We start from the raw sequence: 70,614 nt of genomic DNA, 5'->3' as shown, positions 1-70,614 counted from the left end.
AAACTGAAAGATCTATTCTAAAGACAAGACAGAACAAAAAACACACCAAACTTCTACACAAAGATGGCAATAAATCCCATGACAATTATTTCTCTTAATGTCCATGAACTAAATGCATCCGTTAAGAGGCACAGAGTGGCAAAATGGATCAAAAAATTGAAGCCAACGTTCTGCTGCCTACCAGAAACACACCTGAATAGTCAGAATAAACATAGACTCAAAATCAAAGGCTGGAGGAAAATCATTCAAGCAAACAACACCCTTAAAAAAGCAGGGGTGGGGGCCGGAGAGGTAGCATGGAGGTAAGGCGTTTGCCTTTCATGCAGGAGGTCATCGGTTCGAATCCCGGCGCCCCATATGGTCCCCTGTGCCTGCCAGGAGCAATTTCTGAGCCTGGAGCCAGAAATAACCCCTGAGCACTGCCGGGTGTGACCCAAAAACCACAAAAAAAAAAAAAAAAAAAAAAAAAAAAGCAGGGGTGGCCATACTAATATCAGATGACACAAACTTTATACTCAGAAAAGTTGTAAGGGACAAAGATGGATATTATGTCCTAATCAAGGGATATGTACAGCAGGAAGAAATCACTCTCCTAAACATATACGCACCCAATGAGGAACCAGAAAATATTTAATACAATTGTTGACAAAACTGAAAAAGGATATCAATAATAACACAATAATTGTGGGAGACCTCAACACAGGCTTGTCAACACTTGATAGGTCAACCAAATGGAAACCCAACAAAAATATACTAGACCTGAAAAGAGAAATGGAAGAAAGAGGCCTAGTAGACATATATAGGACACTCCATCCTCAGAAACCTGGATACACATTCTTTTCCAACGTACATGGGTCATTCTTTAGGATAGACCACATGCTGGCACATAAAACATACCTCCATAAAATCAAGAAGATAGAAATTTTGCAGGCTAACTTTGCTGACCACAAGGCTCTGAAGTTAGATGTGAACTACAAAGGGACACAAAAGAAAAAATTTAACACCTGGAAATTAAACAGTCTACTACTGAACAACCAGTGGATCCGAGATGAAATCAAAGAAGAAATCAAAAATTTCCTGGAAACAAACGACAATGAAAACACAAACTATCAGAACCCATGGGATACAGCAAAAGCGGTACTGAGAGGAAAATTTGTAGCTTTGCAAGCACACATCAGGAAGGAAGAAGGAGCATATATGAATAGCTTAATGCTGTAGCTCATAGAATTAGAAAATGATCAACAAAAGAAACCAAAAATAGGGAGACAGAAGAAATAACAAAGCCGAGAGCAGAAATCAATGAAATGGAAACCCAAAATACAACCCGAAAGATCAATGAAAGCAGAATTTGGTTCTTTGAAAAAATAAACAAGATTGATAGACCATTGGCAAAACTCACAAAGCAAAAGAGAGAGAGAAACTTGATAACGCATATTAGAAATGAAAAGGTGAGATCACTACAGATACTGCAGAGATTCAAAGGGTATTCAGAGAATACTTTGAGAAACTCTATGCCACTAAATATTAGAACCTGGACGAAATGGATAAATTTCTGAACTCATATAACCTTCCACGGTTGAATAAAGAAGATGTAGCATATCTAAATACCTCCATCACTATTGAGGAAATTAAAGCCGTAATCAAAAATTTGCCCAAAAACAAAAGCCCAGGCCCTGATGGATTCACGAATGAATTCTTTCAAACCTTTCAAGAGGAACTACTACCAATCCTGGCCAGGCTCTTTTATGAAATCGAAAGAACAGGAACACTTCCAAATAGCTTTTATGAAGCCAACATCACCTTAATACCAAAACCAGATAGAGATGCTGCCAAAAAAGAAAATTACAGACCAATATCCCTGATGAACACAGATGCAAAGATCCTCAATAAAATCCTGGCGAACAGGATCCAGTGCTTCATCAAGAAGATCATTCACTTTGATAAAGTAGGTTTCATCCCAGGAATGCAAGGCTGGTTTAACATCTGTAAATTTATCAACATGATACACAACATAAACAACAAAAAAATAAAAATCACAGGGTCTTATCAATAGATGCAGAAAAGGCATTTGATAAGGTTCAACACCCATTCTTGATGAAAACTCTCAGCAAGATAGGAATAAAAGGACCCTTTCTCAATATAGTTAAGGCCATCTACCAAAAGCCAGTGGCAAATATTATACTCAATGGAGAAAAACTAAAAGCCTTCCCTCTAAATTCTGGTACAAGGCTGTCCTCTCTCACCACTCCTATTCAACATAGTACTGGAAGTACTTGCCATAGCGATTAGGCAAGAAAAAGATATCAAGGAAATCCAGACAGGAAAAGAAAGAAGTCAAGCTCTCACGTTTGCAGATGGCATGATACTCTACTTAGAAAACCCTAAAGACTCTACCAAAAAGCTTCTAAAAATAAGAGATTCATATAGCAAAGTGGCAGGTTACAAAATTTAACACACAAAAATCAATGGCCTTTTTATACACTAATAATGATAGGGAAGAAATGGACATTAAGAGAACAATCCCATTCACATTAGTGCCACACAAACTCAAATATCTTGGAGTCAACCTGACTAAAGATGTGAAGGATCTATACAAAGAAAACTATAAACACTGCTCCAAGAAATAAGAGAGGACATGTAGAAATGGAAACACATACCCTGCTCATGGATTGGCAGGATCAACATCATTAAAATGGCAATACTTCCAAAAGCATTGTACAGATTTAACGCGATTCCTCTAAAGATACCCATGACATTCTTCAAAGAAGTGGATCAAACACTTCTGAAATTCATTTGGAACAATAAACAACCTCGAATAGCTAAAGCACTCCTTGGGAAAAGGAATATGGGAGGCATTACTTTCCCCAATTTTAAGCTGTATTACAAAGCAATAGTTATAAAAGCAGCATGATATTGGAATAAAGACAGACCCTCAGATCACTGGAATAGGCTTGAGTACTCAGAGAATGTTCCTCAGACATATAACCACCTAGTTTTTGATAAAGAAGCAAGAAATCCTAAATGGAGCAAGGAAAGCCTATTCAAAAAGTGGTGTTGGCACAACTGGTTAGCCACTTGCAAAAAAGTGAGCTCAGACCCCCAGCTAACACCATGTACAAAGGTAAAATCCAAATGGATTAAAGACCTTGATATCAGATCTGAAACTATAAGGTATACAGAACAACATGTAGGTAAAACACTCCAGGACATTGAGACTAAAGGCATCTTTAAGGAGTAGACAGCATTCTCTAGGGCCCGGAGAGATAGCACAGCGTTTTTTGCCTTGCAAGCAGCAGATCCAGGACCAAAGGTGGTTGGTTCGAATCCCAGTGTCCCATATGGTCCCCCGTGCCTGCCAAGAGCTATTTCTGAGCAGACAGCCAGGAGTAACCCCTGAGCACCGCTGGGTGTGGCCCCAAAACAAAAAAACAAAACAAAACAAAACAAAAAAAAGATAGCACTCTCCAAATGAGTGGAAGCAGAGATAAACAGATGATAAGCTTTTTCATCTCAAAGGAGATAGTGCCCAGAATACAAAAGCCACCCACTGAGTGGGAGAAATTATTCACCCAATACTCATCAGATAAAGGACTACTATCCAAAATTTACAAGGTACTGACAGAACTATACAAGAAAAAAACATCTAACCCCATCAAAAAATGGGGAGAAGATATGAACAGACACTTTGAAAAAGAAAAAAGGCAAATGGCCAAAAGGCACATGAAATGATGTTCAACATCACTAATCGTCAGGGAGATGCAAATCAAAACTACTATGAGGTACCACCTCACGCCACTGAGACTGGCACACATCACAAAAAAGGAAAACAAGCAGTGCTGGCGGGGATATGGAGAGAAAGGAACTCTTTTTCACTGCTGGTGGGAATGCCATCTATTACAACCTTTATGGAAAGCGATATGGAGATTCCTTCACAAACTGGAAATTGAGCTTCCATACGATCCAGCTATACCACTCCTAGGAATATACCCAAGGAACACAAAAATACAATACAAAAATTCCTTCCTTACACCTATATTCATTGCAGCACTATTTACAATAGCCAGACTCTGGAAACAACCAAGATGCCCTTCAACAGATGAGTGGCTAAAGAAACAGTGGTACATATACACAATGGAATACTATGCAGCCGTCAGGAGAGATGAAGTCATGAAAATTTCCTATATATGGATGTACATGGAATCTATTATGCTGAGTGAAGTAAGTTAGAGAGAGAGAGAAAGATGCAGAATGGTTTCACTCATCTATGGGTTTTAAGAAAAATGAAAGACATTTTTAACAGTGTCTCAGAGACAAGTTAGAGGAGGGCTGGTAGATGCAGCTCATTACATGAAGCTCATCACATAGTGTGATGAGTGTAGTTGGAGAGAGGACTACACTGAAAACTATCATAACAGTGTGAATGAATGAGGGAAGTAGAAAGCCTGTCTCAAGTACAGGTGTGGGGGGGGGTGGGGAGGAGAGAGATCTGGGAAATTGGTGGTGGAAATGTTGCACTGGTAAAGGGGGGTGTTCTTTACATGACTGTAATCATACAACTATAATCATATTTGTAATCACAGTGTTTAAATAAAGATAATTATAAAAAAAAAGTGGCATTGCAGCTCCCATGTAGCCTGTGGGATTTGTGGCCATCTGTTTTCTGTCTTCAGTGATCTTCAGGGTTGGATCTTCTAGCAAGGACAGGACCACAATGACCCTTTGAAAACAGCCACATCACTCACAGGGTACCAGGGAAGTAGGCAGCATCGCATGTTCATTGGTTGAACCAAGTAGTTGAAGCAGAAAATGCTGTTCTTCACTCATCTGCCCCAGCTAAATGTGCAGCCATTTTCACTTAAGGAAAAACCCTTGGTGCATGACCTTTGGCTAAAAGAGGGGAGCAGGTCCCACAAACCAGACTAAGCAGGTCAGGCATGCTTTCATTCCATGTACTTTACTAACAGTTTGAGCTGGGTTTTGGTGGTTGTACAGGTCAGAAGTCATAGCACGTTCATGAAGCCTGAACCCACCCAGGCATAAATAGAGAGGTCCCTAAGGCGCAAAATGCAAAGACTATTAAATGCAAAGCAAACTAACTCGTGCCTCCTGCTTAGAGAATCCCTGTGAATGCATGGCATTGTTTTCAGAATGGAAACTCATTTCCCAAGCAGGAAGCCAGCAGCATTTGATCACTCAAGTCCTCTTAACCTCAATAAATGACACCCCATGCTAGGCAGGACTGGGGGGATTCGAACCAGAGCACAGAACTTAGTTTCAACATGTTCTATTCAAGTCAGTGTTGCAGAAGCCATCTCCTAATAAAAGGTTCCAACAGAGAACCCACAAGCATGCAGGGCAGATTTAGCTGTGTTGTCAGATCAGCTTCTGAGGAGACCGAGTTGCACAATTCAAGCTCGTAATCCGCAACGGGTGAGAATCTCACAGTGTGTAGAAAACACTGGTGGCTACAATCCCCCAAAGTCTGAGCATCTCTCTAATTTCAGGGGCACCCCTCCCCCCAGTGTGTTTGTGGGGTGCAGTGGGCCACCATGAGGATGGTAATTACAGCAAACATTTCTGCTTCAGCAGGAGACTTTCAAAGGCCCTTTGAAGCTATTCTGCAAAGGGCTTCCGGCAACATGTCTAGTGGTTTGGGTGAATCCAAGCACCCATTAACTGCAGTGCTCCAAAATTATGGGCTCTGACTAAGAAGAGATGAAGATGGAGTAAGCAAAAGAAGTTTTGACCACAGTGAGAAATCATGCTGCCTTCCTTTTGGTTTTAACTGGAGCAGGACTCTTGGCTGGAGGGACCTATTTGCCCTTAATGAACTTTCTCCCCTTCCATGCAATCTTCATCTTCAGTAGGAGGCCATGTTGAGCAGACATAAAGAATGCATCGGAAACACCTGCCTTGCAGTGCAAGGAATGCAGATTCAATCCCAACTCCTGCCTATGGCTCCTCTCAAGCATTGTCAGGGGTCACCTCTGGATTCAGAGCTAGAAATAGTGCCTGAGTACTGCTAGGTGTAGTCTCTCTCAATACTCCACCTCCCTCCCCCCCCAAAGTGCCCTGGATTCAGGCAGGCCAGTTAGAATGCTGATGCTAAAGTGCCTTGCTCTGCCACTTGAGCAGAATATAAATATTGTAAAGCTTTGATCCCCTTACCTGTAAAATCAGAATAATAATAATAATAGTATCATAATAATATTTCATGGGGTTGGGGTGAATAGAAATTCTACTGAATGTCTGTAGCCTAGTACATTCAATCTGCATGTGGAAATGTTCAGCCCAGCAGTAGGGGACCCTAGGAAGGAAGCACCCCACTTTGGGCCTGATTCAGTTTTTGTGGTGACCATTTGAACCCGAACATGCCCCTCCTTTTCCTCTTTGAAAGTGTCATGGGCCCCTCTATCCCAGGAGTCTTGCCAGGAGTGATCCCTGAAGAGCCAAGAATAAGCCCCTGAGCATGGCCAGGTGTGGACTCCCCACAAGAAAAATTAAAAAGAAAAGAATAATACCCTGTAGTCTCACTACAGCCCCTTCTTTCTCCATCAGGAAGTGAAAGACATCAAGGTGATTTGCGTGTGTGGAGGGGTAAGGTGGATTAATCAGGAAGAGGTAGCTGCACTGGCCTCTGGTTACAGGGCAGAGCTTCCTGCCAGCAGGGCACCTTGTAGACCAGAGTCCTAGGTTGGTGGCAGCTTGTAATGCTTTTGTGGAGAATGGACTGCGGCCCCTGGCAGAAATCCAGTCTTTGGCTGCTGAAATTCTGCTAAAGTCCTGATTCTGCCATTTCCCCCAGCTGACTCAGGAGCATGGCAAAGGGCAGAGGGTCTTCTGGCTTCTGGAAGAGGAAGAACAGAGCTGTGAGTTCCTGGCTATGTCTGAAGCAAGTCAGAGGCCAACCATGAGCCCCTCCACTGAGAATATTAGTAGCATCTACTCATTCAAATAAATAAATAAACCTTTGAAAAGAAAAATGCATGGTATACATATCAGCACTCATTATGAAGGGTTCTTTGTCCTGGAGAAACCGACTAGGTTGGTTTTATACCCCAGATTTAGGTTTATTTGTTGTTTCAAAACTGGAAAGTTGGGGCCAGAGAGATAAATAGTGTAGCAGGTAGGGGGGATGCTTACCTTGCATGTAGCTAATCTAGATTTGATACCTGGCATGCCATATGATTCTCCAAGCCTGCCAGAAATGATTTTTGAGTGCAGAGTCAGGGGTGACCCCTGAGCATTGCGAGGCATGGCCCCCAAAACAAATAAAACAAAACAAAACTGCAAAAGTTCCATGGGATTTAGAGCTCACATATTACTGGAATTTTTGAGCAGTCAGAAAAGAGAGGTTCAGGGGCTAGAGCAATAGTAAATGGATAGGTTGTTTGCCCTGCACATGGCTGACTTGGGTTTGGTCCAATATCCCATATGGTCCCATGAGCACCACCAGGAGTAATTCCTGAGCACAGAGTCAGGAGTAACTCCTGAGCACTGCCAAGCGTGTCCCAAAAAAGGTTACAAAAGGTTGGGGCTAGAGTGGTGGTGCAAGTGGTAGGGCATTTGCCTTGCACTGGCTGACCTAGGATGGACCATTGTCCAATCCCCCTGGCATCCCATATGGTCTCCCAAGCCAGGAGTGATTTCTGAGTGAATAGCCAGGAGTAACCCCTGAGTGTCACCCGGTGTGGCCCAAAAACAAACAAACAAAAAAACATACAAAAAGGAGGTCATAGTGATAGCGCAGCAGTAGGGCATTTGCCTTGCATGCGACTGCCCCGGACAGACCTGGGTTTGATCTCCACCATCCCATATAGTCCCCCAAGCCAGGAGCAGGAGCAATTTCTGAGCACATAGCCAGGAGTAACCCCTGAGCATCACTGGGTGTGGCCCAAAAACCAAAAAAAAAAAAAAAGAGAGAGAGAGAGAAAAATAAAATACAAAAAGTGGGCCTTAAGGTATATTATAGTGGAGGGGGCATTTGCTATGCATATGGCCACCCCAGCTTCGATCTTCAGCATCCCATAAGGTCCCTCATGTCAGCCTGGAGTGACTCCTGAGTGAAGAGCCAGATGTAAAACCTGAGCACTGCTGAGTATGGCCAAAAAAAATAAAATCAAAAAAATTTTTGATAAGGTCCTACCTAACCTGTTTTCCTGTCAGACAAAGATACGCTGGCCAATAAAATACGATTTTAGGTCAGGAGGCAGAGATGGTACATGGATTAAGGATTTGACTTTCATGGGGCTGACCTGACCTTTGATTTGAGCACCAGCTTCACACAGTGAACCCCAAGCACCACCAGAGATTAATTTTGAGTATGCAGCCTGGACTAGCCTCTGAACACAGCTGGGGGGGGGGGGGGCGGCAAACTTCTCTCTCCCTGTTCCCCAAATAAAAGATTTCTGGTCACTATTGGCTTTTGAGGATTGAGGATCCTTGATAGGGGACAGCCCAGAGATGCCCCAAATCAGCTGCAAGCTAATCCAACCAGTCATCTCTGTCTCTGCTTTCTGCTTCACACCCTGACCAGGCTCCTTTCTCTGAGGAGGGGCCAGCCATGACGTCACAGCCTGGGGGTGGGGACACGTTCTCTCCACCCACCTTTTTCCAGCATAGGTTCATAATCTGGTATACTTGTTGCGAGGCCAGCCTGGGTTTGTAGAGCCGGAAGCCACTCCTGATATCCTCCACCACCTCCAAGTTGCTCCGGTTTTCATAGGGATCTTGCCCTTGCTGAAAACCTCCCACATCAACACACCTGTAGTTAGGATAGGGTGGCAGGTGAGGCCATGCCCTGCTCAGCAATGCAGCCCCTGCCCCCAAGAAGTTATAGAAGCCTAGATTAGGGTTCCTCAAACTCATCTGACCCAACACATCCCATTTTCAGTGGGAAATTACTCTTGGGGCCAGAGAGACCATATAGAGGGTGCATGCCTTGCATGTGGCCAGCCCAGGCTCGATCCCCAGCACCCTATAAGGTCTCCTGACCATCTCCAGAAGTGATTACTGAGTGCAGAGCCAGGAGTAAGCCCTTGGGTATGGCCACCCAAAACAAAATAAATAGACATCGCTCAACACCTTCTTAACTGTTCCCAAGAATATTACCTTTAGTAACTTAGTAATCTACTTTAGTTTATTTTTGAAGAAGCCACATCTGGTGGTGCTCAGGGGTTACTCCTGGCTCCGAGCTCAGGAATCATTCCAGATAGACTCTAGGGGTCATATGGGGTTCTGGGGATTGAAGCAAAAAATATATACTCCCTGCTGGACTATTGCCCCTAGAAGTGGACTATTGCCCAGAAGTGATTCCTGAGTGCAGAGCCAGGAGTAAGCCCTTGGGTATGGTCACCCAAAACAATAAATAGATATCACTCAACAACTCCTCTTCCTCCTCCTCCTCCCTCCTCCTCCTCCTTCTTTCTTTCCTCTTCTTTTGGTTTTTGGCTCACACCCAGCAGCACTCAGGGATTATTTGGCTCTGCACTCAGAAATCGCTCCTGGCAGGCATGGGGGACCATATAAGATGCTGGATTTGAACCACCATCTGTCCTGGGCCAGCGGCATGCAAGGCAAACGTCCTACCGCTGTGCTATCTCTCCGACCCCTCAACACCATTTTTTTTTTTGGTTTTTGGGTCACACCCGGCAGTGCTCAGGGGTACATCTGGTGGTGTTCAGGGGTTACTCCTGGCTCTGCACTAAGGAATCACTCTCGATAGGCTCTAGGGGCATATTGGGTTCTGGGGATTGAATCTGGGTTGGCTACATGCAAAAAAAAAAAAAAAAGTGTACTCCCTGCTGGACTATCACCCTTAGAAGTACTCTAGAAGTACCCACAGACCCTCACATCCAACACTCTCGGTAGGCTGAGCCTCCAGCTTTGGACAAAGAAGAGCTGGTACCAGGGTATTGGGTGGCATGGGCTGGGCAGACACTCACCAAAAGACCACACGTCTGACTTGCTGCTGTATCGACTGAAGGAAAAGACTTCTGGGGATGCCCACTTGACGGGGAACTTAGTACCTGTGGAGCTGGTGTATTCGTCATCCAGGACAAACCTGGCCAGAGAATGCAGTGAGGGAGTCAGGAGACCACAGAGGGCCCAGGGCTAGGGCCTCTGCCACCCACTCCTGCCACCCAGCCTGTTCACTACCTCTGCATTACCTGGTCATTCCAAAGTCAGACACCTTGACAACTTGGTTCTCTCCTACTAAGCAATTCCGGGCAACCTGGGGAGGAAAGAGACATGCAGGAGGGTGGGTTTGGAGTCCTGAATAATGGGGAGCAGGATGATGTAGTCAGTCCTTGACTTTCTAGGTTGGATAAATCCAGGGAGGAACATTACAATTGTGAATTGAGCCTCTGGGTACCTGCAGGGATCTGGTTATGGAAAATGAAGCCTGTCCAGGTAATGGTAATGTCCATGTAATGTACCATTACAGCAGGAAGACACTTGCCTTGTACACAGCTGGCCTGAATTCAAACCCCAGCACCCCATTGGGTCTCCCAAGTTCCCCCAAGAGTGACCCTAAATGTTGAGCCAGGAGTAAACCCTGATGTACATCTCATCCCCCAAAAGGAAGCATGTTACATCTCTGTCTCTCTGTCTTAGACTCTCTCTCTTTCTCAATCTTAATCTCTCTCTCTCTCTCTCTCTCTCTCTCTCTCGTAAGCATGTTCAAGGTGAAAGTAAAGAATTGGGCTGGGTTGGGGCCAGAGAGATAGCATGGAGGTAAGTCATTTGCCTTGCATGCAGAAGGACGTTGTTTTGCATCCCAGCATCCCATATGGTCCCCCGAGCCTTCCAGGGAACATTTCTGAGTGTAGAGCCAGGAATAACCCCTGAGCGCTGCCGGGTTGACCCAAAAACCAAACAACAACAACAAAAAAAAAAAAAAAAGAAAGAAAGAATTGGGTTGGGGAAGGAGGTTCAGAGAGAGAGGAGAAGGGGAGAGAAGAGAGAGAAATAGAGAGGAGAGAGAGAAAGAGAGCGGAGAGAGAGAGGGGGGAGAGAGGGGAGAGAATACAATAGGAGAGGATGATTGACCTGCATGCAGCTGACCCAGGTTTGATACCCGTTTTTTCATATTATCATGGAGTACTGTCAGGAGTAATTCCTGATCATTACTTGGTAAAAGAAAGTTTTACACAAAAGAAGTTTTGCAGGAAGGGGCAGAGACTGAAGTTCTAGGAGGACAGCATCATATCTGCATTTGCTCACATGTGTATTATCTGAGGAGCTCTGCCTTACTGAGCTTCCTCCTTCCTCCTCCTCCCTGGGGTGGGGGACACCTGGGGTCTCACCAGGTCTCTGTGGATGACACACACTTCCTCTGGGTAGGCCATGCCTTCGCATACATCCAGGCACATGCCCAACAGTGCCCCTGCTGTCAGCATGCCCCTCTGGTGGCGCAGGTAATCTGACAGGCAGCCATTTTCCATGAACTCAAACACCAGGCAGATGGGGGCCTGCTCCAAGCACACCCCATAGAGCCGCACCAGCTTGGGGTGTGAGAGCTTCCTGCAGGGTGGAGGGGAGGCAAGTGAGACCATCACACTCTGTCTCCCACCTCCCACCACCCATGCACTCTTAACCCCCCACAGAAAGGCATCCTCAAAGCCCTAAAGTACATTCCCACAGAGCAGAAGGGCAGCTGGTGCAGTCTGGAGAGGAAATGGGGGCCCACCCACTGGGTTCTGGGGAGAGTTTCATCTTGGAATCAGTGCCAGGGGAAGCCAGGGTTGGGTGGGCATAAGGAGGTGGTAGGACAACAGGTAAGGTGCTAGCAACCAAGCTGTCTTCTGTCCCTGGCATCCCATAAAGCCTCCTGAGTCTAAGGAGTAATCTCTGAGCACAGAGCCAGGAGTAACCCCTGAGTACTGCCAAGTGTGATCCTCAAAATTAAGCAAACCCCAAAAAGTGTTCATTTCATATCTGTGTGTATTGTGGGGCCATTTAGGTAGCTCTCTCTGTTTTCTCAGCCTTTGTGTATGTGGGAAACATACAAGGCAGGTGCACGATTGTGCATCTTCCTGGCACAATGCCTCAGAGGCATCACCAGCCTTGCAAAATGGGGCCAGGTCAGCCTCGGTATGAACCCCTGGTTCCGACTCATATGCCCCCGTGTATGGTGTCCCTGGCGTCACTACCTAATGACTTTCTTGCCTGTTGCAGCCAGATGAGCATGATCCCTGCTACCAAGTGTGTCCCTCCACCCCACCCCACCACACCAAGGCCTGGCAGAAAAGAGAAGGCAAGGGACAAGTGGGGGTTGGAGGGAGAGAGAAAATGTGCAAAATGTGATTGTGACATGTGGTTTGGTCTAAAGCAGTCTCAAGAAACTAAGGACCAAAATACTATGCCTTCAATGTTAAGGAGTCACATAAATCTCATGGCTTTAGGTTGCTTTGTGTACTGCTAAGAAATGTTATAATGTACTACAATCTGGGGACTGTGGACAAAGTAATTGTTCATGGGTTCTGCCTTATTTTTCTTAATGTTCTTTGACTGTAAGTTCAATATTTAGGTGTCAGCAAGGGGAATTCTTCTGAGAACTCTGTTTATGGGTGATTGTCCTTTCACTGTAACTTTACCTTGTCCTCTTTGCATCATTGTTCTCATAATTAAAAATTAAGGGCCCGGAGAGATAGCACAGCGGCGTTTGCCTTGCAAGCAGCTGATCCAGGACCTAAGGTGGTTGGTTCGAATCCCGGTGTCCCATATGGTCCCCCGTGCCTGCCAGGAGCTATTTCTGAGCAGACAGCCAGGAGTAACCCCTGAGCACTGCCGGGTGTGGCCCAAAATCCAAAAAACAAACAAACAAAAAAATTAAAAAAAAAAAAAGAAACTAAGGACCTCTTTGCTAGGGTCCCAGACCGTGGCGCCAAAGCCCCCCAAAACCTGCTTAAGCATTGGACTCCCCTCCCCCTGCTGCTGGCACAAGGGCCCTCGTTGGCCTCTTGACAACAGTGAGGGCCACCTGCCATGTACAAAATATTTAAAGGGGAATAAGAAATCTGGGGCTCAGTTTCCCATCTGAGAGCACCCGCTGTGTCTGTGTTCAGAGAACTCTGGGGTTTCTACGTCCCCGAGCTTGGTGCCAAGAAGCCAGTCTCAGAATTGGGGGCTGCTGGATCGCAAGCACACGTGCACTTACACACAGTAGGAGTGAATGGCGACCTGGTGAAACCACACGTACATAGCCAACATCTCTGTGGGCGCAGTGGTGTGGGCCAAGCACACGAAGGAAACTAAATAGAGAAAGCAGAGATGCTCCGGGCCTGGTTCTTTCTGTCTCTGAACTCACGTCCCAGCCCAGAGCATCCTTAGTTAAAAGATGGCCAGACTCGGCCTGTGTGAGGGGTGACGGAAAGTGCTGGCTGGTGCTCAGGCCTCGCTCAGGCCTTCTGACACCTGCTCATGGAGAAGGGGTGAGGAACGAGAAGGAGGCACCTGTACCTCTCTGAGGGGGGATGAGGGCACATGCCCCAAGCAGACAAGAGCACACTGCCCTATTTGTGTCGAGACAGAATCAGAGACAGAGTGAGGGTCTGAGAAAGAGCGAGCGAGCCAGAGAAAGAGAGAGAGAGACAGACAGAGAGAGAAGAGGAGAGGAGAGGAGAGGAGAGGAGAGGAGAGGAGAGGAGAGGAGAGGAGAGGAGAGGAGGAGAAGAGAGGAGAGGAGAGGAGAGGAGAAGAGACGAGACGAGACGAGAAGAGAAGAGAAGAGAAGAGAAGAGAAGAGAAGAGAAGAGAAGAGAAGAGAAAGAAGAGAAGAGAAAGAAGAGAAAGAAGAGAAGAGAAGAGAAGAGAAGAGAAGAGAAGAGAAGAGAAGAGAAGAGAACAAGAGGAAAGAGAGACAGGGGAGACAGGGGAGAGAAGGGAGAGAGAGAGCTGCTCCTTGCGGGGCGCACCCTTGACGCAGCTCCCACTTCCTCTTGTTGAGCAGGATACAAAAGCTCAGAGTGGAGCCTCGCTAGCAGGCGGTCGTGGTGTCCAGGTGGTGAGGTGAGACACCACGTCGACAGCGCCCGCACTGTGTGTGGAGTAGGGCTGAGGGGGGGGGTAGAGCACTCTCAGGGGACCACCATGTCCTCCACCCCCAGGCTGTGGCATAGAGACATGCGGCCTGGACCCCTGCTCACTAGTGGGGAGAGCTGTACTCTGTTTTTTACTGCAGCCAAGCCCAGGGGTTCACTTCTCCCTTTTGCTTGGGTCCTGCTGTGGATGCTCCAGCTCATAGGTAAGTCTGAGCCTGACCTCTTGGCTGTGGGGACTGCGAGATACAGAGCCAGAGCCGATAGGGATTGGGGGGGTTGTAACAGAAAGATTGGAGGAGGGTGCAGGGGCCAGGGGTGTGAAAGCTGTTGGGGTGGGGCTGGAGCCAAAGTCAGTGAATAAGGCTCTTGCCTTACATGCAGCTGACTTAGGTTCGGTTCTCAGCATCCCATAGGGTCCCCCAGCACTGTCAGGGGTTATTCCTGAATGCAGAGCCAGGAGTAACTTCTGAACACACTGGATGTGATCCTGAAACAAAACCAAACAAAAATAAGATTTAGGGATAACCATGAAGTGGGCTGAGAGGCTGTTGGAACTCTTCCAGGGTCGAGAATAGTGTCGTGGCACCACAAGACTTGTAGATGCCTGGGGAATACAGACCACTCTCACGCACAGTCGGTGGGAGAGGGAAGCTCAGAGGGCCTTGGTGTTCGCTTGTTTTTGATTTTGGTTTTTGGGTTACATCTGGGGATGGCTGATTAGGGACTACTCCTGACTCTGTGCTTCCTGTTGGTGCTCAGGGGGCCATACATTGTCAGGGCTTGAATCCAGGCCTCCTGTATACATATCATGTACTGATACTTGATTTCTCTCTTGTTTTCTTTAGTCTTTTCCTCTGTCTGGTGCTGAGAGATAGAATTGGAGGCACTAAGCAAGATCTTTACCTCTGAGGTGCACCTCCAACTTTATGCTGAAATTTTTTAAACAATAAAGAAAGGTGAGAGTTGGAGTGATAGCACAGCAAGTAGAGCATTTGTCTTGCATGTGGCCAACCCAGGCCCAACCCAGGTTTGATTCCATATGGTCTTCCTGAGCCTGCCAAGAGCAATTTCTGAGCATAGAGCCCAGAGTAATCCCTGAGCCCTGCCCAGTGTGGGCCAAACACTGAAAACATAAATGAAAGAAAGAGAGAAAGAGAGAAAGAGGAAAGAAAAAAAAGAAAGAAAGAAAAAAGGAAAGAAAGAAAGGAAGAAAGAAAGAAAAGAAAGAAAAGAAAGAAAAAGAAAGAAAGAAAGAAAGAAAGAGAAAGAGAGAAAGAAAGAAAGAAAGAAAGAAAGAAAGAAAGAAAGAAAGAAAGAAAGAAAGAAAGAAAGATAAAGAAAAAGAAGGATGGAAGGAAGGAAGGAAGGAAGGAAGGAGGGATGGAAGGAAGGAAGGAAGGAAAGAAGGGTGGGTTTGGAACTATAGCACAGCAGATAGGGCATTTGCCTTGCATACAGCTGACCTGAGTTCAATCCCCGAAATCCCAAATGGTTCCTCAAGGGGCCAGAGCAGGGAGCACTGGTGCAGTGATAGGGCATTTACCTTGCAAGTGACTGACCCAGAATGGTGTCCCAGATGGTCTCCCATTCCTGCTAGGAGTGATTTCTGAGCATATAGCCAGGAATAACTCCTGAGCGTCACCAGGTGTGCCTCCCCCCAAAGAAACCAAAACAAACAAAAATGGTCCCCCAAACTTCCAGGAGTGATTCCCAAGCAAAGATCTGGGAGTAACCTCTGACTGCCACTGAGTGTGGCCTCCAAGCCCAAGAATAACAACAATAAGCACGCACACACACACACACACACACACACAAACACACACACACACACACACACACACACACACACACACACACACGAAGCTTGCCTTAAGTGCAATTGACCTGAGTTTAATCTCCAACATCCCAGAGAGTCCCCTGAGTCCTGCCAGGAGGGATTCCTGAGTGCAGAGTCAGAAATAACCCCTGAGCATTTCTGGTTGTGGCCCAGAAACCAAAACAATAAAAGAAATGCATGTTAGCAGGCACCAGCCCTGCTCTGAGCTCTCCAGAGTTCTGCCACCCATCCTGTAGGTGGTTTCACCAGGACTCTGATGCTCCCATGCCTTCCCAGCCAGAAGTCAGGGCCTGGTGAGAGCTCATCTATCCCATTCTTGGCCCCTTCCTGGTGCGGGGCCCCCACCAGTGCTCTCTGACTCTCTGCTCAGGCTCTGCCGTGGAAAGGGAATACAAGGTAGAGCTGGGGCAGGATGCCCACCTGTCCTGTGAATACTCTCCTCCCGAGCCACCCACGCCCCTGGTGCCTGTATGCTGGGGCAGGGGCACTTGTCCCCTGAGCAACTGCCAAAGGCTGCTGCTGAGAACCAATGGCAGAAGCGTGCAGCAGAGAGTCCACAGAAGGTACCAGCTAAAGGGTCAGCTCTGCCAAGGAGATGTGTCTCTGACCATCCAGGGCACGTGGCTCAACGACAGTGGCACCTACTGTTGCCACATCCAGTTCCCAGGACCCATAAATGACAAGGTCATCCTGAAGCTGACCGTCACGCCAGGTGTGTGCCCCCCACAGTGCCTCTGACTCCCTTGTGAGAGACCTGGGATGTACCCCCAGGCCTAATGATAAGCAGGGCCCACCATCAAGGCCACATCGATGCCACTTCCTCACTAGTGGGGTCTTCAGTAGGACAAAGGCTAGTGGGGTCAAGGGCATGGATCCTCCTGGGGATGTCTGGGAGTCAGGGAGCTGTGGGGCTCTGTAGAGTATTTTTGTGTGTGTGTGTGTGTGTGTGTGTGTATTGTATTTATTTTGTATTTATTCTATTTGTTCTTTCTGTCATCCCACCTGAACTTTCCAGGTGGGGGCGATGGATTAGGAAATAAAGGAGCTTGGAGGGGAGGCCAAAGGGGACAGTTGGGCAGAGGCAGTTGGACAGAGGCAGTTGGGCTGAAGCAGTTGGACAGAGGGGTTTGTGGGAAGACAGAGACAGAAGGACAGAAGAAAGAGCACAGAGAGAGACACACACAGAGACAGAGAGAAAGACAGAGAAAGAGAGACAGAGAAAAAGAGACAGAGAGAAAGAGAGAGAGGAGAGGAGAGAGAAGGGGGAGGATTAAGTGTCTTTTGGCCAAACCTTTTGTTCCCCAAAACCTCTTTGTCTGGATCATTTATTACGGACGATTATTGCCACGGTCTCCCCGAGAATGAGAGTTGGTCTGTCAATTTGGGAGATATTTGGGGACCTGAATATATCAGCAGTGGACTCAATTTCATGCCACAGTGAGACCAACTCCTCCAGTGAGAGAAACTGGGGCAGTGGGAGGTTTCCGTACAGCTGCTGCTTCCCATTTTCCTCTCATGACTGAAGTGCCTGAGAGTTTTTTTGTACATGTGTGTGTGGAAGCATGCACGCATGCGTGGGCATATGTACAAATGGGTGTGCTGCTTGCAAGGGTGTGGACAGGCATGTGTAGGCTTGTGTGAGTGCATTCAGCTGTATATGTGCAGATGTGCATAGGCATGCAGGTGTATACATGTAGTTGTGCATGTACATAGGTATGTGTAGGTCTGCACAGGCATGCCTGGGGGTGTATACATGGCCGTGCATGCAGGCATGTATGTGGATAGGTGGGCAGTTGTGTTCCAATAGACATGCATTGTGTGTGTGGGCAGGTAGGTGTGTGTATGTAAGAATATGTGTGGGTGTGGCAGAGGTGTTTGTATGTACATATATTCCTGGTCATATATGTGGATATACAGGTATACATGTGTACTGGCAAATGGAGGTATACATGAGTTTGTAGGCATGTGTGTGTGCAGCTACATGCATGCACAGGCTTGTGTGGGTGTATATGCATGCAAGCCTAATGTGCATGTGTGTGTGTGTGTGCAGGTATAGGCACATGCAGGTTTATGGGTGTGTGCACATGGGGGACAGGAGCACAAAGAAGTTTGGGGAGCCTCACTCTCTCTGGTTTCTGTAGCTGAGGTCGTCCCTGCCATGACGATGAGTAGTCACTTCACAGACACTTTTCCGTGAGTGCCCAGCACCAAGGGGCCCAGCCCAGGTCAGTGTGAACTGAGGGTAAATTTGGGCCATCACTAAGTTCTGGGGTGAGGGGTAGGGAAGTTGTTTTTTTATTTTGTTTTTGTTTGGGGGGTACTCCTGGTGATGCTTAGAGATGCCTCCTAGTCGTGTTCAGGACTTACTCCTGGTTAGTTGTATACATGGCAAGTGCTGTACCCCCTTTGCTATCTCTCCACTGCCTCTGGGTATTTTGAACACATGAGGGGGGCTAGACTGCTGATGGCTTTGGTAAAACACACTGGGTGCTGTGGGGCTCTGGGCTTCCTGGGAGAAGCCTCAATAATCCTGGATGCTCAGGGGCGGGGGATTGCGTGTCACTATCCAGAGAACATGCTGGGCTGGGTCTGTTCTAGGGAGCCAATGTGGTTCTCCCTGGGTGTGGGGTGTGGGTGCTTCAGTGGGTCACTATGAAGAGTTTAGAGTAAACATCGATGCCTAACTGTTCCATTGGATCTGATTCCTCACAGTGGCAGGGACAGAGACCTTGGGACAACCTCATGACAAGAACGGGTTGGTAAGTAGCTGTGAGCTTGTATGTGTGCTGGCCAGGGGCTCTTTCTGCCTGCCTTTTACTTCGGAGTGCCCCAGGTCCCCCATTCTTCAGTTGCTTGCAGGGGCCATAGTGAGGATGGATGCGAGTGCAGAGACCAAGAGGAACTGATTGGTGCTCTGATCCTTCTGAGCCATGTTTCCCACCTCCTCCCTCCCACCCAGCTCCCTACAAGCAAACCCTAGTTTTCCTTGGTCTGAAATGACTCGTATGTTAAGCCCCAATCTGGAGAGTGCAAACCAAGATTTGGTACAGCTTGCTTTGAGTGGAGCAATATTTCAGTGATCTGTCATTGACCTGCCTAGCCTATGGGTGGGGCTCCAGAAAGCGACTTCTGTGGAACTAGCACAGGTGTTGGAGACCACCCTCCACCCACCTTCAGCTCTAGAGTCATCCTTTTTCCTCAGCTCACCTCTTGGAGCTGTGTCCTGTATGCCTGGGACCCTGTACAGTGGAAGTTTCTAGAATGGACATTGTTCACTCTCTGTTCAGGGTATCTCCCTCTTTAGAGAGTATTCTGTAGCTGTTTCAAAAGGAAAACAGTGCTGGAATTGAAGAAACAGGAATTGCTGTGTCTCATTGGAAGATGAAATCATTGAAATCATTGTCTCATTGGAAGATTGGCAAGGTTTTTGGTTTTTGTTTGGGTCACACCTAGTGGCACTCACCTGGCTCTGTGCTCAGAAGTTGCTCCTGGCAGACTCAGGGGACCAGATGAGATGCCAGGAATCAAAATGAAGTCTATTCAGGGTTGGCTGCGTGCAAGTCAAACACCCTACCACTGTGCTATCACTCCAGTCACTCGGGAACTATACGGGATGCCAGGGATTGAACCTGGGTCAGCTATGTGCAAGACAAATGCCCTACTCCCTGTGCTATTGCTCTGGCATCATGATGGGCAGTTATTAAAGCCCACAGGTATTAACAACATTAGCCAAAGTAGCTCCTGCGGGGCATAGAACAGACACCAGCATTGGATTTACTCTGTCACTTTGTTTTTCTGGGTTTGTATTTGGGCCACATTCTGGATCTATGCTGCAGGACCAAGCAGTACTACCTATAATCACCCCTGGAGCTATGATTCCTGCTCTGTCTCACTGTGTGTGTGTGTGTGTGGTGATTTTTGGGTCACACCTGGTGGCACTCAGAAACTACTGGTTCAGAAATCGCTCCTGGCAGGCTCGGGGACCATATGGAAATCAAACTCGGGTCCATCCTGGCTCAGCAGCATGCAAGGCAAACGCCCTACCACTTGTGCTATCACTCCAGTCCTGTCTCACTTCTTTTTTTGTTTTTACTGTTACTTCTTTTTTAAATTTTATTTTATATTATTTTATTTTTATTTTTTATTTATTTATTTATTTATTTTGGTTTTTGGGTCACACCCGGCAGAGCTCAGGGGTTACTTCTGGCTCTATACTCAGAAATCAGTCCTGGCAGGCTCGGGGGACCATATGGGTGCCGGGATTCGAACCGATGACCTTCTGCATGAAAGGCAAATGCCTTACCTCCATGCTATCTCTTTGGCCCCTTTATTTTGTTTTTGTTTTTTTTTGGGGGGGGCATACCCAGCAGTTCTCAGGGGTCACTCCTATCTCTACACTTAGAGATACACCATTTAGGGATACACCATATGGTGCTCAGGGGACCATATGGAATGCCAAGGATAGAATCTGGGTTTGCTGTGTGCAAGGCAAGTAAGTGCCTTCCTCATGTCATTCCAACCCTTTACTTCTTTTTTGCACTAATCCTACATGACAGTGACAGCACTGGGATTAGGATACAGAACCCAAAATGCTGGCTCTGAACTGGAAATTAAAACTGGGGATTGATTGGAAAGAATCAGACAATGGGGTGGGATGGGGAGAGACTGGAGAAAAATGCAGCAGGTGGGACATTTACCTTCCACCCTGCCTACCAGAGTTCAATCCTTAGCACCCCATAGGGTCCCCTGGGCACCACCACCAGGAGAAATTCCTGAGCATAGAGCCAGGAGTCAGGAGTCAACCCAGATCATTGCTGGGTGTGCCCCCAAACAAAGAAGAACCAAGCAAGGGGAATGTGAGATGTTTCAGTAGCTCAGCAGCTTCTGGTGCTGTTCTCTACCTGCCAGAACTCAGAACGATGCTGGTCCTTGGGGCCTGTAGTTGATGTAATAGGAAGAAGGATTATTTTCAGTCTTAAATTTAGTGAACTTTTTCTGGGAGGTACCGAATTCAACTACTAGTGTTTCCTCCTTCCCTCCCTCCTTCCCTCCCTCCCTCCCTCCCTCCCTCTCCTCCCTTCCTTTCTCCCTTCCTTCCTCCCTTCCTTCCTTCCTTCCCTCCCTCCCTCCCACTCCTCCCTTCCTTCCTCCCTTCCTTCCTTCCTTCTTCCTTCCTTCCTTCCTTCCCTTCTTCCTTCCTTCCTTCTTCCTTCCTTCCTCCTTCTTCCTTCCTTCCTTCCCCTCCCTCCCTTCCTTCCTTCCTTCCTTCCTTCTTTCCTTCCTTCCTTCCTTCCTTCCTTCCTTCCTTCCTTCCTTCTTTCCTTTCCTCCTTCCCTCCTTCCTTCCTTCCTTCCTTCCTTCCTTCCTTCCTTCCTTCCTTCCTTCCTTCCTTCCTTCCTCCCTCCCTCCCTCCCTCCCTCCCTCCCTCCCTCCTGGCAGGCTTGGGGGACCATATGGGATGCTGGGATTTGAATCACCAACCTTCTGCATGCAAGGCAAATGCTTTACCTCCATGCTATCTCTCCAGCACCTGGAGCATGGAGTTTTGGTGGCAGGAGCTGTTTTCAAACCAGACGAAAGAAAATCTGGATCTATCACTTTGTATAAAATAAAAGCAAACAGGGCCCGGAGAGATAGCACAGCGGTGTTTGCCTTGCAAGCAGCCGATCCGGGACCTAAGGTGGTTGGTTCGAATCCCGGTGTCCCATATGGTCCCCCATGCCTGCCAGGAGCTATTTCTGAGCAGACAGCCAGGAGTAACCCCTGAGCACCCCCTCAAAAAACAAAACAAAAAAAAAAAAAAACAAAAAAAATAAAAGCAAACAAATCAGAGGCTTGAGAGATAGTGCAGTGCTAGTGTTTTTGCCTTGCACATGGCTGATCCGTGACAGACCCAGGTTCAATTCTGGGCATCCATATGGTCCCCTGAACTGCCAGGAGCGATTTCTGAGCGCAGAGCCGGGAGTAACCCCTGAGCAACACCAGGTGTGCCCACCCCCATAAAAAGCCTTTGTCATATGTTTTCTGGAAATGCTTTTCAAAGAAACCAACCATTTAGTCGTGAAAAAGGTTAGATATTGGTAATGCACAACTTCTGTGAATTCCAATTGGCTCTGAGGGAGGTCATGTGCTTATCTCTGACCATCAGCAACTCTACATGGGCTGTAGAATGAGCTCCCAAGGAGCTGGAGCTGGAAACACAGTTCAGCCACATCCTGCTCTTTCTCTGTTCTTCCCAGGCCTGGTAGAACTGAAAAAAACTGAGCCTCTTCAATGGCTGAAGCCCAGGAAGGTGACATAGAAGTCTGTCTGGACTGTGTGGATCTGGTGGCCGGCTTCCTCTTCCTGGGGACTCCTGAGTTCCCTCCAGTGGCCAGCAATGTATCTCCGAATCAGACCATACTGCACTGAACTGAGAGAGAGCCTGCAGGTACCTGGCCCCGAAGTAGAATCAGCATTGGGTAAAGGTAAGGAAGTCAGAAGCATTTGATGTCAAAGAGCTTCTCTGCTTGTAAAGCCAATGAGGGAGCTTGAGGGTGAAGGGAATGATTTTGCAGAGTGCATCTTGGAAAGTGTCAACCCCCTTCATTAGTGGTTCTCTGACACCAACCGAGGGATGTGTGTGGCCAACCTGGGTAGAAACTTGCATTGATCCCCACATCCTTTGGCTACAGCCTAATTATTCTATCATTCTCAGCCCGGGTTGGAGCGACCAAAGGCAGGACAGACCTAGAACTCTCAATCACGAGTCAGTCCTACGAGGCATGCGGGAGTACCTGGACTTGTCCTTTCTTAGAGTCCACCAGAGAGCACCAGGCTCTGGGAGCTTGTGTCCCGAGTCCCCCACTACTCAGAGGTCGCCTTCAAACAGCTCAGTTGACACATCCCAGAGAGAGACATATTCAGCCGTCAGAACTGTTTGCCAAGACTTTTACTTCTTCTTTTGCGTGACTTGATTTCCATCTGTGTGATCTTCTTGACCAGTGTACACACATCACTGAAGCTCCCTTTGGAATCTCTTCCATCACCACCACTCTTTGCCATGAGATTGGGAAAGGAGTCGCTCTGACATTTACAGACAGATCCACGGGCTTCTGAAGGCTGAGGATGAGGTGGTGGTTGGTTTGGGGTGTGGGGCAGTGTGGGGAGGGGTGGCACTGGTGACAGTTCACAAAGGGCCATGCAGGCCAAAGGGGAAGCCTGGGAGTCTAAGATGGAGCCCCACAGGGGGATGGGCAGCTTCCTCTGCTCCTGCTCTCTCAGACCTAGATCGGTGGCTCATGGAGCTAAACGATGAGCAGCAGGGAATCTCACTTCCCTTGTCACACGGCCCAAAGCTACCAGTCCAAGAATGTTTTCAACACCTCCATGGGGGATTCCCCCCCCCCCGCCCATGGGATCTCCAGCAGCAACTACAAAAGGGTGGGGAGTATGCCATCTACAAGGATGCCCCTATGTTCGAGAGCGACTTTATCCAAGTCAGCAAGAAGGGGAAATGATCGGCTTCCCTTGTTGCACTACCCAAAGCTACCGGTCCACGAGGGTTTTCAACACCTCCATGGGGGATCTCCAGCAGCAACTACACGAGGGCAGAGAGTACGACATCTTCAAACATGCCCCTCTGTTCCAGAGCAATTTTATACAAGTGAGCAAGAAGGGAAAAATGATCAGTCTCCCTTGTCACACGGCCCAAAGCTACAGGTCCACAAGTGTTTTCAACACCTCCATGGGGGAATCTCCAGCAGCAACTACACAAGGGCAGGGAGAACGCCATCTTCAAGGATGCCCCTCTGTTCGAGAGCAACTTTATCCAAGGCAGCAAGAAGGGTGAAATGACCAGCTTCCCTTGTCACACAGCCCAAAGTTACCAGTCCACGAGTGTTTTCAACACCTCCATGGGGTATCTCCAGCAGCAACTACACGAGGGTAGGGAGTACGCCATCTTCAAGGATGCTCCTATGTTTGAAACCAATTTCGTACAAGTGAGCAAGAAAGGGGAAATGATCGGACTCCCTTCTCACACGGCCCAAATACTGGTCATGAGTGTTTTCAACACCTCCATGGGCGATCTCCAGCAGCAACTACAAGATGGCGGGTGTACACCATCTTCAAGGATGCTCCTATGTTTGAAACCGACTTTATACAATTGAGCAAAAAGGGGAAATGATCGGCTTCCCTTGTCACATGGCCTAAAGCTACTGGTCCACCAGTTTTTTCAACACCTCCATGGGGACTCTCCAGCAGCAACTACACGAAGGTGGGGAGTACGCTATCTTCAAGGATGCCCCTCTGTTCCAGAGCGACTTTATCCAAGGTGGCAAGAAGGGGAAAATGATCAGCTTCCCTTGTCACACGGCCCAAAGCTATCGGTCCACGAGTGTTTTCAACACCTCCATGGGGGATCTCCAGCAGCAACTACATGAGGGCAGGGAGTACACCATCTTCAAGGATGTCCCTCTGTTCCAGAGCGACTTTATCCAAGGCAGAAAGAAGGGGGAAATGATCGGCTTCCCTTGTCACACGGCCCAAAGCTACTGGTCCATGAGTGTTTTCAACACCTCCATGGGAGATCTCCAGCAGCAACTACATGAGTGCGGGGAGTACGCCATCTTGAAGGATGCCCCTCTGTTTGAAACCGACTTTATAAAACTGAGCAGGAAGGGGAAATGATAGGCATGCACAACCGAGTGCGTATGGCGACCATGGCCATCGCCTCCGCCAACCCCGTCCTGCCACTCCCTGATGTCATGCTGCTGGCCTGGCCTGCCAAGGCAAGCGATGAGCACAAAGTCCATTTCCATACCAGGCCCACCCAGGGGAGAGGCCACAAAGCCACCAAGGCCCTGGAGCTCACCCACCTCCTGCCCCTGAAGTTTGTCAAGATCTCAGTCCATGACCGCCAGAAGCGGCAGTTGTGTCTCCAACTGCCACAGGCAGCACATTCTACCTGCAGCTCTGCCCGTCTGCGCGTGAGGACGTCTTCAGCTATTGGGAGGAGCTTGTCTACCTGCTCAGACCCTCTATGGAAAGCTGCAGCAGCACCCCTACTCTCCAACCTGGCGACGTAACCACCTCGGATAAGACCATGGTGAGTGGCTCCAGGGAACACAGGGGGCCATGTGCTCTCTCAAATGACTCAGGCTCAGGGGGTCGCCCCATGGCACACAGTTGGGGGAATTTCCAGGGCTGCTCACACATGGTCCCTACCTTTAGTTCTCTTACTATTATTTGGAGGGGGGAACTGGTGGTCACACCCAGTGGTGGTCAGGGATTCCTCCTGGCTCTGCAGGCAGGGATCACTCCTGGTAGGCCTTAGGGAACTCTCTGGAGTGCTGGGAACCCACCCCAGGTTGACTGCATTAAAGGCAAGTGTCTTCTCTGTACTTCCACTCTCCACTGCCCTAGATACTCATTTGGCTCTTGATTATTTTTAATTGATTGTTCCGGTCACACCAGGTAATGCTAAAGGGCTACTCCTGGCTCTGCGCACAGGAATTACTCCTGGTACCAGGCTCAAGTACCATATGGGATACTGGGTATGTGACCTGGGTTGGCAGTGTGCAAGGCAAGTGGCCTACTCACTGTTATATAAGTTTGTTCCTGCTTTTGGCTCTCAAGTCCAGAATTAATTTCTTTCTTTCTTTCTTTCTTTCTTTCTTTCTTTCTTTCTTTCTTTCTTTCTTTCTTTCTTTCTTTCTTTCTTTCTTTCTTTCTTTCTTTCTTTCTTTCTTTCTTTCTTTCTTTCTTTCTTTCTTTCTTTCTTTCTTTCTTCCTTCCTTCCTTCCTTCCTTCCTTCCTTCCTTCCTTCCTTCCTTCCTCCCTCCCTCCCTCCCTCCCTCCCTCCCTCCCTCCCTCCCTCCCTCCCTCCCTCCCCTCCCTCCCTCCCTTCTTTCTTTCTTTCTTTCTTTCTTTCTTTCTTTCTTTCTTTCTTTCTTTCTTTCTTTCTTTCTTTCTTTCTTTCTTTTTTTCTTCAGAATTTCTTAATCAGGAGTCATGCCCTATATCTTCAGACCCTCCTTGGGGCCTCCAATATATTCCAGGGGTGTCTACAGATAAAAAGTGCATTTATATTGAGGCAACTGTATGGAAATAGGGGACCAAGAATAGATGGGGGTTCACAGAAAGGCAAGAAGGGGGACATTGATGCAGAGGGATTGGAGAAATAGTACAGCAGGCAGAGTGTTGTCTATATGTGTTCAAGCCAGATTCAATCCCTGGAAACACATGGACCTCTGAGCCTTCCAGACTTGATTCCTGAGTGCAGAGCCAGGAGTAGAGCTCCACTTGGGCTGACCCATGAACAAAAGCAAAGAAACAAAAACAAAATAGAGGCTGATGCAAACATGATGGATGGCGGATCTAGACCCTCTGACTGGTCTCCCAGTCTCCAACACCTGACCACTGTTACCAGTGTTGTCTTCTCCATGGGGACTGTGGCTATGGGTGTGAGAAAGTCTTCTTTCCTTTGGCTTCCATTGGAATGCATGCAATTTGAAGTTTCTCCTGCTGTGTCACCAGTTTCTGCCCACCTGCCTTCACTACCTACCCACTTATCAGAATCCAGCCTAGGAGAGGTCTGGGCTGAAAAGATGGCAGTGCCCCCTTATGGTCTCTGGGGTCACTCCTGAGCCTCTAAAGCACTGCTCAGCATAGCCCCTGAGCGCTGCTAGATATGCATAGGCACACACACAGATCTAGTAAGCACATTTGTATAAAATGCAAACATGGTTGTATCAGAAGTTTCTTGCTGCTTTTCTGGCATCAGGCCGTGTATGTAAAATAGAGGGTTAGAGTCTGAGATAGGAAGCATGGAGGGCACTTGCATGCAGTCAACCCAGGTTCCATCCCTGATATTCCATATTGTCTTCTGAGTCTGCTAGGAATGATTCCTATGTCCAGATCCAGAAGCAAGCCCCGGACACTGCTGGGTGTGGCCCAAACACCAAAAGAAAACAAAGAGCCCTCAGGGCCTGTTGGATGGGACTCAGCGCAGACCTGGACCCTCTCCAAAGTTCTTCTGATCCCAAATGTTTCGGGGGTCAGTCAGGGTGGGGAAGGGGCAATGATCAGTCCACCTGTTCCCTTAACCTTGCCCCCATCATGCCCCCCTGTGCCGCCTCTTTTCCAGGTCTCGGAGCTGCAAGGCGAAGGGGACCAGTACGTGCTCAGATATCACAAAGCCCAGGACGTCCACGGCATCACCTCTTCTGCTTATGCAGGGGGCGAGGGCTTCCCGCCCACCACTTCCGAGGGCAACTGCCCACCGCGACCACCCCCACCCCTACCCCCACCTCAGAGACCACTTTGGCTGGGAGCCTGGCTTTCGCAATGGGCGCCAACACGGGAGCTGTGGCCATGACCACCGGTGGCAAGGCCAACCAGAACACCACAGCCATGACTGGCATGTCCTCCTCAGCCTCCAAGGAGCTTATCCCATCTCAGGGGCCATCGCCCTGTCCACCGAGAATACACTGTGGCTGTGGCAGGCAGAACCAGCAAGTTCACTCAGGGCAGGAACTTGAGAAACAAGGCAAAGGTGGGAGCCAAAACAGACCACGTCCCCGAGAAGGAAGCTGGCCCAGCTGCGGGCTCCCTTGGTGTCCATGAACGAGTTGGATGGGAGTCAGAGGCCCCAAGAGCGCAGCTCCAAGGAACGCAAGGAGAAAAAGGAAAAGGAGAAGGACAAGAGTTCCTCCAGAAAGAGCAGGTCCCAAGGGCACAAGTCCCAAGAAGGCCACCGACAGCGCAGCTCTGACAAGCCCAAGCACCAATCTTCCTCCTCCCGCAAATCTTCGCACAAATCCTCCCAGCGCTCTGTCTCCGGTGGGGGCAACCGGAAAGAAGGCAAGAAGAAAGGGAAGGGCCACAGCCAGAAGGGCCGGGGAGCTCGAAGAAAAGCAGCCGGAGAAGCTCAGCCAAGCCATCTGTGTCCTCGCAGAAGGCCAGTAACAGTCGATCCACTACCAACAGCTCAGGTATGCTGAGCAAGAAGCCCAGCAAGATCAGCTCTTTTTTCAAGAACTTCAGGACCATGCCCGGTTCAAAGACACTGCTTTCCTCGGACCGAAGCATGGACATCGTGACCAAGACAGTGGAACAGCGCTTGGAGATGACAGTGGAGCAGTCTGCCGAGGAGGAGGAGGACGAGGTGGAAATCTCTGGCATCCTGACCTCTGAGACCAGGTTGACCATCGTTATGGAAGCCAAGACCATTTAGACCTGAGCCTGGGGCAGAGCTGCCATTAGAGACCCAGTTTCAGTGGAGCATCGAAACTGTCTTTAATAAATGAAACCTCCACCTCCATGTGTGAGGCACCTTTTGTGCTGGTCAGTAGGTCCCCTGGGCCAGGAGCTTGACTGCAGCCAGAACCCCAATTAAACAGAGCCTTTCTTTCTGGTCCCAAAAGACGGGGGTGGGGGGGGCAGAGTCATCCCCCAAAGACTACAGACTACAGTGCATGTCTCCCCTTCATCTTCCATCCTCACTTTTTTTTCTTTAGGGGCTTTTGGGCTCAGTGGTGCTCAGGGATTATCCTAGCTCTGCACTCAGGGCTCACTCTTGGCAAACTTGGGACTGTCAGGGGTACTGGGATTGAATCTGGGTCAGTGCATGCAGGCAAATGTCTTACCCACTGGACTATTGTTCTGGTTCTCCGTTTGTCCTTGACCTTTCCCCTCTCCTCCTTGAGGTCTTTCAGTCCAGTCCCTAGCTTCAGAAAAGCATTAGGAGGGTAAGAAAGGACCAAAGCTAGAGGACAGTGGGAAGGGCATTTGCTTTGCGCATGGTTGACCTGGGTTCTATCCTCAGCATCCCTTACAAGTCCCCAAGCACAGCTTGGAGTGATCCCTCAGCACAGAGCCAGAAGTAATATCAGAGCACAGCTGATTGTGACCTCTAACAAACAAACAAGTTTATAAAGAAAAGAGAGGCCAGAGCAATAGTACAGTGAGTCAGGCACTTGCCTCACACACGGCTAACCTGGATTCTATCTCCAGGCTCCATACAGGACTTTGAGCATCTCTTGGAGTGATTCCTGAGTGCAGAGTCAGGAGTAACCCCTGAGCAACAGAAGGTGTAGTCAAAAATGATTAAAATTATAAAAATAAAGAAAAAAAAGTATGGGGAGGTGACTCAAAGGGTGGAAGGTAGGGTAGGGTGACTTATAAGCTTTGGGTACCGGACTCTTGGGTATGATCCCTGCTATTACATGTCTCCACATGCCCAGAATTGCTGGGAATGACTCCAAGAGCACTATTCTGGGGATAACCCCCCAAGTGCCACCTTGTGTCCCCTTTCTTGAAAAAAATTTTGAACAGTTTGGGATTTTTTGTTTTGTTTTGTGGCCACATTCAGCTGTGATTAGTACTAACTCCTGGCTCTGCACTTAGGAATTATTCCTGGCAGACTCGGGGGACCTTTTGAGATGCCAGGGATTGAACCCAAGTTCAACCCAAGCTGTGTTTAGTGCAAGTGCCAACCTGCTGTAATGTCTGTCTGGTTCCTGGAGTTGGGGATTTAATTAGGCACTGGCAGCCACTGTTGAGTTTGTGCATTTTTAGAACTCTACTACAGCATATCATTTCTGTATTGTCTCTGGCTGCTTGTGGTGTGTGTGTGCGCGTGCATGTGTGTGTATGTGTGTGTGTAGGAGCTAAAACAGCAAGGCACTTGCCTTGCATACAAAATGGAACCCATACCCTGCATGGAGTGAACTTATGAATGTAGATCCAGGAGTAACTCCTGAGCACCGCCTGGTATGGTCCTCAAACCAAAGCACAGTAGTAGGGTGTTTGCCTTGCAGGCGGCCAACCCTGGACAGACCCCGGTTCAATTCCTGGTATCCTATATGGTCCCCAAGCCTGCCAGCAGTGATTTCTGAGCATAGAGCCAGGAGTAACCCCTGAGAGCCACTGGGTGTGACCTAAAAACCAAAAATAAATAATTAAAAAATCTATGTTGAAAAAATAATATGTGGCAGGGCAGGCATCTGTATGTAGGGGAAGCGTTGAATTGAGTAAAAGTGAGACTGGGCTCATGCACTGTCCCAAACTTAGCCCCTCCCCTGAGTTAAGCAGGTCTTCCTGTGTAGGGGATGGAGCCATAGTACAGCAAGGAGGGCTCTTGCTTTGCACACAGCTGACCTGGGTTTGGTCCCTGGTACCACATAGGATACCCTGAATATCGCCAAGACTGATATGTGAGTGTAGAGTCAGGAATAAGCCCTGAGCATTGCCAGGTTGTAACCACAAAAACACCAAAAAGTGGGGTTTCTGAGAGAAAGTGAGGGCATTGTTCTCAGGAGAGTGAATGTGTGGGCCAGGGTGTAGAGGAGAAAAGAAAGGTGTAGTGGCCAAGAATCATCAGGGAAAGCATTCTAGGGAGCTCTGGAAGGCAATGGAACCCCTCATAGTTTCTGAGGGACAAGGAGCAAGTTTGTGGGGCCTGGTTTTCTCGGATTCAAAGTTTAGGAAGGTGGAGAGAATCTCTCATCTTCAAAGTACCAAGAGAACAAGCCAGAGTGATATAGTACAATGGATTGGCACTTGCCTTGCATGCAGCCCACCCTGGTTCCATCATCAGCATTCCAAATGGTCCCCTAGGTTCACCAGGAATGAACTCTGAGTGCAGAGGCAGGAGTAAGCCCTTAGTACCACTGGCTGTGTCCCCAAAACAAATCAAAGCAACACCAGAAAGCAAGAAGACCTATGGTGCTACCTGTTGGGGCCCTCAGTGAGACATAAAGCAGAATCTCCCCAAATTCTGGTACTCTTCACTTCCCACTTATCCTAATCTGATGCCACATTATCCTGGCCACAGAAGCACAGCTGGGCAATTCCAAGATTCCATCTCAAGCTTCTCTGCTGCTCTTAGTCTCCTTTATATCATTCTCAGCCCACACCCTAAAGGGCTGCTTTCCCAGGAGCCCAGTCTACTGCGTGGGACATTAGCCAAGCAGACCCACAACTGATAGCGAGCCACCAAGCCCAATGGGGTGCTCTGCTCGGGAACCTTCTTGTGTTGTTCCTTCACCCAGAACTGCTCCCAGTGGACATGTGTCACAGCTGGGGGTGTTGAGGGCATCAGGTCAACCAAGGGCCATCTTCTTGGATGAGTAGTGTCAGCAGCACCATGGATGAGACGGTGAGTCAATGACTGGTATTGCATCAATGCGACCATGTCCAGAAGATAAGAATGAGATTACTGGGTAACAATAAAATGGGGTCAAGTAGAACTGGAGCAATAGTACAGTGGAGAGGACACTTGACTTGGATGTGGCCAACCCAATTCTCTCCCCTAGAGCCCATTGGTCCCAAGCCTGCCAGTTTAATTCCTAAATCCAGAGTCAGGAGTAAGCCTTGAGTACCACCAGGTATGACCCAACCCTCTCCCCACCCTCATATGGGGTTGTGCAGGGATTTGCAGTGACCTAGAAGAGAAGGAATGGGTACCTTGGGCAGGGAGGGGGACAGTGATGAGAAGCAAAGGAGGGTTGTGAAGACAAAGGGAGGCTGGGGAGTGATCCAGGTCCAAGCAAGGTGGGCCTGAAGGGTCTAAGAATGATCCATTGACCTTGCATTTTTTTGTTTGTTTTGGGGCCACACCCAGTGGTGCTCAGGGCTTACTACTGGCTCTGTGCTCAGGAATCACTCCTGGCAGGGGCAACCTTGGTTATTTGAATACAAGGCAAATGCCTTAACCCCTGTGTTGTCTCTTCAAAGTCTTGGAACCATCACCAAGTCAATAAAACCAACCAAGTGGGCTGATTTACTTCTTTCACTCGCCACAGGATCTGGGCTATACAGAATTCATTTAAGGTAAGGAGTCCTCTCAAGTAGAACCACCTCTGAGTGATGTTTCCAAATTCAAACACCCACAATTACACTTGTGCATACAATTGTGCCTAGATTCAACCCCTGCACCTTATAGGATTCCTTATAGGATTCTTTTCCAGGAGCAATACCTGAACAGAGCTAGGAGTAAGCCCTGACTACCTCCAGGTGTGGCCTAACTCACCCGTCTCCCAAATAAATCCTGATAGACAAAGGCAGGTATGATAACAATAACAATACTGTTGTTGTTGTTGTTGTTGTTGTTGTTGTTGTGTGTGTGTGTGTGTGTGTGTGAAATCCTACACATTAAATGTAAATTTAATTACAGGAACAGTTTCAACAAATTATTTTAAAGGATTGGCCTATCTTTTTGTAGGACTTAACTGAGTGTCTCCAATGTACTCAAGTCTCACTGAGACATAGAAAGTAAGCTCGTGGTGGACTAGGGGTAGGGGGTGGAGGGGGGCAGTAATCGCAAATTCTCAAGTGACTACTGCCCTCTGCTGCTACAGAAAAGCACAGCATGCAAGGCCAGAATGGTGGTTACTCAGCCATGCCCAGGTCTGGGCATCAAGATGGTGGAGGTAAGGTGTTTACCTTGCATGCAGAAAGATGGTGATTCGAATCCCGGCATCCCATATGGTCCCCCGAGCCTGCCAGGAGTGGTTTCTGAGCATAGAGCCAGGAGCAACCCCTGAGCACCACCGGGTGTGACCCAAACACAAAACAAAACAAAACAAAAAGATGGCAGTTAGTGGCAAAGGTTAGGTAGTTACCCAAGACAAGAGAGGGTGATTCTCACTTGCAACCATGCAGTCAATGGTAGGAAACACTGTATTAGTAAGGACTTCACCTTACGATTATTGGCTGAAGATAGTACAGGGGTTTAGGTGTGTGCCTTTTTTTTGTACCCAGCTAACCTTGATTTAATCTCTGACACCTCATATGGTCCCTCAACCACTTTTGGGGGGCCACTCCAGAGCAAAGAGCTGAGAATAACCGCTGAGCACTGTGATCCAATTTCCCACCCAAACAAATGACTCATTGTGTTGCTAGATCCCACCACTGTACAGGGGGAAGGTCCTTGCCTGCAAGATGCTTAGGGTGGATCAGAGTCCTGTAGACAGACATACATGACACCCCTAGTTTAGTTCCCGGCACCCAACACCCCCTTGAAATATATAAAGTGATAAAGTTGAGAACTTATCTCAGAACAAGTTTTACTTGCAGGGCCAGAGCAATAGCACAGTGGTAGAGTGTTTGCCTTGCATGTGGCCAACGCAGGATGGATCCAAGTTCAATCCCTGGCACTCCGTATGGTCCTGAGCCTGCCAGCAGCAATATCTGTGCGTAGAGCCAGGAGTAACCCCCGAGTGCTGCCGGGTGTGGCCCCCAAAACAAAACAAAACAACCCACAAATTTGACTTGTAACTTCTTACAAAAATAACTTCCAAGGGCCTAGAGCAATAGTACAGCAGGGAAGGTGCTTCCCTTGCATGTAGCTGTCCCCAAGTTCTATTTCTGGCATCTCATAGGATCCCCCAAGTACTGCCAGGACTGATTCCTGATGGCAGAGCCAGGAGTAAACCCTGCTGCATGTGACCTTAAAACCTAACTAAATAATCTTCAAAAGAAACATTGAAGTCTGATTTTGAAATAGGGATGGGGCCAGAGAGATAGTATAGTGAGTAGGGGCTGCACACAGCTGATCTGGGTTGGATGTCCAGGATCCCCAAGGATTCCCAGGCTATTCCAGAAGTGATCCCTGAGCACAGCCATTTGTGGCCCTAAAACACACACACACACACACACACACACACACACACACACACACACACACACACACACACACACGAAAAAATCTGAATAATGGGGGGGGAGAGATAGCATGGAGGTAAGGTGTTTGCCTTGCATGCAGAAGGATGGTGGTTCGAATCCCGGCATCCCATATGGTCCCCTGTGCCTGCCAGGAGCGATTTCTGAGCACAGAGCCAAGAGTAACCCTTGAGCGCTGGGTGTGACCTCAAAACAAACAACACCCTTTCCAAAAAAAATCTGAATAATGGGCTATGGTTTTGAATCAGCATAAGAGACTTGCTCTGCAACTTGAAGGGCCTGGGTTCCCTCTCTGGTCTGCCATAAAACGAACTAACCACTCAAGTTTTGGGCTGGAGGAGTAATGGCCAGAGAGGCAGGCATTCAATCTGCATGTGTGTGGGACCAGTTTTGAATCATGGTGTCACTGAATGTCCCAGGAGTGATCCCAGAGCATAGAGCCCAACACCTGCTAGGTGTGTTTCTCCAAAGCAAAATAAATAAATAAATAAATAAATAAATAAAGGAATGAATGAATGAATTTAGAAACTGTGGGACTTTCTGACTGTGGAATACAACAAATTACTTTTCATCTCCTAATTGACAATACAAGTAGGTGGATGGTGAAAAAGTAGAAGCTGAATATATATTTACTCCAAATCATATTCAATCATGATATCCTATAGCATTACGAACTTGAGAGAGAAGAGAGCAGGTAGGGCATTTGCCTTGCATGTGAATGAAGAGATCACCGGTACCCCATACGGTCCCCTGAGCACCTCCGGGAGTGATTCCTAAGTGCAGAGCTGGGTGGCCAGAAATGGTCCCGGAGCTCTTTTCTAAGTTCACTCCTCATCTGAGAACTGGAAAAAGTGACACTCCCGAGTCAGTCCTCAGTCCTGCAAGTGCTGGGGGACAGAGAGAGCAGATGGGATGGATGCCAGAGACTGAATCCAGGTTTGCTGCGTGTAAGGGAGGCGCCCTCCCCCTAGACCATCTCTCCAGTCTCTTGCATTATTATTTTTTGTTTTGTCTTTTGTTTGGAGGCCACACCCGGTGACGCTCAGGGATCACTCCTTTTTTTTGTTTGCTTGTATTTTGGGTCACACCCGGCAAGGCCAGGCTTGGGGGTTCCTCCTGGCTCTACGCTCAGAGAGGCTCGGGGGGCGGTATTCGAACCCCCGTCCTTCTGCACGCGAGGCCAACGCCCTCCCTCCGTGCCACCTCTCCAGCCCTGAATCTGAGTTGAAACTGAGCAGCTCACGGAGCTGCCAAAGCCCGCCGGCTCCCGGAGGCCGCGCGGGGAAGAGGCGCGCAGGCGCAGCAGCCAGCCAATCACCGGAGAGGGCGGGACTAGTCCGAGGGGCTAGGCCGCGGCAGCCAATCCAGGGGCGGCGCGGAGGGCTCCTTCCGAGAGGCGGCGGCCGCGGCCGGAAGCCGTGTGTGAGCGGCGGTGGCGGAGGTTGCTAGGCGGCACTCGGGATGGAGGTGAGTGGGCGGCAGCGGGGTCGGTCCGGGCCCGCGGACTGAGAATTCCCGAGAGCCTCAGGATTCTCCAGAGTGCCTCCTGGTGGGCTCTGAGTCGGGGGTACCGCGCGTTTTAAGTCCCAGGAGGGGAACCGGAGCTCTGTCCCGGGGGGGGGGGGGGGGGGAATGGTCTCAGGAAGCCACGCCCCTACCAGTGAGACCACGCCCTTTCCAAGACCACGCCTCTCCCCGGATGCCAAGCCCCTAGCTGTGAGACCACGCCCACGCGAAGCGCATCCCTCCTGAAGCCACGCCCCAGCGACGAGCCACGCCTCTTTCCCCAAGACCACGCCCACGAGGCCACGCCTCTCCTAAGAACAAGCCCCTAGCTGAGGCCACACTCCTGAGCCTCTAAAGCACTGCCCAGCATAGCCCCTGAGCACTGCTAGATATGCATAGACACACACACAGATCTACCGTAATAAGCACACTTGTATAAATCGCAAACATGGTTGTATCCAAAGTTTCTAGCTGCTTTTCTGGCATCAAGTAAGGCGGTGTATGTAAAATAGAGACTTAGAGTCAGAGGTAGGAAAGCATGGAGGGCACTTGCATGCAGTCGACCCAGGTCCCATCCCTGATATTCCTTCCATATTGTCTTCTGAGCCCACTAGGAGTGATTCCTAAGTCCAGAACTAGGAGCAAGCCCTGGACACTGCCGGGTGTGCCCAAACACCAAACAAAACAAAGAGCCCTCAGGGCCCGTTGGGTAGGGCTCAGAGCAGACCTGGACCCTCTCCAAAGTTGTTCTGATCCCAGATGTTTCAGGGGTGAGTCAGGGTAGGGAAAGGGCAATGATCAATCCACCTGTCCCTTTAGCCTCACCCCCACCATGCCCCACTGCCTCAGCACCCCTGTCACCTCTTTTCCAGGTCTCGGAGCTACAAGGCAAAGGGGACCGGTACACGCTCAGATATAACAAAGCCCAGGACGTCCCGACCAACACTTCTGAGGGCAACTTGCCCACCATGCCCACTCCCTCCCCTACCCCCACCTCAGAGACCACCTTAGCTGATGGCCTGGCTTTCGCAATGGGCGCCAACATGGGAGCTCTGGCCACGACCACCTGTAGCAAGGCCAATCCGAACACCACAGCCATGACTAGCATGTCCTCCCCAGCCTCCAAGGAGCTGAGCTGCACTCATCCCATCTCTTGGGTCATTTCCCTGTCCACCGAGAATACCAGTAACAATCAATCCACCACCAGCAGCTCAGGTGTGTTGAGCAAGAAGCCCAGCAAGATCAGCTCTTTTTTTTTTCTTGGTTTTTGGGTCACACCCGGCTTTGCTCAGGGGTTACTTCTGGCTCTGCGCTCAGAAATCGCCCCTGGCAGGCAGGGGTGGGGGGCATATGGGGTGCCGGGATTCGAACCAACAACCTTTTGCATGGAAGGCAAAAGTCCTACCTCCATGCTATCTCTCCGGCCCCTTATCTTTTTTTTTTTTTTTTTTTAAGATCAGCTCTTTTTTTTTTTTTTTTTTTTTTAATTTTATTGCTGAGACTTTATTTTTTTTATTTTTTTAGTTTTTTGGTTTTTGGACCACACCCGGCATTGCTCAGGGGTTACTCCTGGCTGTCTGCTCTGAAATAGCTCCTGGCAGGCACGGGGGACCATATGGGACACCGGGATTTGAACCAACTACCTTTGGTCCTAGATCGGCTGCTTGCAAGGCCAACGCCGCTGTGCTATCTCTCCGGGCCCAAGATCAGCTCTTTTTATAAGAACTTCAGAACTGTGTCCGGCTGAAAGACACTGGTTTCGGCCCGGAGAGGCGTTTGCCTTGCAATCAGCCGATCTAGGACCAAAGGTGGTTGGTTCGAATCCCGGTGTCCCATATGGTCCCCCGTGCCTGCCAGGAGCTATTTCTGAGCAGACAGCCAGGAGTAACCCCTGAGCAATGCCGGGTGTGGCCCAAAAACCAAAAGAAAAAAAAAAAAAGACACTGGTTTCCTGAGACCGAAGCGTGCTTGTCGTGACCAAGAGAGTGGAACAGCACATGGAGATGACTGTGGAGCAGTCTGCCGAGGAGGAGGAGGACGAGGTGGAAATCTCTGGCATCCTGACCTCTGAGACCAGGGAGACCATTGTTATGTGTAGCAAGAAATAATTAACGATGGGGCTGGATGGCAATGGATGGAGGCCTTTGTGCTTAGGCCCCAGCCTTATCTAACTTTCCCAAGACCCCTCCCAGGAATGGGAGGGTCTTGCAGGTAAGGTTACACCTAATATTCAGTTCCCAAGACCCCTCCCAGAAATGGGTGGGTCTCAGGTACACTACATTTCCCCCTTTCCTTAATATTTTCATGCACCAACGTAATAAAATGAAAATTAATATACCAGCCCTTTTTAAAAACATAATATTTTTGCAAAATATACTATACACCTGTAACCTAAAATTTTATTAATGCTTTTTTTTTTTTTTTTTTTTTTTTGATTTTTGGGCCACACCCGGTAATGCTCAGGGGCTACTCCTGGCTATGCGCTCAGAAGTTGCTCCTGGCTTGGGGGACCATATGGGACACCGGGGGATCGAACCGCGGTCCGTCCAAGGCTAGCGCAGGCAAGGCAGGCACCTTACCTTTAGCGCCACCGCCCGGCCCCTATTAATGCTTTTTTACCAAGCACTATTCTGGAACTTTCATGTTCCTATACTTTTAAACTATATTGGGGGAACTTTTTGTTCCTATACCTTTCCTATACACAAGTACTACAGCATAAATGCTTAACATACATTTTAAAAACAGGCTAAGTACATTAAAATACACAGTAAAACATTTTGCAATTGAAAATATTAACTATGGGGCCGGGCGGTGGCGCTGGAGGTAAGGTGCCTGCCTTACCTGCGCTAGCCTAGGAGACGGACCGCGGTTCGATCCCCCGGCGTCCCATATGGTCCCCCAAGCCAGGAGCGACTTCTGAGCGCATAGCCAGGAGTAACCCCTGAGCGTTACCGGGTGTGGCCCAAAAACCAAAAAAAAAAAGAAAATATTAACTATGAAAGACAACAAAACACATTTAAATTATAAAGAAAATGACTAAGACAAAGATGCAGGTGGTTAGAAATTAGATGTTTAAATGGGCTAAACTGTATTACCTCCCTTTATTTTTTATTTTTTAACCACTAACTAACTAAAACTTATCCCATCACCAACTATTAGTAAAATATAAGACTACCCGCTTAGTCCCTACACCTAAAGTCCTGATGCTGGTTTGTCCCACGCTGATCTCACCACGTGGCTTCTGTAAACTTTTTGCAGGCCGGTTTCGCTCGAGCTGTTGTTGACCATGTGGTCCCAGGTTCCGCAGCCGGATTTCAGGCCGTTTTGGAGCAGAGTTGAGCCGAGCCGAGCCTAGCCGAGTTGAGCGGAGCTAAGCCAAGCCAAGCCAAGCCGAGCCGCTTTTCCCCTCCAGGCGGCACTTAGTAAGCAAGTTTTTGGCCACACCTTTACAGGGCGCTTTTGGATGTTCAGAGTTGTAAAAGTCCAGTCCGAAGTTTTCAAAGTCGAAATCCAAATTCAAGCCAAAGGTCATTTTCAGAAAATCAGTCCATTTTCAATAGTCTTTTTTCTCCTCCTTTTCCAATTTAAACTTTTAATTAGTTTTTGAGGAGGCTGAGGTTTTTGTTTATTGTAACAAAGTTTCAGTCCTGGGCCTTGGATGGGAGTGATACAAGTTTTCAACTCCCCTGTATTACTGAAATTTGTGCCCCTAGAAGGGGTCATGGCCATCTTTGAACATGGCTTCACGTGGTCAAACCCTTTGGGCTGACTCCATCTGAAAAGAGCCAAAATCAAACAGAAGAGCAGAAATCTCACCATATTTGCTGTTTTCTTGGGTCCAGGATTCAGGTCAAAGTTCGGAGAATACAACAGTTATGGAAGCCAAGACCATTTAGACCTGAGCCTGGGGCAGAGCTGCCATTAGAGACCCAGTTTCAGTGGAGCACTTCCCAAGACCACGCCCTATACAAGGCGCAGTCCTCCTGAAGCCACACCCCCAGCGACGATCCACGCCCCTTCCCCAAGACAAGCCCCTGGGGATGAGGCCACGCCTACCTCCAGGGACCACACCACTATCAGTGAGACTGGTCTAGAACCAAATCCATCTCCCAGCCACGCCCTTCTCCTGAAGCCACACCCTCTCAACATGGCCACACCTACATAAGGCCACACCGCCTGGGGTCACGCCACTTGTCTCAAACCTTCCCCTGCTCCCTGGAGATCATGGGACAGCGCTGATGTGACTGGGCAGGGTGCATGGTGGTGGGTGGTCAGGCTGAGTCTGGACCTGGAGAGTTCCTGGGGAGATCAGTGGGAGAAGCGCTTGTAAGAGGGGTCACCCGGATGGTGAAGGTCCGGCTAGGCTCAGTGGTTGCGGGCAGAGCTTCCCCTGCAAATAGGAAATGTGCGTGCAAGTTAATCAGTAGTGTTTCTGCAGGCTTCATAGGTGGGATGCCTAGGTTCTGTGCCCGCCACTGCGCTGATGTTCCCTAGCATCACCTGATGTGAAACACCAACACCACCACCACCACCCCAAAGTCAGAATCTTCCCAGCACTGAGCATTTGCCTGCCAGGGTGCCCAGCCCTCCCTCAAAGCAGGTTATGAATGACACGGCAGGTGCATGATCTAGTAAGCCATGCTTGGTCTCAGAGGGCTAATGTGTCCCCCTGGGACTCAGGACTTGCCCTTGAGTCTGAGCTGGGAATTGGGCAGTGGAGCCGGCTGCCACCTCTGCAATCAGGGAAAAAGGAATGGAGTGTTTGTAAGTTTGAGAATAGCTGCATTTGTAGCATGTGATGAAGCAGCACCCCTCCTTGTTTATGCTATCCCCACACACCAACCCTTCAGTACTCTGCATCTGAGATCTTCAGGTTCTTTTGCCAGCACCAATACCAGCAAATTCATTTGGTTCTCTGTAGCACCTCTCAGGCCGTGTTTGTTTGAGGTGCTGGAGAAAGAATTACGGCATAACCAACAGTTTCAGAAATGATTGTACTGAAGGGTTGGTTATTTTTGACTCTGCAATCACTCATGGCTTGCAATAGCAGGGCTGAATTAAAAACATGCCTGTGTGATCATTGATTGTCACTGAGGATAAGGGGGTGAAAATGTGTGGGGATAGCATAAACAAGGAGGGGTGCTGCTCACCCATCGTGGGAGGCCGAGAACCTATGGGAGCAGACCCGAGATTTAGTGCTGAGCTGCAAGGGTGAGGGAGAGGGATCCTGCCCCAAGACAAGCAGCTTTTTTGGTTTGTTTTGGGGCCATACCTAGTGATAATCAGGGGTTACAATATATCCCTTCCTACCCAGGCAGTCCACCCTCAGTTTGACTGTTTTGTTTGATTTTTTGGGTCATATTCAGTGGTGGTCAAGGGTTACTCTAGGTGCTAAGCTCAGAAATTACTCCTGGGGCCGGAGAGATAGCATGGAGGTAAAGTGTTTGCCTTGCATGCAAGAAGGTCAGTGGTTCGAATCCTGGCATCCCATATGGCCCCCCATGTCTGCCAAGAGCAATTTTCGAGCATAGAGCCAGGAGTAACCCCTGAGCACTGCCAGGTGTGACCCCAAAACAAAAAACAAACAAACAAAAAAAATTACTCCTGGCAGCCTCAGGGGACAATTGGGATGCCAGGGGTTGACACAAGGCTGGCCTCATGCAAAGCAAATGCCCTATCTGCTGTACTATTCTTTTTTTTTTTGAGGCCCTGAGTGCCATAGAAGGAAGGAAGGGAGGGAAGAGTCAAGAGAGGAAGGGAGGGAGGAGGTAAAAGAGGAAGGTAGGAAGGACTGCTGTACTATTAATATTCCAGGTCCCTCACCTGTTTTTAATTAATTAATTTAGGTTTTGGGTCACACCCAGAAGCACTCATGGTTACTCCTGGCTTTCCATTCAGAAATAACTCCTGATAGGGTCAGGGGACCATTTGGGATGCCAGGAATTGAACCTGGGTCAGTCGCATGCAGGGCAAATGCCTTACCACTCTGCTATCTCTCTAACTTTTATTTTATTTTGTTTGGTTTGGTTTTGGGGGTTACACGTGTGGCGCTCAGGGGTTACTCCTGGCTCTGCACTTAGAAATCACTCCTGGCAGGCTCAGGGACCATATGGGATTCCAGGATTCAAACCGGGATCCGTCCAGTGTTGGCCGCATGCAAGGCAAACACTGTACCACTGTACTATTGCTTTGGCCCCTTGTTTAATTTTTAATAAGTTTTTTGATTGAATCACCTTGAGATACAGTTACGAAGTTGTTCATGAGAGGCTAGAGTAGTAGCACAGCCAGTAGGACATTTGACTTGCATGCAGCTGAACCGGGTCAATCCCCCAAATCCCATATGGTTCCTCAAGCCTTCCAGAAGTCATTTCTTTCTTTCCTTTTTTTTTGGGGGGGGGGGGTCACACCCGGCAGTGCTCAGGGCAAACTCCTGGCTCCATGCTCAGAAATTGCTCCTGGCAGGCACGGGGGACCATATGGGAAGCCGGATTCGAACTGATGACCTTCTGCATGAAAGGCAAACACCTTACCTCCATGCTATCTCTCTGGCCCCTGTTGATGCTATTTTTAAGCTAGAGAAGGAATTTGATCACCGATTTGCAGATTTCAAAAAGCACAGAGCCACTTTCCAAATTTTTGTGGACCCCTTTTCCTTTGATGTGCAAGATGCCCCTCCTGTGCTTCAAATGGAGCTCATTGACCTGCAATGCAACTCTGATCTCAAAGCCAAGTTCAGGAAGATTAGTGGAAAAGCAGACATGCATGGGCAATTTTTGAGAGAATTGCCCCCAGCTTCCCTGAGCTTTCCCAAATGTTCAAGCGCACCATGTGCCTTTTTGGGAGCACATATTTGTGTGAAACGTTATTCTCCACATTGAACTTCAATAAGTCAAAGTACAGGTCTAGACTTAATGATGATCATCTTCGAGCCATACTGAGGGTCTCAACTACTTCCTCTAAAGCCAAATGTGGTTCCAATTTGTGAGAAGAAGCGCTGTCAAGTCTCTGGCAGCAAGGAATAGGCAAAAGATGCCATGTTCAGAAGAACTGTTCATGATCTTCACTCAATGTTCTATTCATGTTCAGAAGAAATAATTGAAACTGTTAATAATGACGTTTGAGGACTTTTTTTTGGTGAAATCCCTTATGCGGCCCTGCCTCACCGCGACTTTGCCTCCTGAGGCCCCCAGGTAAATTGAGTTTGAGACCCCTGGAGTACACGGATGGAAACATCCAGGAGGGCCTGGCGCCCCAGACCCCGCCACCCATCAAGGACAGTTACATGATGTTCGGCATGTAACCAGTTCCAGTGTGATGACCTCATCATCCAACTGCTGGAGAGCCAGGGCATCGAGTGGCTGCACCCCATGCAGTTCGACCACAAGAAGGAGCTGCCCAAGCTCGACATGTCCATCCTCGTCAACTTCCTGGACCTCTTGGACATCCTCATCGGGAGCCTGGGAGCATCAAGCGGGAGGAGAAGCTGGAAGACCTTAAGCTGCTCTTTGTCCACGTGCACCACCTCATCGAGTACCGGCCCCACCAGGCCCGCGAGACCCTGCGGGTCATGATGGAAGTCCAGAAGCGTCAGCGTCTCGAGACTGCCGAGCACTTCCAGAAGCACCTGGAACGTGTCATTGAGATGATCCAGACCTGCCTGGCCTCTTTGCCGGATGACTTGCTCATTCCGAAGGCGGAGCACAGGGCTGCCGAGGACAGTAAGCAAGGGCCTGGAGGGGTGAGTGAGCAGCAGAGAGACAGCTCAAGCTACAGGATGGACCAGATTCTCCAGAAGGATAAGGCCCTGTGTGTCTTGATTGACAACATGAATGAAAGACCTTGGGGGGGGGCAGCTTTGACTTTGAATGCATTCTTTTTCTTTCTCCTCCTCTCTCTCTCTCTCTCTCTCTCTCTCTCTCTCTCTCTCTCTCTCTCTCTTTCTCTCTCTCTCTCTCTCTCTCCCCCCCCCTGCCAGGAGCTATTTCTGAGCAGGCAGCCAGGAGTAACCCTTGAGTACCGCCGGGTGTGGCCCAAAAACAAAACAAAACAAAACAAAAAAAAAGACATCATGAGCAGCGATGTCACACTGGTCAGCACAAGCAGACGAGCACACTGTGGTGGGTGAGCCCCTGAGAAAGCAGAATTTGCTGTCCAAAGGCCTGCATTCCTGTGCCCTGTTTTGGGAATGGCAGGGAAACGTGCGAGAAAGCTTCGGTAATAACCTGCTTTTATCCCAGAGAAGTAGATTTATTATTTGCTTGAGGAATGGTCAGTAAAGGCCATCAAGCTAAATAAATGTAAACTTTAAATGTCTTTTACTTAGTGTTTTATTGTTCGTTTGTTCCTAGTTTTTAGGCCACATCTGGTAATGCTCAGGGTTTACTCCTGGCAGTACTGGGGAAACCAGATAGGATGCCAGGGATCAAGTCTGGCTCAGCCTTGTGCAAAATGAGTGCCCTACCCACAATAACATTGCTACAGCACGTAGTGTCTTAAAAAATAACATAGGAGAGCCAGAGCAATAACACCTTAGGGTGTGTGCCTTGCATGTGGCTGACCCAGGACAGTCCTGGGTTCGATCCCTGGCATACCATATGGTCCCCCAAGCCAGGAGCGTTTTCTGAGCACATAGCCAGGAGTAACCCCTGACCCCCCCCCAAAAAAAAAAAACAACATAAAAGGAGAGGTACCCTGCAAAGTTCTAGACAATTTTCTTTGGGCTTTTGTCTTTGGGCCACACTCAATTATGTTCAGGGGTTACTCCTGATTTTGAGCTTAGGTATCTCCTGGTAGGGATCAGGGAACCAAATGGGATGCTAGGGATCTAAACCCAGTTGTGAAGCAAACACCCTTCCCACTGTAGTATCTCTTCGGCTCCTAAAACAATGTCTTTAAGATTCCTTTGATTGCTTCTGAGAATACGCTCACACCCATCTCCATGATCCATGCCTGTAGCTCGGGCACCATGCTGGGCTGGGACTGAACATGGGAATCAAGTAGCTACCATGTGCTGCGTGTGCCCTGGGCTATTGCCCTGAACTCATTGCATACTCTTTCTCCTGAGCTGGACAGTGAGATCTATCACTCTCTAGTTGAGTCACCTTGAGAATGAGTCCTTTGATCTCATTTACTTTGTAGTTAAATGTCTGTGAAGAAATGTTTCCTTTAAGCTGAAGTCAGAGTTGCTACAAGCAGAGCCTGATGGGGATGTATGTAAAGTGTAGGAGGGTGAAGTGTTCCTGAGCTAGGACAATGGGCTGGAGAGATAGCACAAGGTAGAGTGTGTGCCTTGCATGCAGCTGGTCCAGGATGAACAGTGTTTCGAATCCTGGCATCCCAATTGGTCCCCTGTGCCTGCTAGGAACGATTTCTGAGTGCAGAGCCAGGAGTAATCCCTGAGCACCGCTGGGTGTGATGGTGGTACAGCGGTACCTTGCCCGAGCTAGCCTAGGATGGACCGACCTCGGTTCTATTCCCTCACATCCCATATGGTCCCCCAAGCCAGGAGCTATTTCTGAGTGCATCGCCAGGAGTAACCCCTGAACGTCACTAGGTGTGGCCCAAAAACCAAAAATAGAAAAACAAAAAAAAAGCCTGAGCTAGGACTGGTTCTCTAGACTGCACATCGTCTCCTCCCTGGGTTCTGTATATAGCCTGTAACCAAGTAAGCCCAGAGCAGTGTAGCTGGGTATGGCTAAAACATCCACCCCTTGGGAGCTGGAACAATAGCACAGCGGGTAATTTCTGAGTTCAGAGTTAGGGTAACCCCTGAGCATCACCGGCTGTGGCCCAAAAATAAAACATCCACCCCCCCCCCCCCAATTCTGGGACCAGAGCAGTAGTACATCAGGGAGTGTATTTGCCTTGTACATGTCTGACCCAGGTTCTACCCCATGTATCCCCTATGATTCCTCGAGTCTGCCAGGAATAATGGCTGAGCAGAGTCAGGAATAGCCCCTGAATCCCCCCACCCACCCAATAAATCCATAGGTGGTCGAATCTAGTGTTTTGAGTCAACATCCTCTTGTTTACTTCATAAGGTTATTAGGTTCTTTATTCCCATTAGCCTAGAAATTTCCTGACATTAAAGGTAAAAGATTAGGTGAAGTGATCTTAAATTACATCTTCCAGATTACAGTTAAGATTGCTTTGTGGTGGGGCCGGAGAGATAGCATGGAGGTAGGGCATTTGCCTTGCATGCAGAAGGACGGTGGTTCGAATCCCAGCATCCCATATGGTCCCCCATGCCTGCCAGGATTGACTTCTGAGCATAGAGCCAGGAGTAACCCCTGAGCGCTGCCAGGTGTGACCCCCCCCCCAAAAAAAGTGCTTTGTGAGGGACCAGAGTGATAGCACAGCGGTAAGGTGTTTGCCTTGCACGCTGCTGACCTAGGATGAACCTGGGTTCAGTCCCTGGCATCCCATATAGTCATCTTGCCTGCCAGGAGTAACACCTGAATGCTGTCAGGTATGGCCCAAAATCCAAAACCAAAACAACAATAAAAGTGCTTTGTGGAATGTTACACCCCACTCAGGAAGGGCACACATCAGAAAAGTGTTGCACTCCTGAAAAAGAATTATTTGCCAAAAAGGCCCACTTAGAGCAGTCAAAATCAGTTGACCCTTTGCGTGGAGTGTTTGGCCATAATTCTAAAGTGGCTGTAACTATCTCTCTCTTTATTTTTGACCATTATTAGAAATCAGGCCTCAGTAATTCTTTCGAACAAAGAAGCACAGTACAAATCCCACCAAAAGTCTCCCACTGACCAGCTCCTGTGATCTTTGCTACTTTGGCGCCAAGATCATGTTTTTTCCCAAAAACTTAGCTCATAGTAAAGCAATTTTCAGTTTTCCCCAAAACTCTAAAACATTTCTCTCTCTTCCCACTTCCCTGAAAATTACCTGTTTTCTCCTGCTTACCCAAAACAAAGCAAACCCAAAACAAAACTGCCCTTTCAACTTCAGTATTGGTTCTTTAATATGCAAATTTTAGCCACCTCTTTCATTCTGTTTCCCTAACCATCTCCCACTTTCTTTGATGTCAAAAATTACACCCCTCATTCCAAAGCTCAACCCTTAAAAGCTACTCAGCTCAAAAAATAAATTTGTCTCTGTGGTGTACCCCAAGACCCACCCATATCTGGGAGGAGTTTTGGGAACCGGATAATAGGTGTAACTACCTGCAAGACCTCCCATTTCTGGGAGGGGTCTGGAAAAGGATAGATAAACCTCTGAGCCAGGGGATTCGGGCCTTTTGCCGTTTCTCTCTTGGCCCAGCTTGGCTTCCTGGCTTTTGGATCTTTGGGCCGCATGGAGCCCAAAGGGAAGATGGCTAACAGGAGATAAGATGCAGGGCTAGCAAAATATAGCTGTGCTTAAAAGGTTAACATAGGCCACACACCTGTGGTGGCAAGGGCATGAATAAAGATGATTCTTCCTGATGGCTGCGTGTGAGTGAGTAATTTCACCTGGGCCTGGAACTCGCCGGCTGCATGGAGGTTGCAGAGCCATGTGGGCTGGATGGCATCCTCCACCATCCAGCCCCATCCTTAATTATTTGATGCAACAGTCTTCGTCTTTCTAGATGCAAGTCCCCATGCATTCTGTGTGGTCTCATTCATTTCATATTTCATAATTCATTATTCCATATTCGCCTCTTCGTGCTCCTGCTTGACTTCCAGTGGGAAAATGAACTCACTAAGGTTATGCTTAGGAACTTTTTATCTCATCAGGATAAAACAGTCCGCAGCAGTGGAAGGACACCAAGGACTGAACATATGCAAAGCGGGAGCCCTGGGCTCAGTTCCCAGCACCACATGGTCCCCCATACCCATGGGGGTGGAGAACCAAGTTTGAGCCCTAGCACTGCAAACAGAACTAAAAAAAAGTTAGAAATAGGGCATTGTACAGTAGGGAGGGTTCATGCTTTGTAAATGGCTGGCCCAGACTTAATTGCCTATATCTCATGTGACTTCCTGAGCCCCACTAGTAGTGATTCCTGGTTCAGAACCAGGAGTAGTCTCTGAACACTGCCAGGTGTGACCCCAAAAGCAAAAATAAATAACAGAGTTCAGGGAGGGGATAAGAAGTAAGGGATGGGACTCACAGGGCTGAGGCTCAGGCTTTTCCTCTGAGGTCTCACACCCAGGATCACCAGGTACCCTCATGAAATTCCCCCAAGAGACCCAATGAAGGTGCCTCCATGCAGGGGGCCATCCCAGACAACCCTGAGCATTTAAGCCAGTAACTAGGGCTCAAACTCATGCCCTTAGGCCTGCCACCCAAATTCTGGGCCACAGCCACATCCTGTAGTACTTGGATCACTTCCAGCAATGCTCAGGGCACCCTGTGGTTCTGGGATTCTAGTCTGGGATTCTGTATTCAAAATCTGTGTTCAGCCCATTAAATGTTTGAGGGGGGGGTTCCCCTGCCCACTTTTAAAAATGTTTAAGTCATAGTCTGGCTAGAGTGATAATACTGTAGCTAGGGTAATTGCTTTGCACATGGTTGACCTAGGTTCGGTCCCTGATAAAGACCCCCAAACCTGCCAAGGAGTGATCCTTAAGTGTATAGCTTGGAATATGTCCTGAGCATCGCTGGGTGAGGTCCAAAACGTCTCAACATTGAGCCTTATAAAGTCAGTGTTTGGCTGCTTTATAAATCCTTGCAGATAAATTACAGCATTCCAAATAACAGCATTATTTGTAAATGAAAGTGTTGTGTTGGGAGAAGAAGAAAAGTTTAGTTTGTGAGTTAGGAGAGTAAGATATTGGGGCCAGAGAGATAGCACTGTTGTAGGGCGTTTGCCTTGCATGCAGCCGATCTGGAACAGACCAGAGTTTGAATCCTGGCATCCCATATGGTCCCCTGAGCCTTCCAGGAGCGATTTTTGAGCGCAGAGCCTGAAGTCACGCCTGAACACCATTAGGTGTAGCCCCAGTATGTTTTTTTTTTTCAAAAGGGGGTAAGATGTTGGTCTTGCTCATGTCCAGTTAGCTCCCCAGCACTGCCTACCATTTTCTGATCTCCACCAGGAGTGATCATTGAGTACTGCTGCCTATGACCCTAAAAAACAGAAAAAAGAAGGGACTGGAGTGATATCACACTGTAGGGGGTACGGCATTTGCCTTGCACATGGCTGACCCAGGATGGACCCCCGCCCGGTTCAGTTCCCTGGTTCCCATACAGAGCTAGGAGTAACCCCTGAGCACCACCAGGCGTGGCCCAAAAATAAAAAAAAAAATAAAATAAAATTTAAAAAACAAAAGCAAATAAATAAACAAAACAGAAGAAAAAGTTTCATTTATGGGTTGTGGAAAAATGGTTTAACCTGTGTAGTGTATGAACCATAGCAAAAAAACCAACAAGGACTGTTTTCATTCCTAAAGATTGTTTTCTTTCATGCTACAAAGCACTTTGTACGATTTCTGGTGTCTTGGTAAGTTAGCTACCAAGAGGGTAAGTTACGTACCAAGGTGACGAGTATCCTTTCCAGGGAGTCTTGCAGCTTAGTGTTCTGCTTTTGGCATTTAGATGCATACTTGGTTGCTGATTTGGAGTTGCAGTGCTATGGCTTTGCCACTAGGTGGCATTGTTACCTCTTTAGAAGCTGCAGCAGTTAGGGTGGGGCTGAGAAACCCAGGGATGTTGGGTGGGCCACAAGCTCAAGCCTTGTATCCAGGGCTAGAGCTGGCCTTGTATGCAGCTGACCCAATTTCCATCCCCCGGCACATCATATGATTTCCCCAAGCCCTTCTAGGTGTGAACCTTGAGTTCAAAACCAGGAGGAGCCCTTAGCACAACCTGTGTGACACCCTCCTCCCCTGAAAAAAACAAAGATGCATATTCAGGTTTGATTCCCAGCATCCCATATGGTCTCCTGAGCCTGCTAGGAGTGATTTCTTTTTTTGCTTTTGTTTTATTGGTTTTTTGTTTTTTTGTTTTTGGGTCACACCTGGCAGCGTTCAGGGGTTACTCCTGGCTCCACGCTCATAAATCGCTCCTGGCAGGCACTGGGGACCATATGAGATACTGAAGATCACGAGTTGGCCGTGTTCAGTGTAAGCACCCTCTCCACTGTATTATCCCCCAGACCCCTCTGCTATTTAGAAAGCACTTGAAGTTCATCAACTTGGTCCAGAAGACCCTTCTTCATATCTTATCTTCTTTTTTTACTTTCTTTCTTGATTGTTTTTGTTTGGGGGTCACATCTGGCAGTGCTCAGGGGACCATATGGGATGCTGAGATTCGAACCAACGTCCTTCTGCATGCAAGGTATATACCCTACCTTCATGCTATTTCTCGGCTAGGAGTGATTCCTGAACGCAGAGCCAGGAGTAACCCCTGAGCGCTGTTGGGTGTGACCTAACAACAACAACAAAACCCAAAATACCGGGGCTGGAGAGATAGCATGGAGGTAAGGCTTTGCCTTTCATGCGAAGGACGTGGTTTGAATCCTGGCATCCCATATGGTCGGTCCCCTGTGCCTGCCAAGGGCGATTTCTGAGCATAGAGCCAGGAGTAACCCCTGAGTGCAGCTGGGTGTGACCCAAAAACTAAAAAAATAAAATAAAAAATAAACAAAACCCAAAATACCAACAAGACAGACATAATTCCTATCTAAGCCTAAGGGGGGGTGTGTACTTTTTTGTTGTTGTTTTGGGGTCACACCAGCAGGTTGGCCTCGTGCAAGGCAAATGCCCTATCACTGTGCTATCTCTCAGGGTGGTGGTATATCTTATAAGGTAATGTGTGAGGAAAGAGGGAGCTAAGGTAAAATCTCGGAAGATTGTCTTCCTTTGGAGGGATGACAGATAAAAAACTGTATTCTGGCTGGCAATTTCCATTAAGAACCTTCAGATCTTTATCTGCACCTCCCCTCTGACTATCATCTCTCTACTAAACTTGTTTATTTCTTCATATCTAACATCTTCATATCCCAAGCTCAACAGAGCTGGCTTATTATTCTATCTGCAGCCTCTGATCAGTTGAGGCCCAAGCGGTGACCCTGGGGCTGTGAATCACTGCTGTTTACTAGGGAAAGAGGACAAATAAAAGCAGGAAGAGGACACAATAGCAGAAATGAAAAAGGGATGTCCCAGTCACAAGTTACTCAGAGTAAGAAATAGGAAAATGTGGTCACCCAGCATGTGTAAATGGAAACTAACTGCATGATTGTTTGGGGGAGCAGGGAGCTTATACATGTGAGTCAAGAGATCATTGACTGGGCAATATTTATGCCCCTCCCCAAGTATGCAGGTTTCTAGAGAATTATCAATACTGGTTAAAAGCAGGAAACAGGCCAGAACTGTAGTACAGTGGGTAGAGCTCTTGCCTTACATCCCATTTGGTCCCCTCAACCAAAGTTGCTAGGAGTGATCCCTAGTGTAGAGCCAGGAGTAAGTCCTGAGCACAACTGGGTGTGGCCTCAGCCCCAAAAGTAAATAAAATTTTGCCCAGAAAGCACCTAAATTTTATTTTTTCATTTTTAAAAAATTTTAATTGGGGGCCGGAGAGATAGCATGGAGGTAAGGCATTTGCCTTTCATGCAGAAAGATGGTGGTTCGAATCCCGGCATCCCATATGGTCCCCCGAGACTGCCAGGAGCGATTTCTGAGCGTAGAGCTAGGAGTAACCCCTGAACGCTGCTGGGTGTGACCCAAAAACCAAACAAACAGACAAAAAAAAATTTTAATTCGGTCATTGAGGGCAGACAGAGCATTTGCTTTGCACATGTCCTAACCATATGGTTCCCCTGAGCCTGCTAGGAGTGATCCCTAAGTGAAAAGCCAGGAGTAAATCCTGGAAGCCTAAAGGCCACAAAAAAATGGGGTAACTTTGAGGGTACTTGAGAGATCCCATGGTGCTGGGCATGGACCCTGAGACTGATGGAAGCAAAGCCTTTGTTCTGGCCCTGTGAAACCTTTATTCTTATTACTATGAGTATTTGTTGTACTGGAGCCAAGTCCAGGTCTCTTGCCTGTAAGATGTACTTTACCTCAGAGCCACATCCCCGAGGGGCACAGAGAACCATATGGTGCCAGGGACAGAACCCAGGACTCCTACATGTGCTCAGCCCTTTGAACCATCTCTTCAGCCCCCACAAAGCACTTTTCTGGTTTGTATTTATTTTGGGGCCACACCGAGTCATGCTCAGGTCTTACCCCTAACTCTGTGCTTTTAAGGATCACTTTTTGGGGCCGGGCGGTGGCGCTAGAGGTAAGGTGCCTGCCTTGCCTGCGCTAGCCTAGGACGGACAGCGGTTCGCTCCCCCGGCGTCCCATATGGTCCCCCAAGCCAGGAGCGACTTCTGAGCGCATAGCCAGGAGTAACCCCTGAGCGTTACCGGGTGTGGCCCAAAAACCAAAAAAAAAAAAAAAAAAAAAAAAAAAAAAGGATCACTTTTTGTGGGCTTGGGGGACCATATCGGATGCCAGTAGAACTTGTGTTGGCCACATGCAATGTGAACGCCTTCCCCACTGCTCTGGCTCCTGCACAAAGCACTTAAAACTTTTTTTTAGGGGGGTGGAGAGATTGCATGAAGGTAATGCATTTGCCTTGCATGCAGAAGGTAAGTAGTTCGAATCCTGGCATCCCATATGGTCTCCCAAGCCTGCCAGGAGAGATTTCTGAGCATAGAGCCAGGAGTAACCTCTGAGCATTGCTGGGTGTGACCCCCCAAAATTTTTTTGTTTATTTCATGGGTACTTAGCAGTACTCAGGACTTACTCTTGCATTCCTTATGGAGTTGGGGGGGGGGCTATATGTGGTTATTAGGGATCAGGTCCAGGTTGACTGTGTGCAAGGCAAGCTCTTGACCTGCTGTACTATTTATCACTCCAGCCCCACAAAACATTTGTGTGTGTGTGTGTGTGTGTGTGTGTGTTTGGACCATACCAAGTGATGCTCAGGGATTACTATTGGCTCTACACTCAGGAATCATTCTTAGCGGTTCTTTGGGATCATTTTGGGATTGAACCCCTGTCTGCTGCATGCAAAGCAAGTGTCTCCCCTCTGTATTATCTATCACTCTAGATCCCACAAAGTATTTTAAACTGCAGGCTGGAAGATACAGTTCAAAATCTCTTCACTAAACCTTTTTACCCTTAATATTCACAGCTAATATATTTTTAAGTTAACTGTAGGTAATAAGGAACTGAACAAAGATGTAAACAGATTGTTGATTCAAAGCACACTTGAATTCATCTTGAGTTTTATTTTATTGGGGGAACATGTATAGGGCTACACTCAGTGGTACCCTGGGCTTACTCTAGTTCCCCCTTGGTGGTGCTAAGGGGACCATACAGGGTGCTTGGGATGGAACCCCAGTTGGCTCTGTGCCAGCTAATACACTACCCTCTGGGCTATCTTGAGGGGGCAAAAGAGGATCTTCTGTGTTTGATCTTTGATCTTCCCAAGAGTTCTTCTTGCAGCAACGATGTCATAGGCAGACTGGAATCTGAACCAAGGAAGCTACCCTAGAACTCCCCTGAGTATTTTATATTTTCCTGATCTTTAATCTGGGTAAAAGTCCCTTATTTCCATACTTTTGGGGGTGGGAGGAGAAGGAGACACACCCAATGGTGCTCATGGCATATCCCTGTACTCAGGGATTATTTTGGGCAGACTTGGAGAACCATATGGGATGCTGGGAATCGAACAGGGTGTTTGCCCTATCCACTAGACTAGGTGCCCTAATTTCCATTTTCCTGACTAATCAGATGGCCTTTCATTTTATCTATTGTTGTCTCATTCATAACCACAGGATACTGTTGTTTCAATAAGCACAAGATACTGTTGTTTCAACTGCTATCTACAATGAGCTTTTCTGCCAATTTGGAAGAAAGCAAAATACCAACAGTTCCCATGGAAATCTCTTAGGCAGGAAGGAGAAGGTTGGCAGGGAGTGAGAACAAGGCCATTGATATATACTTTTCACAGGGTAGAAGCCCTGGGCTTTATCCTGTGTGTTCAGTTCCCCTTGCATTGAGCTTGGAGTGACTCCTGAACATGGGTCTGACACCTTGCCCCCTAGACCTAAAGAAACCAAGACTCAATGTAACATTGCTCATTAGCTGCCTCTTAGGAACATTTGTGAGGGGGCCAGAGTGATAGCACAGTCGGTAGGGTGTTTGCCTTGCATGCGGCCGACCTAGCATACCATATAATCCCCCAAGCCTGCTAGGAGTGATTTCTGAGCACAGAGCCAGGAGTAACTTGAGTGCTGCCAGATATGGTCCAAAATCCTAAACAATCAAACAACCAAAAATAAAAGAAAGTTCACGATGGGTCTGAGAACTGCCATGGTGATAGGGTGCTGGCCTTGTTTGTGGCTAGCCTAGATTTGATCCTTGGCACTGCCTAGGCCCTCCTGAACACCAGAAGGAGTAAGTCAAATAAGGGATGAGGATATTCTGTGGTGCTTGCAGGGAGCAAGCTTTTAGCAGGATAAGTTGAGAGGGCAAGGTCCAAAAGGCGAGCCAAGTCTATCCCCAAGACTGTTCATTTCACTTCCCCACAGACCTCCAGAGCCAACTTCCTTCTCTAGAAAAGAGGAAGGAGTCAAAACGACTCCAAGAGGGACAATTTATCCGGGGATAGGGAGAGGAGAAGGGCTAGTTCTAAGAGATTTCAGAAACAAACACAAGACCTAGCCTTGTTGGGGCTTGATTGGATGTGAAAATAAACAAGTCTATGTCTGAGGACAATTTGGAGATAATTGGGGAATGCTGTGCCTGAAGATCCTATGATGTCATTGTCCGCATTGAGAAGGGTGGGGCAGAGTGGTGGCACAGTGGTAGGGCGTTTGCCTTGCACGCGCCTGACCAAGGACGGACCGAGGTTCCATCCCCCAGCATCCCATATAGTCCCCTAAGCCAGGATTTTTTTTTTTTTTGGTTTTTGGGCCACACCCAGTGACACTCAGGGGTTACTCCTGGCTATGCGCTAAGAAGTTGCTCCTGGCTTGGGGGACCATATGGGATGTCGGGGGATCGAACCGTGGTCCGTCCTAGGCTTGTGCAGGCAAGGCAGGCACCTTACCTCTAGCGCCACCATGCCGGCCCCAACCAAGCCAGGATTTCTAAGCACATAGCCTGGAATAACCCCTGAGTGTCACCGATGTGGCCCAAAAAAACCAACCAAACAAAATACCCTTAAGAAGGGTGATGGGACCTGAGAGATAGAACAGGTAGGGTGCTAACAACCAAGTTATATTCTGTCCCTGGCATTCCATAGAGCAGGGGTCTCAAACTCGCGGCCTGTGGGCCCTTTGCGGCCCTCTAAACAACATTTTGTGGCACGCGGCCGGCCTTCAAATATCACAGTATTTGTGACTATTCGCTTACCAAATAATCGTAATAAAAATTGCATTAGTAAGAAAAAAAATCGCATTAAACATTCGCATACTCTGAGCAGTTCCATTCGGGGTATACAAATGTTTAATGCGATTTTTTTTTTTTTTTTTTTTTTAGTTTTTGGGTCATACCCAGCGGTGCTCAGGGGTTACTCCTGGCTGTCTGCTCAGAAATAGCTCCTGGCAGGCACGGGGGACCATATGAGACACCGGGATTCGAACCAACCACCTTTGGTCCTGGATCGGCTGCTTGCAAGGCAAACGCCGCTGTGCTATCTCTCCGGACTCTCTAATGCGATTTTTTATTGTGAATATTTGGTAAGCGAAATTCCTTGTACGGCCCTGCCTCACCCCGATTTTGCCTCCTGTGGCTCCCAGGTAAATTGAGTTTGAGACCCCTGCCATAGAGCCTCCTGAGTCCAAGGTGTGACTCCTGAGTACTGCCAAGTTTGATCCCCAAAATTAAGCAAACCCTAAAAAGTGCTCGTTTCAGATCTGTGTGTATTGTGGGACCATTTGGGCAGCTCTTTCTTTTTTCTCAGCCTCTGTGTATGTGGGAAACATACAAGGTAGGTGCAAGATTGTGTATCTTCCTTGCAGAATGCCTCAAAGGCATCACCAGGCTTGCAAAGTGGGGCCAGGTCAGCCGCGGTATAAAACCCTAGTTCCAATTTATATGCCCCCATGTGCGGTGTCCCTGGCGTCACTACCTAGTGACTTTCTTGCCTGCTGCAGCCAGATGAGCATGATCCCTGCTACCAAGGGTGTCCCCCATCCCACTCCACCGCACCAAGTCCTGGCAGAAAAGAGAAGACAAGGGATAAATGGGGGTTGGAGGGAGAGAGGAAGAGTGCAAAATGTGATTGTAACAGGTAGTTTGGTCTAAAGCAGTCTCAAGAAACTAAGGACCCCTTCGCTAGGGCCACAGACCATGGCGCCAAAGCCCCCCCAAACCTGCTTAAGCATTGGATTTCCCTTTCCCTGTTGCTGGCACAAGGGCCCTCTTTGGCCTTTTGACAACAGTGAGGGCCACCTGCCACGTGCAAAATGTTTAAGGGGAATAAGAAATGTGGGGGCTCAGTTTCCCATCTGAGAGCACCCGCTGTGTCTGTGTCCAGAGAACTCTGGGGTTTCTACATCCCTGAGCTTGGTGCCCAGAAGCCAGTCTCAGAATTGGGGGCTGCTGGATTGCAAGCACATGTGCACTTACACACAGAGGGAGTGGGTGGCGACCTGGTGAAACCACACACGTAGCCAACATCTCTGTGGGCGCAGTGGTGTGGGCTAAGCACACAAAGGAAACCAAATAGAGGAAGCTGAGAAGCTCCAGGACTGGCTCTTTCTGTCTCTGAACTCACGTCCCAGCCCAGAGCATCCTTAGCTAGAAGATGGCCAGACTCGGCCTGTGTGAGGGGTGACGGAAGGTGCTGGCTGGTGCTCAGGCCTGGCTCCCGCCTTCCGACACCTGCTCATGGAGAAGGGGTGAGGAATGAGAGGGAGGCACCTGTACCTCTCTGAGTGGGGATGAGGGCACGTGCCCCAAGCAGACAAGAGCACACTGCCCTATTTGTGTCGAGACAGAATCAGAGACAGAGTGAGGGTCTGAGAAAGAGCGAGCGAGCCAGAGAAAGAGAGAGAGACAGAGAGAGACAGAGAGAGACAGAGAGAGAGACAGAGAGAGACAGAGAGAGAGACAGAGAGAGACAGAGAGAGAGACAGAGAGAGAAGAGAACAAGAGGAGAGAGAGACAGGGGAGAGAGGGGAGAGAGAGAGCTGCTCCTTGCGGGGCGCACCCTTGACGCAGCCCCCACTTCCTCTTGTTGAGCAGGATACAGAAGCTCAGAGTGGAGCCTCGATAGCAGGCGGTTGTGGTGTCCAGGTGGTGAGGTGAGACACCACGTCGACAGCGTCTGCACTGTGTGTGGAAGAGGGCTGAGGGGGGGGGGGGCAGAGCACTCTCAGGGGACCACCATGTCCTCCACCCCCAGGCAGTGGCACAGAGACATGCGGCCTGGACCCCTGCTCACTAGTGGGGAGAGCTGTGCTCTGCTTTTTCCTGCAGCCAAGCCCAGGGGTTCACTTCTCCCTTTTGCCTGGGTCCTGCTGTGGATGCTCCAGCTCGTAGGTAAGTAAGTCTGAGCCTGGCCTCTTGGCTGTGGGGACTGTGAGATGCAGAGCCAGAGCCGATAGGGATTGGGGGGTTGTAACAGAAAGATTAGAGGAGGGTGCAGGGGCCAGAGGTGTGAAAGCTGCTGGGATGGGGCTGGAGCCAAAGTCAGTGAATGAGGCTCTCTCGCCTTACATGCAGCTGACTTAGGTTCGGTTCTCAGCATCCCATAGGGTCCCGCAGCACTGTCAGGGGTTATTCCTGAATGCAGAGCCAGGAGTAACTTCTGAACACCACTGGATGTGATCCTGAAACAAAACCAAACAAAAATAAAATTTGGGGATAGCCATGAAGTGGGCTGAGAGGCTGGTGGAACTCTTCCAGGGTCAAGAATAGTGTCGTGGGACCATGAAACTTGTAGATGCCTGGGGAATACAGACCACTCTCACGCACAGTCGGTGGGAGAGGGAAGCTCAGAGGGCCTTGGTGTTCGCTTGTTTTTTGATTTTGGTTTTGGGGCTACATTTGGGGATGGGTGATTAGGGACTACTCCTGACTCTGTGCTTCCTGTTGGTGCTCAGGGAGTCATACATGGTCAGGGCCTGAACCCAGGCCTCCTGCATACATATCATGTGCTGAAACTTGGTTTCTCTCTCCAGTCTCTGATTCTTCTTGTTTTCTTTGGTCTTTTCCTCTGTCTCCTGCTGAGGGACAGAATTGGAGGCACTAACATGATCTTTATCTCTGAGGCTCACCTCCAACTTTATGTTGATCATTTTTATTTTTTTTACGCTAGCGCTTGTAAGGCAGACACCTTACCTCTAGCGCCACCTTCCCGGCCCCATAAAACTTGAATTTTCTTTTTTATTTTTTTTTTGGTTTTTGGGCCACACCCGGTAATGCTCAGGGGTTACTCCTGGCTATGTGCTCAGAAGTTGCTCCTGGCTTGGGGGACCATATGGGACACCGGGGGATCGAACCGCGGTCCGTCCAAGGTTAGCGCAGGCAAGGCAGGCACCTTACCTTTAGCGCCACCACCCGGCCCGTTGATCATTTTTAAACAATAAAGAAAAGTGAGAGTTGGAGTGATAGCACAGCAAGTAGAGCATTTGTCTTGCATGTGGCCAACCCAGGGCCAAACCAGGTTTGATCCCATATGGTTCTCCTGACCCTGCCAAGAGCAACTTTTGAGCATAGAGCCCAGAGCAATCCCTGAGCACTGCCCAGTTTGGCCCAAAAACTGAAAAAAATAAAAATAAAAAGAAAGGAGGGTTTGGAGCTATAGCACAGCAGATAAGGCATTTGCCTTGCATGCAGCTGACCTAGGTTCAATCCCCAGCATCCCAAATGGTTCCCCAAGGGGCCGGAGCAGTGGTGCAGCGGTAGGGCATTTGCCTTGCAAGTGGCTGACCCAAGATGGACCGCAGTTCAATGCCCCGGTGTCCCATATGATCTCCCATTCCTGCTAGGAGTGATTTCTGAGCATATAGCCAGGAATAATTCCTGAGCATCACCAGGTGTGCCCCCCCCCAAAGAAACAAAAAACAAACAAAAATAAATGGTCCCCAAGCTTCCAGGAGTGAATCCTGAGCAAAGATCGAGGAGTAACACCTGACTGCCACTGAGTGTGGCCTCCAAGCCCAAGAACAACAACAATAACATAAAACCCCCCAAAAGGCGCTTGCCTTAACAGCAACTGACCTGAGTTCAATTTCCGGCATCCCAGAGAGTCCCCTGAGTCCTGCCAGGAGGGATTCCTGAGTGCAGTCAGGAATAACCCCTGAGCATTTCTGGTTGTGGCCCAGAACAAAACAACAAAAGAAATGCATGTTGGCAGGCACCAGCCCTGCTCTGAGCTCTCCAGAGCTTTGCCACCCATCTTGTAGGCAGCTTCGCCAGGATTCTGATGCTCCCATGCCTTCCCAGCCAAAAGTCAGGGCCTGGTGAGAGCTCATCTATCCCATTCTTGGCCCCTTCCTGGTGCGGGGCCCCCACCAGTGCTCTCTGCCTCCCTGTTCAGGCTCTGCCATGGAAAGGGAATACAAGGTGGAGCTAGGACGGGATGCCCACCTGCCCTGTGAATACTCTCCTCCCGAGCCACCCACGCCCCTGGTGCCTGTATGCTGGGGCAGGGACGCCTGTCCCCTGAGAGACTGCCAAAAGCTGCTGCTGAGAACCAACGGCAGAAGCGTGCAGCAGAAAGCCCACAGCAGGTACCAGCTAAAGGGCCAGCTCTGCCAAGGAGATGTGTCCCTGACCATCCAGAGCACGTGGCTCAATGACAGTGGCACCTACTGTTGCCGCATCCAGTTCCCAGGACTCATGAATGACAAGAAGGTCATCGTGAAGCTGACTGTCACGCCAGGTGTGTGCCCCCCACAGTGCCTCTGACTCCCCTGTGAGAGAACTGGGAGGTACCCCCAGGCCTAACGATAAGTATGGCCTACCATCAAGGCCACGTTGATGCCACTTCCTCATCAGTGGGGTCTTCAGTAGGGCAGAGGCCAGTGGGGTCAAGGGCATGGAGCCTACTGGGGATGTCTGGAGTCAGGGAGCTGTGGGGCTCCATCCTCCAGTGAGACAAATTGGGGCAGCGGGAGGTTTCCATACAGCTGCTACTTCCCATTTTCCTCTAGTGACCAGAATGCCTGAGAGTGCTTTTGTGCATGTGTGTGTGTGTGGACATCTGTGTGTGCAGCATGCATGCATGTATGAGCATATGTACAAATGGGTGTGCTGCTTTCGAGAGAGTGGGCAGGCATGTGTGGGCTTGTGTGAGTGCATGCACCTGTATATGTGCAGATGTGCGTAGGCATGCAGGTGTATACATGTAGTTGTGCATGTGCACAGGTATGTGTAGGTCTTCAGGGCATGCCTGGGGGTCTATACATGGGCGTGCATGCAGGCATGTATGTGGTCAGGTGGGCAGTTGTGTTCCAGTAGACATGCGTTGTGTGTGTGGACAGGTAGGTGTGTGTATGTAAGAATACGTGTGGGTGTGGCAGAGGTGTTTGTATGTACTTATATGCCTGGGCATATATGTGGATATACAGGTATACATGTGTACTGGCAAATGGAGGTATACATGAGTTTGTAGGCATGTGTGTGCGCAGCTGCATGCATGCAAAGGCATGTGTAGGTGTATACGCATGCAAGCCTATTGTGCATGTGTGTGTGTGTGTGTGTGTGTGTGTGTGTGTGCAGGTATAGGCACATGCAGGTTTACAGGTGTGTGCCTATGGGGGACAGGAGCACAAAGAAGTTTGGGAAGCCTCACTCTCTCTCTGGTTTCTGATGGTAGCTGAGGTCGTCCCTGCCATGACGACGAGTAGCCACTTCACAGACACTTTTCCGTGGGTGCCCAGCACCAAGGGGCCCAGCCCAGGTCAGTGTGAACTGAGGGTAAAGTTGGGCCACCACTAGGTTCTGGGGTGAAGGGTAGGGAAGTTGTTTTCTGGTTTTGTTTTTGTTTATGGGGTACTCCTGGTGATGCTTAGAGACTCCTCCTAGTCGGGCTCAGGACTTACTCCTGGTTAATTGTATACATGGCAAGGGCTGTACCCCCTTTGCTGTCTCTCCACTGCCCCTGGGTATTTTGAACACATGAGGTGGGCCAGACTGCTGATGGTTTTGGTGAAACACACTGGGTGCTGCGGGACTCTGGGGTTCCTTGGAGCATCCTCAGTAATCCTGAATGCTCAGGGGTGTGGAAGGGCGCGTCACTTCCCAGAGAACATGCTGGGTTGGGTCTGTTCCACCAGGAAGCCAATGTGGTCCTCCCTGGGTGAGAGGTGCGGGTGCTTGAGCAGATCACTATGAAGAGTTTAGAGTAAACATCGATGCCTAACTGTTCCATTGGATCTGATTCTTCACAGTGGCAGGGACAGAGACCTTGGGACAACCTCGTGACAAGAATGGGCTGGTAAGTAGCTGTGAGCTGGTATGTGTGCTGGCCAGAGGCTCTTTCTGCCTGCCTTTTCCTCGGGAGGTGTCCCAGATTCCCCCATACCTCAGATACTTTCGGGGGACCATGGTGAGCATGGATGCAAGTGCTGAGACCAAGAGGAACCCTGAGCATTGGTGCTGATCCTTCTGAACCTCCTCCCTCGTACTCAGCTCCCTACAAGCAAACCCTACTTTTCCTCTGTCTGAAATGACTTGTATATTAAGCCCCAACCTGGAGAGTGCAAACCAAGACTCGGTATAGCTGGCTGTGAGTGGAGCAATATTTCAGTGACCCGCCATCGGCCTGCCTAGCATCTGGGGTGGGGGTGGGGGCTCCAGAAAGCGACTTCTGTGGAACCAGCGTAGGTGTTGGAGACCTCACTCGGCCCACCTCCAGCTCTAGAGGCATCCTTTGTCCTTAGCTCACCTCTTGGACTGTGCCCCGTATGCCTGGGACCCTGTACATTGGAAGTTTCTAGAATGGACATTGTTCACTCTCTGTTTAGGATATTTCCCTCTTTAGGGAGCATTCCGTAGCTGTTTCAAAGGGAAACAGTGCTGGAATTAGAGAAACAGGAATTGCTGTGTTTCATTGAAAGATGAAATCGTGGGCCCGAAGAGATAGCACGGCGTTTGCCTTGCAAGCAGCCTATCCAGGACCAAAGGTGGTTGGTTCGAATCCCGGTGTCCCACATGGTCCCCCGTGCCTGCCAGGAGCTATTTCTGAGCAGACAGCCAGGAGTAACCCCTGAGCACCGCTGGGTGTGGCCCAAAAACCAAAAAAAAAAAAAAAATGAAATTGTCTCATTGGAAGATTGGCAGGGGTCTTTTGTGTTTTTGTTTTTTTTTTGTTTTTTGTTTTTTTTTGTTTTTGTTTTTGGGCCACACCCGTCGGTGCTCAGGGGTTACTCCTGGCTGTCTGCTCAGAAATAGCTCCTGGCAGACACGGGGGACCATATGGGACATGGGGATTCGAAGCTGCTTGCAAGGCAAACGCCGCTGTGCTATCTCTCCAGGCCCATGTTCTTTTTGTTTGTTTGTTTGTTTTGTTTTGTGTTTTGGTTCAAACCTGGTGGCACTTAGGGGTTACTCCTGGCTTTGTGCTCAGAAGTTGCTCCTGGGAACTGGAGAGATAGCATGGAGGTGCGCGTTTGCCTTGCATGCAGAAGGATGGTAGTTCGAATCCCGGCATCCCATAAGGTTCCCCGAGCCTGCCAGGAGCAATTTTTGAGCATAGAAGCAGGAGTAACCCCTGAGAGCTTCAGGGTGTGATCCCCCCCCCCCCCAAAAAAAAAGAAGTTGCTCCTGGCAGGCTCAGGGAACCAGATGGGATGCCAGAAATCAAACCGAAGTCTATCCAGGGTTGGCCTCGTGCAAGGCAAACGCCGTACAGCTGTGCTATCACTCCAGTCACTTGGGGAACCATATGGGATGCCAGGGATTGAATCCAGGTCAGCTGTGTGCAAGACAAATGCCCTATCCCCTGTGCTATTGCTCTGACCCATGATGGGCAATTATTGAATGCCACAGGAATTCCAACAGTAGCCAAAGCAGCTCCTGCGGGGCTAGGAACAGACACCAGCATTGGATTTACTCTGTCACTTTGTTTTTCTGGGTTTGTATTTGGGCCACATTCTGTTTCTGCTGGAGGACCAAGCAGTACTGCTATAATCACCCCTGGAGCTATCACTTTTTCTTTTTCTTTTTCTTTTTGGTGGTGATTTTTGGGTCACACCCAGTGGCACTCAGGAGCTACTCTTGCCTCTGTGCTCAGAAATCACTCCTGGCAGGCTCGAGGACCATATGGAAATCAAACCCGGATAGATCCTGACTCAGTAGCATGCAAGGCAAATGTCCTACCACTTGTACTATCTTTCCAGTCCTGTCTCACTTCTTTTTTTGCCTTTTTTTTTACTTCTTTTTTAAATTTAATTTTATATTATTTTATTTCTGGTTTTTGGGCCACACCTAGCAGTTCTCAGGGGTCACTCCTGTCTCTACACTTAGAGAAACGCCATTTAGCGATACACTATATGGTGTTCAGGGGAACCATAAGAAATGCCAAGGATAGAATCTGGGTTTGCTGTGTGCAAGACAAGTAAGTGCCTTCCTCATGTCACAACTCCAACATTATCACTCCAACCCTTTACTTCTTTTTTGCTCTAATCCTACATGACAGTGACAGCACTGAGATTAGGATCCAGAACCCAAAATGCTGGCTCTGAACTGGAAATTAAAAAATAATTTTTTTAGTTGTTGGGTCATACCTGGTGATGCTCAGAAATCAATCCTTGGTGGTGCTTTGGGGACCAGATGGGATGCTAGAATTTGAACCCAGATTTACTACATGTAAGGCAACACCCTCCCTGCTGTAGTATTGTTCCAGTTCTAAAATTGACATATTTTTCTTCTGAAAATCGTTGTCTCATTGGAACACCTAACATTGACCCCCTTGGGCCTCCCCAAAATGCACAGGCTTTCTCTCCAAAGTCCTGTCCTGTTGGGGTGAGGCACACGTTACTGAGAGGGCCTCATTCAGCACCTGGGTCCCTTGTGGAATGATTTACAGTTTCTAAGTCCTGTCTGGAGTGGCTCTACTGCTCTCTGTCCTCCTGACCCTGGTTCTCTTGGTGTTTCCACAGCGAGGGGCCAAAACCAATGAGCCACTAGACACCAGCACCACCCCACGGACAGCCATCTACGTTGGAAGCAGCATCTCAGCTGGGCTAGCACTGCTCCTGATCCTCAGTGTGGTCATATTCAAATGTGAGTGGTCATTGCACATGGCTGCTCCTCCCTCTCTGCAAGGCCTTGAGAAAAGCCCAATGGGCTGAGTACAGACTTGCCTACAAGAGGACTGGTCTCAGGGTCATCCTCCTTTTGAGCACTGGGAGTGACCCTTGAGCACTGAACTGCCTTAGTCCCTGAGCACTGCTAGGTATCCCCCTCCCCTGCTTTTCAAAAAGAAGCTTAGGCCATAGTGATAGTACAGCGGGCAGGGTGGGGATTTTGGTTTGGTTTGGGTTTTGGACCACACCCAGTGATGCTGGGGGCAGGGGGGTCACTCCTCGGGTCTACACATAGGAATTACTCCTAGAGATGCTCTGGGGAGCATCTAAAATGTTAGCAATTGAACCCGGGTCAACTGCGAGCAAGGCAAGTGCCCTGCCCAAGTGCTCTGGCCCCTGAGTTGGTAGGGCATAGTCAACTCTGGTTTGATCCAGCACTCAATATGGACCTCCAAACTTGTCACAAGGGATCCCTGAGCACAGAGCCAAGAGTAAGTCCTGAGCACTACTGGGTGTGATCCAAAAACAAAGTGGGGGGGGGGGGATTAGCTTGTTTGTCTACTGAAAGTAAATGTCTGGTTTGGGGTTGACATGCAGCCCGTTGAAATGTGGGGGTTGCTTCTGGTGGTAGAGACCCAGGGAGTCCTGGGCCTCAAACTTCCACCTGAAGTATGTGCTCAAGCCTTCCTTGACCCTCCAAAGCTGATTAGATGAAAATAATCCTAGCTAATTTTTCTTCTTTTTCTTTTTGGCTTTTGGGGCCATACCCAGCGATATTGAGTGTTGATGAGTGGCCCTGTGCTCAGGGGATCATTCATGGTTGTGCTCAGGGAACCCTAAGATATAGTGGGGATCCAACCCAGGTCAGGTGCCTGCATGGCAAGCACCGTCCCCTCTGTACTGTCCCTGTGGTCTAATCCTAGTTGGCTTTCATCCTTGCTTGCCACGCAGCTGTTTTTTTGTTTGTTTGTTTGTTTGTTTTTGGGGCCACACCAAGGGATGTTCAAGGCTTATTCCTGGCTCTAGACTTTACAATCCCTGCTGGCTGAGTGGCTGGCTGGGGAGAGACTTTGCTTTTGCCTTTTTCACTCTGGAGAAGCCTGCAGTCTCTCTTGAACACATACTTCCTCGTTCTCTCCCCTCAAATCTTTCTAAGTAAGTTTCCATATAAAACCTATTTTGCTTCACAGACACACAAAAGGTCCTGACTGACAGCTAAAATATAAAAAAAATTTAGGGGCCGGAGAGATAGCATAGCAGTAGGGTGTTTGCCTTGCATGCAACACATTCAAGACAGATGGTGGCTCAAATCCTGGCACCCCATATTATCTCCTGAGCCTGCCAGGAGTGATTTCTGAGCACACAATCAGGAGTAACCCAGGGATGCTGCCAGGTGTGACCCCAAAGCCAAAAAAAAAAAAAAAAAAAAAAAAAAGAAAAGAGAAGAAAGAAAGAAAAGCTTATTGGAAGATAGAAAAGAAAGGAACTCCCAGCCAAGGAGGAACTTAGTATGGGGCTGAAGTAAGGAGTCTTTGTAGGTACTTTTTAATGAAAACTGGGTTCTTTGTGTTCCTTATCTAGAGACCAGATTCTTCCCAAAAATGTGAGCTATATTTGGCTTAAGAGAACAGATTGGCAAATTTGTTCTGCTCAGATAAGACAAATAGTTTGTATGTATTTGTATTTCCACTTAGGATATGTGGTTGTCTCTTGATTTAGGGCCTTTTAGGCTCTTAATTTGACCATCTGTCCAGGTATTTGTATTTGCATGTTACCACTGGGTCTCCTGTGAGTCTAAGAACTGGGAGAAAAACAAAACAAAACAAAACACTGGGACAGAGTTGATAATCATGGAACAGTATAAGCTACCCAGCCTCAGAGTTTGCAGAAATGTTTGAAATGTAGAATTAAGTAGCACCGATAGGCTGGGGAAACTGAGGCTTTCTCTTTCACTGTTTTCTCAAGAGATCTCTTTAGAGGTATGTGAAATCCTTTTCACCCAGACCATGGCCAGGTTCATCCTGGTCCTTAGCTCACAAAGGACTTTCTGAATTATTTATTTTATTTTATTTATTATTTCTGGGGGAGTTTTGGGGCCACACCTAGCAGTGCTCAGAGGTTACTCTTGGCTTTGCACTAAGGAATTACTTCAGGCAGAGCTGGGGTAGGCCCTGGGTAGGCCTTATGCAATGCAAACACCTACTAGCTATACTATCACTCTGGCCTATCTTACTATTTTGTTGTTGTTGTTGTTGTTTTGGGGTCATACCCATGGTGCTTAGAGCTAGTTACTGGTTCTACATTCAGGGATCACTCCTTGAGGAGCTCATGTTGGATGTCATGGATTGAATCCTGGTTGGCTGTGTGCAAGGCAAAACACACTACCTTCTGTACTGTCTCTCTCTTTCCTTTTCTGAGTTATTTATTTATTAAATTGTGAAAGGGGCGAGAGCGATAGCACAGTGGTAGGATGTTTATCTTGTATGCAGCCAACAAAGGACGGACCTGGGTTCAATTCCGGGCATCCCATATGGTCTCTTGAGCCTGCCAGGAGCGATTTCTGAGCAAAGAGGCAGGAGTAACCCCTGAGCATTTCCAGGTGTGGCACCAACCCCCCCCCCCAAATATTATGGAAGGGCTGGAGCGACAACACATTGGGTGGACATTTGCTTGCATGTGTCAGACTTGGGTTTGATTCCTAGCATCCCATAATGTGTCTGAAACTCATTTATGAGTACTATCATGTGTGGCCCCCACAAAAAATAAGTAAAAATAAAATTCATGAAAGATTGATTTATAGGGAAATACAGTAATTTTGTCCACAAAAAAATAAAAAACATAAATGCTTGGGGCCAGAGTAGTAGTACAGCAGGTAGAATGCTGCCTACCCAGGTATTTGCATGATACCCAGCATCCTATATAGTTCCCAGCACACTGCCAGAAGAGATTCCTGAGTGCAGAGCCAGGAGTAACCCCTAAGTATTTCCAATTGTGGTCTCAAAACTCAAACAACACCATAAATGCTAAAGATACTTGTTCGAAAGAAGGACATACCTGGCATTGTTCAGGGCCTACTTCCAGTTCTCTATTTAGGAATCACTTCTTACGGTGCCCATCATAGCACTGGAGTCAGTTGCCTGCTAGGCAAGGCTTTGTATTATCCCCTGAAAGCATTGCTAACAGTTTTCTCCCCTTTTCTTGCCTAGGTTATTCTCATCAGAAAGAGAAGTTACAGAATTCCAGGTAAGAAGATAAAGTAGGAAACCAGGGGACCCTCAATACTCCTTACTTGCTTTGCCCATTGATACCTGGCTGTGCTCAGGGCTTATTCCTGGCTGTGAGCAGAGAGTGTGGGGTGGGGGAGGGGACAACATCTGAAGCTTAGGGTGCTAGCAAGGCCCCTGTACTGAGGCCCCTTACCAGCGAAGTACTTAATTTCTACCCCTAGTCTTTCTCTCCAGCACTCTCCCTCCTTCCCTGCTCTTTGTTCTCAGAAGTCCTGTTGGAGGCTCCGAACAAGCCTGCTTGTCCTTTTGCTCCAGGCTGAGATTTATGTAATGCAAATTTGACATTCTTCTTTCTTACAATCTGATCTCCTAAGGCTTCCTTAGCCCTGGAGTTATGAGAGAGAATGAAATCTCCTGACCTAGAGGAAAAGCTTATCTGTTTCTATAGCAATGTTTTGGTTTTGCTCAGTGAATTGACCCTTAGAGAAAGGACCATCTAGTACTTCTGGGCTCTGGATATGGGAGGTCACTGTCACTGAAGGAGTATTAGGAACTCCAAATCTGCTCAAGGTCAACAACATCCTGGAGCCAATCAATTGGGTTGGAGAGAAAGTACACCAGATAAGGCACTTGGTTTGCATGTAGCCAACTTGGGTTCAAGCCCTGGCATCCCATTATGAAACTCCAGAACTCAGGATCTGCCACCCAAAAGACCACCAGGGAGAAAGGCAGTAAAGTCAATGCAAGGGCGTTTATTCCAGCAAGCTGGGATCCGACATCTAAGAATTGAGAACCCACAGGCCAGAGCGGTGGTGCAAACTGTAGGGGGTTTGCCTTGCATGAGCTAATCTAGGACTGACGGAGCTTAGATCTCTCAGCAGCCCCCAAGCCAGGAGCGATTCCTGAGCACATAGCCAGGGCGGGTTCCCTGCCTCTATGTATCGATCTTTTTAAAATGATTGGTCCTTAATGCAAAGCTGGGCTAGGATTGGTTGTAGTTTAAGTGTAGAATAACATCAGACAACCGGTTATGGGGGACTATCACTCAGTGAGGAGTGATCAGGCATCTCCAGATCCAGGGTGCATTGTTACTTGGCTACCTGTCCACTGCTGTTTGGCCTCCAATATCTGACCAGGAGGCCAATTCCTTGAATATCTCCTTAGGGTCCAGTTCCAGGAACTGGCTGTTCTTTTGAGGCCTGGTTTTCATACTTTAAAACTACAGCCTGTCATGAATGGCTGCACTTAGGTTCACAGCAAAGCTAATATATATATATATTTGGTTTTTAAGCAACACCTGGCAGCGCACAGGGGTCACTCCTGGCTCTGTGCTCAGAACTTACTTCTGTCAGGTTCAGAGGACCATATGGCATGCTGGAGTTCATACCTGGGTCCGTCCAGGGTCGGCAGCATGCAAGGCAAATGCCCTACCATTGTGCTATCACTCTGGCTCCTCTAATTAATTTCTAAACCAGACTTTGGATTCTAATATCATATGGTCCTTTGAACACTGCCAGGAGTAACTTGTGAGCACAGAGCCAGGTATAACCTGTGAGCATTGCCATCTGTGCCCCCCAAACAATCAAACAAACAAAAAGGAAAAAAGAAAAAGAATCCTTGAGGATGAGACCTAAACATAGTTTTCCGGCAATGCTAACATGCAGAATTGATGAAGTACTGTTGGCTATCTTGGTCTTGATTAATTCCTAGCTACACATGCTACCTTCCTTCCTCCTTTCCCATGCCCCAGTTTCAATTTCAAATTAATGGACCTGGAGTTTTCTAGACTTTAATGATACTTGATATATGGATTAAAAATAAAATAGATCATGAGGCCAGAGAGATAGTATGGCAGGTAGGGGCACTTGCCTTGCATATAGACAACTTGGATTCCATCTCCAGCATTCCATGGTCCCCTGAGTCCTGCCAGGTGCAATCCCTGAGCACAGAGCCAGGAGTAACCCCTGAGTGCTATCTGGTGTGGTCCAAAAACAAAACAAAATGAATTTATATATATATATATATATATATATATATATATATATATATATATATACACAAATGACTGTCCCTTGAAAACTAAACTACCAGTATTTATTTCCTTCCTTCCTTCCTTCCTTCCTTCCTTCCTTCCTTCCTTCCTTCCTTCCTTCCTTCCTTCCTTCCTTCCTTCCTTCCTTCCTTCCTTCCTTCCTTCCTTCCTTCTTTCTTCCTTGCATATGGCTGACTGGGGTTCCATCCCTGATACTCTAGGGTCCTCTGAACCTACCAGGAGTGATCCCTTAGTGCAGAGCCAGAAGTATGCCCTGAGTATCACCAGATATGGCCTCTAAGCAAAACAAAAGAAAATGACTGATAGGGGCCAAAAGGGCACTTTCCTTGCATATGGAAGACCTAGGTTCAATTCTCTGGCATCCCATTTGGTCTCCTGTGCCCAGAATGTTACGTTTAATTTATTATTTCTTTGTAGTGATGCCACAAAATGAATTTTATATATATATATATATATATATATATATATATATATATATATATATATATATATATATATATATGTCTGCTCATGTACCGGTGTGAGGGCCCAACTTGGGAATGGGGGAACAGACACATGAGCTGGCATATTTGCCCCATAACTGACTGTCCCAGAAAGTGCGGGACTCAGTGTCCACATCTTTCCACAGGCTCATCACATTATCGGAAGACCCCCCAACAGGCCTGGTCAACAGGATGCACTCAGAAGAGAACATTTATGTCATTGAAGAGAATGTGTATGAGATGGAGAACCCTGAAGAACATTCCTCCTCTGTCACCCCAGGCCATTAGCCTGATGCTTCCTCAGAGCAGCGCACTTTGACCTTTTCCTTTCGTTTGGTTTTTAGTCAGCCTCATGCTGGTCAAACACCCTTCCCACTATGCTTTTTCAGGCAATTTCCCCCAAAAGTTGGGAGCTCAGTTAGGCCCTGATTCTCTTCCGTCATGGAGCACCATCCAGGCCTTGTTTCCAGAGCCAGGGGACAAGCCTCTCCCATGGTGCAATTTGGTCAACCTGTTTGTTTCCAGAAGTCTCACTGGGGCGCCCTGGGGACTGTGGTATTTGGGCCATAGCCTGAGTGGGCCACTGCTGGCTATCTTTGTGTAACTCTGCCCAGAGGGTTCTTTTGCAGAATGGGAGGCCAGGAGCTCTCCTACTGTAAAGCTAACTGTGTTTGCCGGGGTATGATTTTTTTTTGTTGTTTTGTTCTTTTGAGGCCACACCTGGCAGCGCTCAGGGGTTACTCCTGGCTCTGCGCTTGGAAATCACTCTTGACAGGCACAGGGGACCATACAGGATGCAGGGATTGAACCGGGGTTCATCCCAGGCCAGCAGCATGCGAGGCAAATGCCTTGCCTCTGTGGTATTGCTCTGGCCCCAGGGATTACCAGGCAGGTACTATTGGATTGGTGGCTTTGACCCCCTCAAAGATTGTGATTGTACAGCAATGGTTGGAGGCAAGGATAGGCACTGCTCTGGGGTAACTGGGATATCCTGCACGGTGCTTGGAATCCTTGGTGTTCAGGTGCATACATCCATCTGGGTATTGATTGGAAAGAATCAGACAATGGGGTGGAATGGGGAGAGGCTGGAGAAAAATACAGCAGGTGGGACATTTACCTTCCACCCTGCCTACCAGAGTTCAATCCTTGGCACCCCATAGGGTCCCCTGGGCACCAGCACCAGGAGAAATTCCTGAGCATAGAGCCAGGAGTCAGGAGTCACCCCAGATCATTGCTGGGTGTGCCCCCAAACAAAAAAGAACCAAGCAAGGGGAATGTGAGATGTTTCAGTAGCTCAGCAGCTTCTGGTGCTGTTCTCTACCTGCCAGAACTCAGAATGATGCTGGTCCTTGGGGCCTGTAGTTGATGTAATAGGAAGAAGGATTCTTTTCAGTCTTAAATTCAGTGAACTTTTTCTGGGGGGTACTGAATTCAACTCAGATATAATTTTAATGCCCAGAATTAAGACGGCAGAGAAGAAAACAGACAAAAGAAATAAAAGGACACTCAGAACTGCTCTTACAGTGAGGCTGGAGTGAAAGTTTCCATGGGTATGGTACTTTCTTTGATGTGGCTGACCTGAGGTCGATTCTCAGGACCTCA

General features: G+C 48.4%; 3 protein-coding genes across 3 annotated transcripts; all 3 read left to right on the top strand.

The window, feature by feature from the left end:
• Positions 1-14,127: 14,127 nt before the first annotated feature.
• LOC126011886 (hepatitis A virus cellular receptor 2 homolog) lies at positions 14,128-23,381 on the top strand. The gene is made up of 5 exons (XM_049775650.1): positions 14,128-14,248; positions 16,253-16,594; positions 18,024-18,075; positions 22,940-23,000; positions 23,292-23,381. The coding sequence occupies exons 1-5, from the start codon at positions 14,128-14,130 to the stop codon at positions 23,379-23,381; spliced, it is 666 nt and encodes a 221-aa protein (XP_049631607.1).
• Positions 23,382-37,052: 13,671 nt separating this feature from the next.
• MED7 (mediator complex subunit 7) lies at positions 37,053-56,300 on the top strand. Its single transcript, XM_049775649.1, is given in 5 exon segments — positions 37,053-37,142; positions 42,272-42,352; positions 42,354-42,501; positions 42,504-42,904; positions 56,238-56,300. Coding segments are annotated over 5 exon segments (783 nt in total).
• An 80-nt stretch (positions 56,301-56,380) lies between these two features.
• LOC126011884 (hepatitis A virus cellular receptor 2 homolog) lies at positions 56,381-69,300 on the top strand. Its single transcript, XM_049775648.1, has 7 exons — positions 56,381-56,534; positions 58,537-58,881; positions 59,818-59,901; positions 60,392-60,456; positions 63,104-63,227; positions 66,457-66,493; positions 69,159-69,300. Exons 1-7 carry the CDS (start codon positions 56,381-56,383, stop codon positions 69,298-69,300), a joined length of 951 nt encoding a protein of 316 aa, XP_049631605.1.
• Positions 69,301-70,614: the final 1,314 nt, after the last annotated feature.

Source organism: Suncus etruscus, chromosome 6, assembly GCF_024139225.1.
Source record: "Suncus etruscus isolate mSunEtr1 chromosome 6, mSunEtr1.pri.cur, whole genome shotgun sequence".
Classification (NCBI taxonomy): Eukaryota; Metazoa; Chordata; class Mammalia; order Eulipotyphla; family Soricidae; genus Suncus; species Suncus etruscus.
The sequence above is the reverse complement of the archived record's forward strand: the minus strand, read 5'-3'. Positions and strand labels throughout refer to the sequence as shown.

Bases quoted from the DNA above. Each gene is read 5' to 3' on its own strand.
- LOC126011884 (XM_049775648.1), top strand. From the start codon at position 56,381: ATGTCCTCCACCCCCAGGCAGTGGCACAGAGACATGCGGCCTGGACCC. The intron at 56,535-58,536 runs GTAAGTAAGTCT...CTCCCTGTTCAG, and splicing joins GTGGATGCTCCAGCTCGTAG to GCTCTGCCATGGAAAGGGAA. The intron at 59,902-60,391 runs GTCAGTGTGAAC...GATTCTTCACAG, and splicing joins CACCAAGGGGCCCAGCCCAG to TGGCAGGGACAGAGACCTTG.
- LOC126011886 (XM_049775650.1), top strand. From the start codon at position 14,128: ATGCGGCCTGGACCCCTGCTCACTAGTGGGGAGAGCTGTACTCTGTTT. The intron at 14,249-16,252 runs GTAAGTCTGAGC...CTCTCTGCTCAG, and splicing joins GTGGATGCTCCAGCTCATAG to GCTCTGCCGTGGAAAGGGAA. The intron at 23,001-23,291 runs GTTGGTTTGGGG...GATCTCCAGCAG, and splicing joins AGGCTGAGGATGAGGTGGTG to CAACTACAAAAGGGTGGGGA.